Source organism: Salmo salar, chromosome 01, assembly GCF_965601325.2.
Source record: "Salmo salar chromosome 01, fSalSal1, whole genome shotgun sequence".
NCBI lineage: Eukaryota > Metazoa > Chordata > Actinopteri > Salmoniformes > Salmonidae > Salmo > Salmo salar.
Window position 1 is genome coordinate 85,708,809 of NC_138291.1, and position 72,089 is coordinate 85,780,897.

General features: G+C 42.5%; 2 protein-coding genes across 14 annotated transcripts; both read right to left on the minus strand.

Moving 5' to 3' along the window:
* Nucleotides 1-11,981: 11,981 nt before the first annotated feature.
* Nucleotides 11,982-29,868, minus strand: exoc7 (exocyst complex component 7). 13 transcript variants are annotated; one of them, XM_014211510.2, is made up of 22 exons: nt 29,603-29,868; nt 29,168-29,233; nt 28,767-28,951; nt 28,172-28,277; nt 27,737-27,959; nt 24,595-24,762; nt 23,361-23,372; nt 19,261-19,353; nt 18,536-18,604; nt 17,884-18,029; nt 17,218-17,370; nt 16,957-17,055; nt 16,694-16,756; nt 16,495-16,561; nt 15,609-15,647; nt 15,032-15,091; nt 14,338-14,458; nt 13,903-13,998; nt 13,682-13,745; nt 13,034-13,075; nt 12,702-12,835; nt 11,982-12,465 (listed from the first exon to the last, which is right to left on the minus strand). In XM_014211510.2, exons 1-22 carry the CDS (start codon nt 29,660-29,662, stop codon nt 12,363-12,365), a joined length of 2,169 nt encoding a protein of 722 aa, XP_014066985.1. In that variant the 5' UTR covers nt 29,663-29,868; the 3' UTR covers nt 11,982-12,362. The 13 variants fall into 13 exon arrangements, with proteins under 13 accessions (XP_014066985.1, XP_014066992.1, XP_014067031.1 ...); XM_014211517.2 differs by lacking the exon at nt 23,361-23,372; XM_014211556.3 differs by lacking the exon at nt 19,261-19,353.
* A 13,622-nt stretch (nt 29,869-43,490) lies between these two features.
* Nucleotides 43,491-64,502, minus strand: LOC106611867 (tripartite motif-containing protein 16). Its single transcript, XM_014212487.3, has 7 exons — nt 63,495-64,502; nt 59,103-59,198; nt 55,042-55,122; nt 54,706-54,858; nt 53,796-53,967; nt 52,926-53,021; nt 43,491-52,734 (listed from the first exon to the last, which is right to left on the minus strand). The coding sequence occupies exons 1-7, from the start codon at nt 64,308-64,310 to the stop codon at nt 52,094-52,096; spliced, it is 2,055 nt and encodes a 684-aa protein (XP_014067962.1). The 5' UTR covers nt 64,311-64,502; the 3' UTR covers nt 43,491-52,093.
* Between the last annotated feature and the right edge of the window lie 7,587 nt (nt 64,503-72,089).

Here is a 72,089-nt window from a genome sequence, read left to right on the forward strand (position 1 = left end):
CTGTCGGTGCAATGCGTGAAGAAACCAGGTGGCTGTACTGACTCTGATAACGTATCTCGAGTGAGCCATGTTTCCGTGAAAAAAAGAATGCTACAATCTCTGATGTCTCTCTGGAAGGCAACCCTTGCTCGGATTTCGTCTACCTTGTTGTCAAAAGACTGGACATTGGCGAGTAGTATACTCGGGAGCGGTGCGCGATGTGCCCGTCTACGGAGCCTGACTAGAAGACCGCTCCGTCTGCCCCTTCTTAATTATTTTTTATTACTCTTAATATCACACATGAGGTTTCCTACACTTTTTCTGAAATAAAATGCAAGCACTGCTATAAGGTTTTTCCAGCACCTCACAACATTGCTACACTATATATCTTAGTTCCTTGAATAAAACACACAAATCCACTTAATCAATTCTTGAATTATTTTCAGTAGAGCATGAGAAAGCAAGTAATAGTATTTGCATTTAGGCTAAGCAGGGCCTGAAACTAAAATAACCCCCATGGAAGCTAGCCCCGGGCCAAGCTGGATGACTCTTTCCAGTACTCTGCCTAAATCTTCTGAAAACACTTTCTTGAAATTTCAAATGTGGTGCTTATACATGCATGTCAATCTCTCCTGGCTCAAAATAGAGAGATTGACTGCATCATAACTTGTCTTTGTGGGAGGTTTTGACATGTTGAGTAGCTGTCTGTTCAAACGACTAGCCCACAGCTCAGACATCCATGCATACCCATGCATACCCCACAAGACACATACACAAGACATGCCACTAGGGGTCTCTTCACAGTCCCTGAGTCTAAAAGAGAGGCTAGAAAACACACAGTACTACATAGAGCCATGACTACATGGAAGTCTATTCCACATTAAGTAACTCAAGGAAGCATTCAAATCAGATTTAAATCAGATAAAACTACACCTTTTGGAACAACACGGACTGTGAAGAGACACACACACAGGCACACACACACGCATAAGCACACACACGCAATCTACAGACACGTATATTATAATGTTGTAATATTGTTGTAATGTAGATATCTAGTAGTAGAGTAGTGGTGTAATAATGTGTTGAATGATGTACTGTTGTTTTTGTGTGTGTGTGTGTGTGTGTGTGTGTGTGTGTGTGTGTGTGTGTGTGTGTGTGTGTGTCTGATGTAATTGCCTTGATCTTGTTTGGACCACAGGAAGAGTAGCTGCTGCCTTGGAAGGAACTAATGGTAATACGTAATAAAAACAAAAAATACCTCAGACGGAGGAATATGAACGAGCCTAAAAATAAGGGTTCCTCAAGGGTTCTTTGGGAAGGGTGATGGTTCTATGTGGAACCATAATGACTAAAATAACCCTTTGAGCTCTGCAAGGGTTATTTGCAGTTCACAAAAGGGTTCTTTGCTCTTTTAGTGATAATTCTAGATAATTGTTAGCTAGCTATTCATGGGAGTTTGTTACATTTAATACACAGGTCTCTTCTATAATGTGTGTGTACAATTAGCACTGTATAAATAGAGTGAATGTGTATTTAGTGGTTAAAAAGTAGCTAGCTAAAAGTAGCTAGCTAGAAGGGCGAAATGGTAGACTAGCTAACGCCTAGCGCTGAGCTATAGAACATTAGCTGTTAGCAATTAGCATGTGGCCATTAGATACAAATGTAATAAAAAGTAAACTTCTAAAATAGAATCATTAGCGTGGTTCATATGTACATGTGTAAATTCACTTAATATGAGCCATCATTTGTAAAATATATATACATACACTACCATTCAAAAGTTTCGGATCACTTAGAAATGTCCTTGTTTTTGAAAGAAAATTTAAAAAATTGCCCATTAAAATAACATCAAATTGATGAGAAATACAGGGTAGACATTGTTAGTGTTGTAAATGACTATTGTAGCTGGAAACGGCAGATATTTAATGGAATATCTACATAGGCGTACAAAGGCCCATTATCAGCAACCATCACTCCTGTGTTCCAATGGCACGTTGTGTTAGCTAATCCAAGTTTATCATTTTAAAAGGCTAATTGATCATTAGAAACCCCTTTTGCAATTATGTTAGCACAGCTAAAAACTGTTGTGCTGATTATTAAAGAAGCAAAAAAACTTGCCTTCTTTAGACTAGCATCAGTATTTTGTGGGTTTGATTACAGGCTCAAAATGGCCAGAAACAAATAGCTTTCTTCTGAAACTCGTCAGTCTATTCTTGATCTGAGAAATGAAGGCTATTCCATGCGAGAAATTGCCAAGAAACTGAAGATCTTGTACAAGGCCCATTCCTCCTGACAGAGCTGGTGTAACTGAGTCAGGTATGTAGGCCTCCTTGCTCGCACACGCTTTTTCAGTTCTGCCCACAAATTTTCTATGGGATTGAGGTCAAGGCTTTGTGATGGCCACTCCAATACCTTACTTTGTTGTCCTTAAGCCATGTTGCCACAACTTTGGAAGTATGATTCGGGGTCATTGTCCATTTGGAAGACCCATTTGCAACCAAGCTTTAACTTCCTGACTGATGTCTTGAGATGTTGCTTCAATATATCCACATAATTTTCCTCCCTCATGATGCCATCTATTTTGTGAAGTGCACCAGTCCCTCCTGCAGCAAAGCACCCCCACAGCATGATGCTGCCACCCCCGTGCTTCACGGTTGAGATGGTGTTCTTCGACTTGCAAGCCTCCCCATTTTTCCTCCAAACATAACAATGGTCATTATGGCCAAACAGTTCTATTTTTGTTTCATCAGACCAGAGGACATTTCTCCAAAAAGTATGATCTTTGTCCTCATGTGCAGTTACAAATGGTATGTCGATATAGGACTTGTTTTACTGTGGATATAGATACTTTTTTCCTCCAGCATCTTCTGTTTATAATAGAAAAAGAAAAAAAACATCTGAGACGCCATCTTGTTCTCATTCATTTACAAAGAAAGTTAGCTAGCTTAGCTTGGCTACAATCATATAAATTGGAAAATGTCACACATTTTTCACTCAATCAAAACACTTAAATTATACATAAAAAGGACCAGAAAAGTTTAGATATACAATTTTTCTATAGATTTTGGAAATGAATCCATGCTTATAAATGTTACAAACCTGTCACAACTTCTGCCGAAGTCGATGCCCCTCCTTGTTCGGGTGGTGCTCGGCGGTCGACGTCACCGGTCTTCTAGCCATCTTTGATCCATTTTTCATTTTCCATTGGTTTTGTCTTGTGTTCCTACACACCTTTTTCCAATCCCATTCATTACATGTTGTGTATTTAACCCTCTGTTTCCCCTCATGTCCTTGTCAGAGATTGTTTGTTGTTATGTGCTCGTGTATTTTGTATTGGTGAGCGACAGGTTATTTTTACCCATGTTATTTTATTTATGTATGTTGGTTTTTTGGAGTTTGTTTCATCTTAATTAAACTACTCCAGTTACACCAAGTTGGTTTCTCCTGTGCCTGACTTCCCTGCCACCTACACACACGACAATGACAAAACCTGAAAGCAGGATGAATAAGGAGACACAGAGAGTTGGCTGTTCACTGGGCTTCTCTTCCAACACATGAAGAAGTAGAGGCAGGCGCCTGCAGCCGTTGAGAGTTTACGTGACATGCACAGTCTGTAAATTTCTAGAAACTTTTTAATGCATAATCAGGAATTTCCTATCCCAGAAATACCCGTATCACACAAGTGTTCTGGAATACTCACATGGGAAATTCCCACTCAGGACCTTGTGAATATAGCAGATCGAATTTCACCCAGAAACTGCTTTCATGCAGTGAGATGTTTAAGTACAAAACTACTTTTCAAAGTTTGAAAGGTTATAACCAGAAGTATTTAACTTGACTTGAGTCTGCCTGGAGTCTGAAGAATAAGGGGTCACCAAAGTTCCTTTCTTTCTGTATGTTCACTTTGTGAAGCTTCACCCTTCTTATTCACACATTTTAGTAGTCTTCCTGAGTCTAAGGCTCCAACTTCTAGAGTAACAGTTGGACAGTTCACCAATTAAGAGACTTGAAAATGTATTATTGTGATATAATATCGTCCGTATAAGACATATATTCAATGTCCGGAAAATAAGTATTTTTGATGTCCGGATAAGACGTCTTCTAGCCTTTCAATTAGCGCCTGAAATGCACGATGTCAACGTCTGGAAAATATTGATTTTCAACGTTATTTTGGGCTCTCTAATTCAGAAACTAAAGTGTGCCTCATCTGACCCATTTTACAGATGGCACTACTACTCTGAGACTATTTGCGAATAGGGGCCCTGATCACGGCTCCTCTATCAGACCCTATTAGGACAATCCGGCCAAGGGGGGCCTTACACTGAAGGTAGGTAGAACCCTCCGTTCATTCCCTTCTGAGGCACAACACTCCATTCACTACCCCTGTCTGAAACAAAGGCTGAATCCTAAATGGCACCCTATTCTCTACAAAGGGCCCATAGGGCTCTGGTAAAAAGTAGTGCACTAGGGAATAGGGTGCGATTTGGGATATAGTCGAAACCCTCAGTTCACTACCCCCCTCAATGATGGAGAATGGAGAGACCTGGGTATAATGAGTCTCAGCAGGATGTCCTCAGTCTTTATCATGCAATTGTTCTACAACAACGCAACTCTCCATTATGCGTGTTATTGTGTTATCAGAATCATTCTTAACTCAATGTACCATTATTAGGTCTTTTCACCTTCTTTGAACACATCAGAAGGCTACTGGGGAGAGCTGAACAACATCCATGCTCACAACACACACATGCTGTAAAGATGTAAGGTCATGCATGCAAAAACTCTAAACACGCTGATCAACTCACATCATTCTTCATTACGCAAAGGCACCCTATTGACGACTAAATTGGGTACGGCTTGCTGCTTGCAACAGCAGTACTTTTCTGAAAGTGTCTTCAATCAGATGAAATTTACGCAATGAGGAAAATCTTGAGACAACAATGACAACAACAACAAAAACACTTTAAAGTCGAGCCGGAATCTGTCCCAACAATAAGTCAAAGGTCTCAACTTATAATCAAAGGTAACACCAGCCCTGCTCCTGGAAGTAAACTCTCCATAAACACAATTGCTGGTACATTTTTTGAGACTCTTCTATTAGACAAAATGTCCTATTCCTCATTGTAACTCCTGGAAACAAGTGACAATGACTCAGCTTGTTGATGGATTCTGGAGAAGGTCATTTCTGTCATACTGGTAACTACATTACCATGTTGAGAAACGGAATCAACAAGGCTTTAATATAGGAAAGAGGAGCCAAATGAAGAGTACAACAGAATATTTATTATTGCTCCCATCTGTCACATGCACTTATGTTAGATTTCTCATAAGCTTTAAAACTGGCATTGAATTAACCAACAGACCACTTCAACTACAATAATAATCTTAGTAATGTTTACATATTTTTTATTATCTTGCTATGACTGTATATGTTGTTTTTTTGTCTGCGTTGGTTGAATGCACTGATTGTCAGTCGCTATGGATAAGAGCGGCTGCTGAATGACCAAAATGTAAATGTCAAAAAACAACACTTGCAAAGCATGCTGGGTAAACAAGTACAAATTTGGTCGGTGCGGACCAGATCCAAATCTGAACGAATCATAGATGTCTAGCTATGTTTGACAAGTTTGAACATCACATTTCAAAATGGCAGTTTAGTATAGTAGAGTATAGTATAGTATAGTACGGTATGGTACGGTACAGAACAATTGAGTTTTATTCAGTAGAGTAGAGTAGAGTACAGTATGGTACAGTAGAGTTAAATTCAGTAGAGTACAGTGGAGTACAGCATGGTACAGTACAGTAGAGTTTAATTCAGTAGAGTTTAATTCAGAGTACAGTATTACAGTACAGTAAAGAAAAGTAGAGTATAGTACAGTAGAGTTTAATTCAGTAGAGTTTAATTCAGAGTACAGTATTACAGTACAGTAAAGAAAAGTAGAGTATAGTACAGTAGAGTTTAGTTCAGTAGAGTAGAGTACATTAGAGTAAAGTAGGGTACAATACAGTCACTATACTTACATTTTTTTTACTGTACAGTACAGCATGGTACAGTAGAGTTTAATTTAGTATAGTTTAATTCAGTAGAGTATAGTATTACAGTACACAGTACAGTAAAGAAAAGTAGAATATAGTACAGTAGAGTTTAGTTCAGTAGAGTAGAGAACATTAGAGTAAAGTAGGGTACAATACAGTCACTATACTTTAATTTTCTTTACTGTACTGTGCCGGGGCAAAAATCTGATATCAACTTTGGAGGGGACAATTACATGAAATTTTCTCAAGAGCAATTCCTGAGGGGGACACCAAAAGTAGTGCAGTAACACATAGCCTACATTGTAATATGGTAAATGTATATTGAGGAACCAAAGAAATAAGGTGTTTGCCGTACTCCTAACTACCGGTACCCAAAACTACACAACTAATCACAACAGCAATACCATTGCCTTTAACAAATCTTAGTTCAGTCACCAGTTTAAGTTGAGAGTGGGGGTATCCATGGCATTTTCCAATTATGTTCCTATTTTACAAGTTAAAAAAATTGAGAACCTTTCATAATGTTGCCAAACAAAGACTCAACAAACTTACCTGAGACTCCCTGTCTCTGCCAGTCTGTCCCTGCATATCTGTCCCCAACTCTGCTGTCTGTGTGCCATCTGTTGCCTGCTCTGCCTAATGACATCATTGTGAAACATTTCCATTAGAATTTCATTTCTTTCTTATGAACATTTTATCAACTAGTCTTTGAGATATTAGGCTACTAGGGTTCTTACTTTGCGTTTTGGTGTACTGAAAAATACTCTGATGTCCGTCTTTTATTTTTCTGCCATTTTTCTACCTGGCTGGCTGGCTACACACACACACAGTGTGTAGGTTATTTACAGTAGGAGATGGGCTTCTATCATCTTATCTTTTATCATTCTATTTGGAATTCAATCTAAAAGGTAGCTAGCAAATGTGAAACGGATTAAAATGACAAGAGTTGACAGCTGTATGAGTTCACCATTTACACAACATATGCTGCAACCTTTTGTAATTTAAATAGTTTGTTTCATATTGGCTGGCTTCCAACAATAGCTGAATTTGCAAAGCTAGCGAGCACCAATTCAGTTTCAGTGGTGTTTGCTATAATCTTTGCTACCCGGGTTAAATAAAGGTGAAATAAAATAAATAAATAAAAGTTCCCTTGCGACAATTTAGCTTTTGCAACGAGACCATTAAATATATTTAAGACAATAGTAGAAGAGAGTGTAGTTCTGTTCAGTTTGGACTCCAGTTTATCGCTAACCTTATCACAGGGACTTTGAAGCACTAACTTACATCATCTGCATGCTGATCTTGGAATAAATTGACGATAGCAAAGATTCGATCTTTGACGAGGCCACATAAATGGAATAGGTACTAGCTAGCTTAATAGTTAATATTTGCGCGCTAGCTCTGCATATTCAGCTAGTGTGTGTGTGCGATTGGCGAGGAAATCAAGGCCGGTCCGGAATGCACCAAAAGAAAATCCAAAAAAGACATCCTGACCAAAATAAGACGTCACCGTCAGTAAATGCTTAGTGGGTAGTGTAGGCCTATACTCGTTCACTAAAGTACTTCCCACAAATCTAAAAGCAGGATCAGTGGAATTCTGGGCTAGTAGAAGGAAATTCCACCATATTGCTTTGGCTAACAGCCATGATGTTTCACGGTCCTGGCTGCCATCACATTTCTGACACCAATGTGACGAACAACAAACCCGGGTCATGGCGTGAAAGGCATACACCCTTCTGGCCCAATTTTGACGTCTATATTTTGGCCAAATCATGCCCAGTCAAGAACGGACCAAATCTGAACCAATCATAGACATAATATTTTGGGGTCAAATCAAGGCCGGACCGGACCAAATGTGAACCAAATATAGACGTCTATGACATGGCACCAAAAAAAATTATAATAATAAAGACAGCCGGTCCGGACAGGACCAAATGCCTAGTGGGAGAGCAGTGACAAGAACACCCAAGATAGGTTGAGTCCTTTATGCTGTGCTGCCACCTCTACATTTCTACACTATATATACACAAATGTATGTGGACACTCCTTCAAATGAGTGGATTTGGCTATTTCATTCACACCCATTGCTGACAGGTGTATAAAATCGAGCACACCGCCATGCAATCTCCATAGACAAACATTGGCAGTAGAATGGCCTTACTGAAGAGCTCAGTGACTTTCAACGTGGTACCGCCATAGGATGACACCTTTCCAACAAGTCAGTTTGTCAAATTTCTGCCCCTGATAGAGCTGCCCCGGTCAACTGTAAGTGCTGTTATTGTGAAGTGGAAACATCTAGGAGCAACAGTGGCTCAGCCGCGAAGTGGTAGGCCCCACAATCTCACAGAACGGGACCGCCGAATGCTGAAGCACGTATTGCGCAAAAAATATCTATCCTTGGTTGCAACACTCACTACCGAGTTCCAAACTGCCTCTTTAAGTGTAACAGTGTAGGTTCCGTCCCTCTCTTCGCCCCAACCTGGGCTCGAACCAGGGACCCTTGCACACATCAACAACTGACACCCACGAAGCATCGTCACCCATCGCTCCACAAAAGCCGCGGCTCTTGCAACGCAAGGGGAACAACCACTTCAGGTCTCAGAGCGAGTGACGTCACTGATTGAAACGCTATTAGCGCGCACCACCGCTAACTAACTAGCCATTTCACATCGGTTAAATAAGCAACGTCAGCACAACAACTGTTTGTCGGGAGCTTCAAGAAATGTGTTTCCATGGCATAGCAGCCACACACAAGCCTAAGATCACTGTGCACAATGCCAAGCATCGACTGGAGGGGTGTAAAGCTCGCCACCATTGGACTCTGGAGCGCAAACGCCTTCTCTGGAATGATGAATCTGATGGACGGATCTGGGTTTGGCGGATGCCAGGAGAACGCTACCTGCCCGAATGCATAGTGCAAACTGTAAAGGTTGGTGGAGGAGGAATAATTGTCTGGAGCTGTTTTCAGGGTTCGTGCTAGGCCCCTTAGTTCCAGTGAAGGGAAATCTTAACGCTGCAGCATACAATGACATTCTAGACGATTCTGTGCCTTCAACTTTGTGGCAACAGTTTGGGGAAGGCCTTTGGGATAAATTGGAGCGCTGCTGCGAGCCAGGCCTAAACGCACAACATTAGTGCCTGACCTCACTAATACTCTTGTAGCTTAAATGGTAGAGTGGCCAGACGGAAGCCACTCCTCAGTAAAAGTCATATGACAGCCCACTAGGAGTTTGCCATAAGGCACCAAAAGGACTCAGACCATGAGAAACAATATTCTCTGGTCTGATGAAACCAAGATTGAACACTTGGGCCTGAATGCCAAGCGTCACGTCTGGAGGAAACCTGGCACCATCCCTACGGTGAAGCATGTTGGTGGCAGCATCATGCTGTGGGGATGTTTTTCAGCAACAGGGACCGGGAGTTTAATCAGGATTGAGGGAAAGATTAATTAAAGTACAGAGAGGTCCTTGATGAAAACATGCTCTAGAGTGCTCAGGACCTCAGACTGGGGCGAAGGTTTACCTTCCAACAGGACAACGACCCTAAGCACACAGCCAAGACAACGCAGGAGTGGCTTTGGAAATTAGAGGTTGACCGATTCTGATTTTTCAACGCCGATACCGATTATTGGAGGGCCAAAAAAAGCTGAATGTTTTATTTTTTTATTTATTTGTAATAATGACAATTACAACAATACTGAATGAACACTTATATTAACTTAATATAATACATCAATAAAATCAATTTAGCCTCAAATAAATAATGAAACATGTTCAATTTGGTTTAAATAATGTAAAAACAAAGTGTTGGACAAGAAAGTAAAAGTGCAATAGGTGCCATGTAAAAAAGCTATTGTTTAAGTTCCTTGCTCAGAACATGAGAACATATGAAAGCTGGTGGTTCCTTTTAACATGAGTCTTCAATAGTCCCAGGTAAGAAGTTTTAGGTTGTAGTTATTATAGGACTATTTCTCTCTATACCATTTGCATTTCATATACCTTTGACTATTGGATGTTCTAATAGGTACTTTAGTATTGACAGCCTGATCTCGGGAGTTGATAGGCTTGAAGTAATAAACAGCGCAATGCTTGAGGCACAGCGAAGAGCTGCTGGCAAACGCAGTAAAGTGCTTTTTGAGTGAATGCTTACGAGCTTGCTGCTGCCTACCACCGCTCAGTCAGACTGCTCTATCAAATTATAGACTTAATTATAATATAATAACACAGAAATACAAGCCTTAGGTCATTAATATGGTCAAATTCGGAAACTATCATTTCGAAAACAAAACTTTTATTCTTTCAGTGAAATACGGAACCGTTCCGTATTTTATCTAACGGTGGCATCCATAAGTCTAAATATTGCTGTTACATTGCACAACCTTCAATGTTATGTCATAATTATGTAAAATTCTGGCAAATTAATTACAGTCTTTGTTAGGAAGAAATGGTCTTCACACAGTTCGCAACGAGCCAGGCGACCCAAACTGCTGCATACTCTTGCGTTCTGCTTGCACAGAACGCAAGAGAAGTGACACAATTTCCCTAGTTAAAAGAAATTCATGTTAGCAGACAATATTAACTAAATATGCAGGTTTTAAAATATATACTTGTGTATTGATTTTAAGAAAGGCATTGATGTTTATGGTTAGGTACACATTGGTTCAACAACAGTGCTTTTTTCGCAAATACGCTTGTTAAATCCCCCGTTTGGCGAAGTAGGCTGTGATTCAATGATAAATGAACAGGCACCGCATCGATTATATGCAACGCAGGACAAGCTAGATAAACTAGTAATATCATCAACCATGTGTAGCTAACTAGTGATTATGTTAAGATCGATTGTTTTTTTTATAAGATAAGTTTAATGCTAGCTAGCACCTTGCTGCACTCGCGTAACAGGTAGTCAGCCTGCCACGCAGTCTCCTCGTGGAGTGCAATGTAATCGGCCATAATCAGTGTCCAAAAATGCAGATTACCGATTATTATGAAACCTTGAAATCGGCCCTAATTAATCGGCCATTCCGATTAATCGGTCAACCTCTAGTCTGAATACTTCCCGAATGCACTGTATATCCAACCTCTCTCTGTTCTATCATTCATTAGGGAATCTATTAGACCTTGGCCTCTTGAACTGTCCATTGATATCGCCTACTCAGCTGTCACAAACTCCTCAAGAACTGACAGAAAAAAAATTAACAAGCCCTTTTCCCACTAACACTGACTTTGCTGATAAATTCTTTGCTGAGGGAAATGTACTTGATACGATTGTGTTGTGTTCTCTTACCTAGCTATCTTAAGATGAATGCACTAATTGTATGTCGCTCTGAATATATGACTAAAATGTAAATAGAAACACTTGCAAACAATGCTGGGTATTAGTATTAATGTAGAGGAGCTGAATAATAAGGCCAAGTGTCCAACAATAGTCCTACTCCTCTACCTTCCTATTGTTTCTACATTTCCAGCAATAATCCTACTACTCTACCTTCCTATTGCATCTCTCTCTCCAATGCCCATCTCCAAGGTCCTCTACAACTGATGTGTCTGTCGACTCAAATCCAAACATTAGCTAACTCTCGACATTATTAGTATTTTGATGATTTCAGGATTTAGTGTGGTCGGAAGGTAGTATCTTATAAAATGTACAGATCCGGCCACACAATCCTTGTCATGAATTATTGCTGTATTCATCCAATCTTAACATCTATTCTAGATTAAGCTAATACCTTGAAACAAATGGTTTCAAAGATGAAACTAATAGTTTCACCAGAATAACCATAATTTGGAATAAATGACAATGGGACAACAATAATTGACAACTGGTAATTCTATTCTATTAACATCTGATAACATTTAAATTAGATTAGTTGTTAGTACATAACACACTGACTGGACAATTATATGTAGCTACTGTTCTATTATGCAATTGCATTACCCACCACCAACAAAACAATAACAGCATCATCGCAAATCACAGACTTTGCTTTATTAGATTCAGATGCTCATTGATTGGAGAACAAGTAAATTACATATAAATACATTACTATATAAAAAAAGAGCATAAAGTATGAGACACCCATATGGCAATGGGTGTCTCAGGGGAGGCAGGAACTCTGGGGTTTATTCAGTAAAACTTTCCAAATGTTGCAGATATAAATAGAATGAATAGAGGTGACACAATTCCCTATTTTATCTGACAATCATATCTGTTCTACACAATGCATTTCTATGTGAACGTTACATCCTCCTGAACAGGCCCTAGGCGTAGGGGACCCAAGAGGTTGAGCTGAGTGTTATGAGGGTTGGGGGTATGGTTACTTTGCGGGTGTGGTCAATGGGCGTGGCTTAGGCTGAGGTATCAAAAAGCCTCTCGATCATCTCCTCCACCTGCTCTGGACGATACTTGTGGTATTTCTCAGGATTTTTGGTGAACGAAATGTTGGCGTATCTATGAAGGAATTCAACATTCATGAGTAACAATGTTTTGTGTAAACTTACAGCCGTCCTTCCTAACTGAGCTGCGTAGAGAAAGGAAACCCTTTTAGCGAGGTTCTGACTAACAGAAGATGACCCCAGAAAATAAATGCATTTCCTACAAGTTACAATGGTTACCATCCTTTACAATATGTGAGAGAGAGGAGGAATAACACCGATGTCACAGTAGTGGTGGTGCTTAAGACTCACCTCTGTAGGAAGGCCCTGTAGGCCTCCGACACCACTCTCCTCTGGGCGTGGCGGATGGCGTCTCTCTGCTCCTTGTCTGGGATGGCCCACACCTTCTGGATCTTACACAGCTCCTCCAGACCATCGTTGAATCCCTACAGAGAGCAAGGGATCAGTCCATAAGCATACGTTTAAACCATACGTTCATGGAGCTAGAGATTAAATTGAAGACATTTTAACTGATATGTTGGCACATTTAAAAAGTATCCAATTCATCACTCTTGAATCCTCAGTATATCCTTGGTAGGGATTGAATGTGTTTTGTGTTACCTGCATGCTGTTGGTTATCTTACCTTAAACTTGTCTTTGATCACCTGACGCTCTTTGTCTTTCAGCTGATGAGAGGGAACATATGGAAGGCCATTTACTTCACATGTACAGATAAAATAGCAAATGTGCACAGCAAGCTAATTATCGCAAACAAGGCTGTATGCTTTGTATATACACCGAGTGTACATCCTTCCTAATATTGAGTTGTCTTCAAAACAGCTTCAATTCGTCGGGGCATGGATTCTACAAGGTGTCAAAAGCATTCCACAGGAATGCTGGCCCATGTTGACTCCAATGCTTCCCAGAGTTGTGTCAAGTTGGCTGGATGTCCTTTGGGTGGTGGACCATTCTTGATACACATGGGAAACGGTTGAGCGTGGAAAAACCCAGCAGTGTTTCAGTTCTTGAAACAAACCGGTGTGCCTGGCAGCTACTACCATACCCCTGTGAATGGCACACATACACAATCCATGTCTCAATTGTTTTAAGGCTTAAAAATCATTCTTTAGCCTCTATCCTCCCCTTCATCTACACTGATCGAAGTGGATTTAACAAGTAACATCAATAAGGGCAATCGTAGCTTTCACCTGGATTCAGTCTATCATGGAAAGAGCAGCTGTTCATGTTTTGTACACTCAGTGTACATACGCATATCAAGTAAACAGTCTCACCTTGGTTCCTGGTTGGAAGGCAGGCATGTTCCGGTCCGTAATATGCTCTGTGACCTTGTACCAGCTAAAGAAAAGCAAGACAAACAACAGAACAGCATGTTATCTAAGATCACAGGAGATAGTTAACGTAGTGCAGGTACTAGCTAGTGATTCAGAAACATGCTGTAGCTACATCTAAATGAGAGCGTACCCAGATGCCCTTCAGCCCATTATGTATTTACCTGCGCTGGTATATCTGTATCTGCTGTTCTATCAGCTCTCTGTATGAACTCTCAGCCTTCTTCTGAGTCACTGTCACCAACTGGATCAGTTCAGACCTGAGGGAGGGACGGACACACACATGGACACACACACACACACACACACACACACACACGGACACACAGGGTAATATGGTTAAAATAACATGTGACTTTGACTAAGTATATTCTTGCTTTATGGTATATCAATTCTCTGCCTGAGCATTTGCGTTAGAAAAGGTGTTTGGCTCCGTGGCAAAGTGTTTGTTGATTAATGTTTACTGTAGGCTATATATATGTTTGAGTAGCTGATATCAATAGGGGTACTAGTAGTTTCGAAATATATCAATTGAAATGGTTTGTGTGTGAGGTCGTGCTGGCACGTTGGTGGGATAATAAGGGGATATCGGGGCCTACTTCTCCAGGGACTTGAGGATGTAGTTGTAGTTGTTGTGGAGGAAGATGGCACTCAGAGCAGAGTCCTCGTACACCTTGGATTTACTGAGAAGATTCAGCTGCAAGTTCCCCAACACTTTACCTGAGAGAGAAGAAAACCAGATTCAGAATCAGCACCAAGGACATTCGTAAACTGTGCTTGGTTGGTTCCAACTGTTTGCACATTTTAAATAATCTAGTTATGGAGATATAAGATATATAGGATCAACTTTATTGTCATTGAGGGGACGTTTGTGTTGGAGAAAAGTTAAATAATGTGACCAAAACATTTCAAAGCGCTGTCCTTTATATAGCTACTGTACAAATTGATTACATACAGCATGTTTCTTTACTTAAAGGTAGACTCAGCGAGACGACGTAGACGCAATGTAAACAGCAGCAGTTCATTTCGCAACAACTATGAGCATTGAAGGGTGAAGGTTAAACTTCTCCGCTGTTTTGGTCCTGTAGCAACCACCCTGTAACAGCGTGACGCGAACCTTTGCACATGCGGAGATACTCTGTGTGACAGCAAAATCTTGCATCGCATTAATCGCAATATCAGCATTGCTGCTCGTGGCAACGTTAAAACGCTGAGTCTACCTTTAATTAAGCTCTTGATTTTCTTTATAACATGCAACGTTTTAACATGCACATCTTCACTTCCTAAACTTACATATGTAGGTGCTGAGAAGTCTCCTACTGAACTCAGAGCTGCTGGCTGACGAACTGGTCTCTGCAGATTGTAAAACAGTGTTAACATAAGATCTATCTATAACCGTTGAGTTACATAATCCACTGTGTCACTGCTAATCCCTCAACTGGGATATAATATCATATCATCTCCCATGATCTCTTTTGGGATTTCAATTATAGTCATTTTTCTTCCTGTTGAAATAACTTAATTCATTAGAGGCGAAAGCTCAATTAAAATTGAAATGTAAAATATATGGGAGAGTGTGACTTGCTGGAAAAACGCAATTTCCATAATACTGTAAGCACCTCAGTAGCATGATCCATGTTCCACAGTCTTCACAATCATATAAGGATGCAATACTACTACCCATACTTACTATCGATGTATTTCTGTTAATGGCTTTTGTGTAACATTACTCATCCATTAACTAAATCCTAAACAACATGTTGATAAAAACCTGAGACCATTCATAAAGTCAGAAACGTATTAATGGCTCTGTCCTTTCCTACTCCTCTGGTAGTGAAGCACCTGTGAAACCTGTCTTGTGTTGGCTTACCTCGGGGGTCTAAAGGGATATTGTACGTGTCCCCCAGTACTTTAGGGCAGAGGCAAGGCAAAAAAGAGAGAGACAGAAAAGATGAGAGAAGCAAAGTGCAAAAGGTTAGAAAAGATATGTTAGTGCAGAGTAAGCAAAGTACTGTTAACAGCCAGACAGCGATAGGTAGAGTATGGTGGTTTATGGGAAAGGGGCATGGGGTGAGGGTATAGGGTCACGGTACCAGGATGCAGGAGGGACAAACCCGGACAGTGGGGGCCCCTTTTCATCCTTATTGCTAGTATGATTGGTCTTGTTATGACGGTCCATATCTTACCCTCTCAAAGGGTTCAAATGCTGATATGTGTGGCCATTGAGGTTAGAAATGGTTACCCAGATAGTCCCTAGAAAGGGAACAGCCTGTCCATAGTACAGTATATGGAGTGTTTAGGGGCTCCCTCTAGAGGCAGAGAAAGGCAGTGCAGCAGCGATGGCGAGGAAGAGGTGAAGAAGAGATGAGTTCAAGTCAGCAACACATTAGAGGAAGTTACAGACACAGGGAGAGGAAGAAGGACCAGAAAGAACTCTGGAAGAGAGAAATGCTGATGTGACGTAACTGGAGATAAGGAGGACGTCTAGTTTCTATTACATATATCAGTTGGTGGATACATGGGGACTTCTCCGACAAAGATGGGATGGTCTACTACTACCGTTTCAGAACAGACAAACAATGGACAGACAGAAGCTGGTGGACACTAACAGCAGACCTGGAGCCCATCCCAAATGGCACCCTATTCCCTATATAGTGCGCTACTTTTGAACAGAGCCATATGGGCCCTGGTAAAAAGTAGTGGACCTTATAGGGAATAGGGTGCCTGGACAGGACAGTCCACTCAGCCCTCCCTACCTTGAGAGGCCAGCATAGCTCCGGCTGTCTCCTGGAAGTCCAGCAGCTGCTGAAGGAACAGGATGGCCTGGGGAAGAGAGAGAGACCAGGGTGAGGAATAATGTAAGGGATGATGGTATGTGACATGGAGAGGCTAACAGCAACATATGCCACTATATAAACTCCAGACTGTATGTCAAGAGGGAGGGTGTTGGTTTACATTGCTGGTGAGCTCATGGACAGTTCCATCCTTAGGCATGTTGTACTCCTTGTCAGGGTCATTCTGTCATAGAAAAGAGAGAGAGACAAATTTGTCTTCAATATTTTTTCTCTTACAAGAACACTAGGAGATGCTGGTCCTAATAAAATGTCCATACATATTATACTGTAAATAGTTTATGAATAGTTTGTTAATGGGTTCAAGCTGTGCATAATATGGTTGAAAGAACTAAGGAGTAATCGGTGGAGGGTAGTTGCTCTTACCTTGATGCTGTCTGCAAACTCCTCCAGGGCTTTGGCTCCGATAGTCTCCATGGACGTGATGAGGGTAGGAAGCTTGTTCTTGGTACTGGCAGCTGTGCCCTGTAGATACATACCATGAAGGGAAAAGGGAAATTAGATCATAATACAATTTAATTCAAAAAGCTTTTTTTCTCCAATGTAAAATTGGCTTTGGCATTACATTTCAGATTGTTTATTGTTAATTCATACATCTGCTTAAGTGAGGCCTGTAGGTTACATTACCTGGAGCGTGGAGTCAAAGTCTGGCTTGGTCTGTTTCAGGTGCCTGAGGATGGGGAAGATGGTGAGGACAGCAGAGTAGTCGTGTCTCATGATGGCCCGGCGTGCTGCCGCTACTATGTTGTCTCCCTCCAGCATCAGGTTGTCCAGGGCTTCCTAAGACACAGGAGATCAGACACAGAAACACGAGGAGTCAGCTTCACTGTACATATATCAGAGCCGGTACCTCACGCCTCTGTCAACATTCCTATTTTACTACTTTTTCTTATATATTTCTTTACATTTTTGATCATGTGTATTGTACAGTTGAGGAGAGCTTGCAAGTAAGTATTTCACCGTTCCATTTACACCCTGTATCCTGTGCATGAGACCAATAAACTTTGATTTGACAACATTCTCTTTGAAAACAATCTTGTTATTTGCACAGACACAGTAAACTCAGGAGACCATAAATCATGTTATATTAGTCTTCTTCTGGGTAAGAAATTCCTATTGTTTGCCTGTCTTTGGTTGAGACCTGACCATACAGTGAACTATGATATTACTGTCCACATCTGACATGAAAAAAAGAGGCAACCGAAATGATAAAGGTCTGTGGTTTGGCTGTCTGAGGCCTGACCTATATGAGGGAGTCATAAAGGCCTGTGGTTTGCCTGTCTGAGGCCTGACCTGTATGAGGGAGTCAAAGGTCTTCTTCTGGTGGTGTTCAGGGATGATCTCTGTGAGCAGGGCATATTCACTCTGGGCCAGCTTCACAAAGGCACTGATGCAGTGGATGTAAGAGTCGATCTCTATGTCCAGGACATCATCCTTCCCTGAGGGGCACACGGTGAGGTCAGTTAGGGGACAGGGTGGAGAGGAGATTTGGTGGACCAGGGGCATTGGGCAGGTTGCAATAATACCAACAATCCTGACTGAGAATTATGACTGTTTAGATATGTGTATTTACAGCATGCTTACTTGATGTGCTACTTCCATGAATGGTGTTTTTTCCCGCAAGGGAGATAAATATTGGGCATGTATTTGTTAAAAATTATATTCACTGTATTTCAAAAGCAAAATGGAGAATGCCAGTAGGGGAGAATTTACTTCACATTGATATAATGACAGTATATTAGCTGAAAGGAACCACTGACTACTATTTGATGAGGTTTTTTAAACAATAATAGCTAACTTTTTAATTGTCAGCACATATCCACTGGCTTCCATAGCAGTCAATGGATGTGTGCTGAACCTGGTATCACATCCTACGGGCTTGAATACTGGTGGGTGTCTTGTTCCCCATACTGGACATTTTGGAGCAAACTTCCCCCTTACTCACCTGCTGCTGCCCCATGCTTGTCGGTCAGGGCGTCTGACTGGTGTTTGACCCGCTGGTCATGATCGTGACCTGATGGGTGGGGGGAGGGGGGGGTATAGTGATGGAACCAGGCTCACTCCTATAGGCCGAGTGGTAAGCCTGGGACTCACCTAGAAACATATACTGACCACCAAGCACCCAGCGGGGAAAGCAGAGAACACCCTTGTTGGGGGGCAGGGTGAGGTCAGGGGGACCAGTGGGTTTGTGCGTTTGTTTGACCTGTGTCTGAGATAGTTAGTGGATGTTATAGCTTTTACAGGAGCCAAATTTACATGACTTTGAAAGCCAGAAGTCACACCAGTTCAGACCTGCTGCAGTTCTAACACGTTTTAAGTGTTGTAAGTAAACTTCTATTACCAAATAGTACATTTCAATGTGGTATATTTCAGGCTAGCTAAAAAGGAGTTATAACATTCACCTTACACTGAAGATGAAACATTTGAATTACAACTATATTTTGTATTCATTAAACAGCATAACTTAAATTATTTGCAGCGTCTAACAGCCAGTGACTCTGTAGAGGTTCCTGTGTGTCTGTTGTTTAACAAAAACAACAAGTTAACCTGGACAAGAGCAACAGACCAGTAACCCCAGTACACTGGTATAGTGATAGAGAGAGAGAGAGAGAGAGAGAGAGAGAGAGAGAGAGACACCGAAGACAAGACAACAAAGCCAGGGTGCGTTACCTTCCAAAGGAGTGAGGTTAGAGCCCCCCTTTTTCCCATCCAGACCATGCTGAGAGTACTGTTTGAGAAGGTTCTGAGCCTTGCGAATGGTCCCTGCTCCCATAGAGTGACACACAGACACAATCCAGGGGTCCACAGAGAAGAAAAGAAGATAGAGAAACGAAGTAGGAACGGGGGAAGAGAGATGAGAGGAAGAGAGCTAGGAAGTGTGATGAAGATACACCAACACCACATCCCTTCACCACCACCAATCATGAGTGAGAAGAGATGGGGGGCAATGGGAACCGTGGCCTCGCACCGCTACTACACAACACAGAAATACAACTACAAGGTAGAACTACAGCACAGCTAGATAAACACACTATGACGGGTGCGCCGAAGCACACTCCACCAGCAATGTCACAAAAAGAAAATGTAAAGGTTAGGTTCATTATACAAACACAAACAAAACAGCCATCAGAATTAACAATACATTCATTTCAGCATTGTTATTATGGACATTCACTCACACTACTACTGTTATAACATTAACGTAGCATTGGTAGGTAAAAGTGTTACATGGTTATATGTTTTACATCTTATAGATGTGTAGATTCATACAAAAGCCTGAGTTAATGCAAACAAATAGAGAGCAAGTAAAACAGTACACGATTACGACTTGGGTTTTTGTGTTAGTAAGCATGTGATGCATTATTAGTAATATCAATGAAGTGGGAGACAGAATAGAAATAATGATGCAGAAATATATCTATGTAGAAATGTCTGAAACAATCCTTATTCCTCAACCTATGCTTTGCCTATGATGTTTTCAATTCTAGCAACATAAGCTATTACTGAGCAAATGTTTTGATCAATTATAATAGAATTGAATATACAGTGAGGGAAAAAAGTATTTGATCCCCTGCTGATTTTGTACGTTTGCCCACTGACAAAGAAATGATCAGTCTATAATTTTAATGGTAGGTTTATTTGAACAATGAGAGACAGAATAACAACAACAAAAATCCTGAAAAACGCGTGTCAAAAATGTTATAAATTCATTTGCATTTTAATGAGGGAAATAAGTATTTGACCCCCTCTCAATCAGAAAGATTTCTGGCTCCCAGGTGTCTTTTATACAGGTAACGAGCTGAGATTAGGAGCACACTCTTAACCTGTTAGGGCTAGGGGGCAGTATTTTCACGGCTGGATAAAAAAATGTACCCGATTTAATCTGGTTACTAATCCTACCCAGTAACTAGAATATGCATATACTTATTATATATGGATAGAAAACACTCTAAAGTTTCTAAAACTGTTTGAATGGTGTCTGTGAGTATAACAGAACTCATTTGGCAGGCAAAACCCTGCTCAGATTATTGCAAAGTGTGATTTCCCAGTAAGGTTATTTTTAAATCTGGCAAGTTGATTGCGTTCAAGAGATGTAAATATATAATTCTTTAAATGACAATATAATATTTTACCAATGTTTTCTAATTTTAATTATTTAATTTGTGTTGCTGACTTGACTGCCGGTTATTGGAGGGAAACGATTTCCTCAACATCAATGCCATAGTAAAACGCTGTTTTTGGATATAAATATGAACTTGATAGAACTAAAAATGCATGCATTGTCTAACATAATGTCCTAGGAGTGTCATCTGATGGAGATTGTAAAAGGTTAGTGCATCATTTTAGCTGGTTTTATGGTTTTGGTGACCCTGTCTTTGAATTGACAAAACATTACACACAACTCTTGTAAATGTACTGTCCTAACATACTCTAAATGTATGCTTTCGCCGTAAAACCTTTTTGAAATCGTAAAACGTGGTTAGATTAAGGAGATGTTTATCTTTCAAAGGGTGTAAAATAGTTGTATGTTTGAAAAATTTGAATTTTGACATTTATTTGGATTCAAATTTGCCGCTCTTGAAATGCACCTGCTGTTGATGGAGTGCACCACGGGTGGGACGCTTGCGTCCCACCTAGCCCATAGAGGTTAAAGGGAGTGCTCCTAATCTCAAGTTTGTTACCTGTATAAAAGACACCTGTCCACAGAAGCAATCAATCAGATTCCAAACTCTTCACCATGGCCAAGACCAAAGAGCTCTCCAAGGATGTCAGGGACAAGATTGTAGACCTACACAAGGCTGGAATGAGCTACAAGACCATCGCCAAGCAGCTTGGTGAGAAGGTGACAACAGTTGGTGCGATTATTCGCAAATGGAAGAAACACAAAAGAACTGTCAATCTCCCTCGGCCTTGGGCTCCATGCAAGATCTCACCTCGTGGAGTTGCAATGATCATGAGAACGGTGAGGAATCAGCCCAGAACTACACGGAAGGATTTTATCAATGATCTCAAGGCAGCTGGGACCATAGTCACCAGGAAGACAATTGGTAACACACTACGCCGTGAAGGACTGAAATCCTGCAGCGCCCGCAAGGTCCCCCTGCTCAAGAAAGCACATATACATGCCTGTCTGAAGTTTGCCAATGAACATCTGAATGATTCAGAGGACAACTGGGTGAAAGTGTTGTGGTCAGATGAGACCAAAATGGAGCTCTTTGGCATCAACTCAACTCGCCGTGTTTGGAGGAGGAGGAATGCTGCCTATGACCCCAGAACACCATCCCCATTGTCAAACATGGAGGTGGAAACATTATGCTTTGGGGGTATTTTTCTGCTAAGGGGACAGGACAACTTCACCGCATGAAAGGACTGGGCCATGTACCGTCAAATCTTGGGTGAGAACCTCCTTCCCTCAGGCAGGGCATTGAAAATGGGTCGAGGAAGGGTATTCCAGCATGACAACGACCCAAAACACACGGCCAAGGCAACAAAGGAGTGGCTCAAGAAGAAGCACATTAAGGTCCTGGAGTGTCCTAGCCAGTCTCCAGACCTTAATCCCATAGAAAATCTGTGGAGGGAGCTGAAGGTTCAAGTTGCCAAACGTCAGCCTCGAAACCTTAATGACTTGGAGAAGATCTGCAAAGAGGAGTGGGACAAAATCCCTCCTGAGATGTGTGCAAACCTGGTGGCCAACTACAAGAAACGTCTGACCTCTGTGATTGCCAACAAGGGTTTTTCCACCAAGTACTAAGTCATGTTGTGCAGAGGGGTCAAATACTTATTTCCCTCATTAAAATGCAATTCAATTTATATATGCCTTCCCTGTGGCTCAGTTGGTAGAGCATGGTGTTTGCAACGTCAGCATGGTGTGTGCAACGCCAGGGTTGTGGGTTCGATTCCCACGGGGGGCCAGTACAAAAAATGCATGAAATGAAATGTATGAAATGTATGCATTCACTACTGTAAGTCGCTCTGGATAAGAGCGTCTGCTAAATGACTAAAATGTAAATGTAAAATGATAACATTTTTGACATGCGTTTTTCTGTTTTTTATTGTTGTTATTCTGTCTCTCACTGTTGAAATAAACCTACCACTAAAATTATAGACTGATCATTTCTTTGTCAGTGGGCAACGTACAAAATCAGCAGGGGATTAAATACTTTTTTCCCTCACTGTAAGCCATGTAGCAAATGCATTGTTATAGCATAGGAGCATTTAGTTATCGAATCTTGCAGGCCATGTGGTTAAATTACTTCTAAATCAAGCGGTATAAATATGTTCATGTTCTGTATTTCGCTGATTTTGATGGAGAAAATGTTATCTTTTCAGGACGGTCAATATAAACCATCTATAAACTACCTTAAAATACTTTATAACTTTTTATATTGGTTGCAGAGCAGTCACAATACACACAAAACCCAAACACTTCTGGCAAACACCAAAGAAACTGCAAAACTGGGAGGTCAAAATAAAGACATGCAAGATGCTTCTGTCAAGTCTGCCTCTTCCTCCTGTATCCAACTACATCAAGAAACCCCACTGGAGGTGACCAACTAACCTAAGTGACAAAAACAACAAACTATCAATCACGCTGAATAGGGGAGCGGTAGCATAACTCTTTCCACGTCAGATGGCATGTTTCTAGTTCACGGTGTTCTGGTCACTGACTACGGCACCCTCGTTTGTGGTGAAATGTGGCGTCCAGTTAACAGAAGCAAGCGATGGTAACGAGACGATAGAGAGAGACACACTAAAGCTTTTCTCTTTACCTGGGATGTAGACTGTCATCACCATCATCATCATCACAATACACATGAGGATTATAAAACAAGAGGAAAGCAGAGGGGTTAGTTGGGGTCATGACAAGGAGAAGGCAAAATCACAGGAACATATAGCCTACGTCCCAAATGGCACCCTATTCCTTACATACAGTAGTGCACTACTTTTGACCAGGGACCTATGGACCCTGGGCAAAAGCAGTGTACTATATAGGGAATAGGGTTCCATTTGGGATGTAATCATAGAAGGGGTGGTGAGGGACACTGTCGTCCATTAATAAGGCTGATGATGCTAGAGAAGCTCGGTAGTCGTGACGACAATGATGAATCATGCTCTCAGTGATTTGGAGGACACTTGAAACAGAACAGAATTACGCAAGAGGGGGAACTATAACCAATCATCTGATTCAGAATGTTCAGACCAGAGGGACATTCTTAAGTGTGTGAGCCGTCTGAAATTGTATTACAGTGTATGATAATAGATTATCTTGATATCTACACTGAGTGTACAAAACATTAGGAACACATTCCTAATATTGAGTTGCACTCCCTTTTGCCCTCAGAACAGCCTCAATTCGTTGTGGCATGGACTCTACAATGTATCAAAAGCGTTCCACAGGGATGCTGGCCCACGTTGACTCCATTGCTTCCCACAGTTGTGTCAAGTTGGCTAGATGACCTTTGGGTGGTGGACCATTCTTTAAATACACGGGAAACTGTTAAAGGAGAGAAAAACCCAGCAACGCTGCAGTTCTTGACACACTAAACCAGCGCCTGGAAACTACTTCCATACCCTGTTCAAAAGGCACTTCAATATTTTGTCTTGCCCATTCACCCTCTGAATGGCACACACACATTCCATGTCTCAATTGTCTCAAGGCTTAAAACTCCTTATTTCACCTGTCTCCCCTCCCCCATCTACACTTACTATGGTGGATTTAACAGGTGACATCAATAAGGGACCATAGCTTTCACCTGGATTCACCTGGTCAGTCTCATGGAAAGAGCAGGTGTTCAAAATGTTTTGTACACTCAGAGTGTATATTCCTGTTTGGTGACTGTGATGAAGTAATGCATTCTGTGAATTTGTGGTAGATATGAACCTGTTTGTGGTGGGTATGATTTTAGCATACGGATGAGTGTGATAGTGACACTATAGCTATAGTTGAATCGTCATGGAGCCACAGCAGAGTGTAACGTTACCAGGCCGCATCAGGGCACTGACCTGGTCTCTTGGGTGCCTTCTTAGTGGGCGTGTCCTTGCGTTTGGTCTGCACGGCGGGCGAGTAGAGGATGCCAGAAGAGGCAGAACTCTTCCGGAAGTGGTCTTTCAGACCCTTGATGGAGCGGTCCAACTGATTGGAGCGGATCTGGAAGTACACGTTCATAAAGTCTGCAGAGCAGAGAGGAGATGTGGTCAAGAGGAGAGGACAACTATCATACATAAATATGGTTATGAAATCTACAGCTATGTTAGGAGCAGGTTTTGAGTACAACTGTTGAACATAATCATGAAGTCTGCAGAGGTAGAGAAGAAGTGGTTTGGACGACAACCACCATAAAACCCATAATTATGGAACTGACAAGGGTGTGGTAGGTTCTGAGTACACCAATGCAAGGAAAAGGTTTTCAACTGATCATGTAGTGTGCTGAAGGGTATCCTTGGGACGTCCTAACTCTGACCTCACCCCATTGAAGTTGAAAACGGTTAGGGTTAAGATAGGTGTATGGTTAGGTTTATGGTAGGGGTGTCCCAAGGATCCCGGATAGCACTAACCCTGAGAGAAGGGGCAGCTAGTCTGTTTCTGCCACTTACGGTTCCTGAGGGTGAGATGGGTTGATGCTGGTAGGGATCTCATCTGACCCTATCCACCGTCCTGCTACTGCTCTTCCTGCTGGCTGACCGAATCCTCATCCTCCTCATTGACACTGGCTTCATCTGAGTGACCTGCACTGCAATCTCCTATTGCCCTGTTATCTCTCCTCAACACGTAATCCACATAACATCTACATAATAGTATTAAGTCTACACGTAGTGGAGCAGCTTGAGAGTTTCAAGTTCTTTGGTGTCCACATCACCAACAAACTGACATGGTCCAAGCACACCAAGACAGTACTGAAGAGGGCACGACAAAACCTATTCCCACTCAGGAGACTGAAAAGATTTGTCATGGGTCCTCAAAAGGTTCTACAGCTGCACCATCGAGAGGATCCTGATTGGTTGCATCACTGCCTGGTATGGCAAATGCTCAGCCTCCGACCGCAAGGCACTACAGAGGGTAGTGCGTACGGCCCAGTACATCACTGGGGCCAAGCTTCCTGCCATCCAGGACCTCTATACCAGGCGGTGTCAGAGGAAGGCCCTAAAAATTGTCAAAGACTCCAGCCACCCTAGTCATAGTCTGTTCTCTCTGCTGCTGCATGGCAAGCGGTAACGGAGAACCAAGTCTAGGTCCAAGAGGCTTCTAAACAGCTTCTACCCCAAAGCCATAAGACTCCTGAATAATCAAATCAAATGGCTACCCAGACTATTTGCATTGCCCCCCCCCCCATAAGTGTGTCATGACGTTGGCCTGTGGGTAAGGTTTATGACCCCCCCCCCCCCATAAATACCTTTCTCCCTTCCCCTCTCTGAATCTACTGAAGGACTTGAATAGCCTGTGTTAAATATAGAGAGTCTGGGAACATCAAACAAATGGGGAAAGGTACCAAATATTTTGTTCATAAAACCAGTTGGAAATATGCTTGGGAACGTAATGAGTATGTATGTCAGTTCGGTTGTCATCTGAGACATTATGACTGATGACAGGACGACATAAACTGTATCTGAGAAAGTATACACCCTCTAGTTATCAGAGTCACATGGAATTGTTATGCAATTGAAATGTTTGATATTGAAAATGTTTGTTAGGAGATGAAATGTAATTTTAGCTTCCGAATGAGAGATTTGGGTTTTCATAAGGAAAGTGCCCTGCTCGATCAGTGGCCCAACCCTTTGAAGAGACAGGGGTTATAAACGATGAAACACCTCCCTCCCCCTCTCCACTATATAATCCTTGGACGAAAAGATAACCAGTTGGTTCCAGTACGGGAGGTCTGCAGCCTCTACGTTAGAAGGACACACATGTCAAGTACAGAACTAAGCCAACCTCGGCGTGAGCTCTGGTATGAACTGGTATGAACTTTGAGCTTATTCACTACAGAAGTGCTACTTCCTAGCCGTTGAGTTAGCAGCGGCCGCTGCTAACATGGGTTAGGAAAGGACGGACGACGGATCCAGTCTAACAACCAGACGAAGATACCACCACGTATCCAATGGACCACCATTGACATTCTTCCGAAAACAGGGAGATCTGTTGGCCAACCCGGCCAGCATCTACGACCAATCTACCGAAGCGCAGCTCAGAGTAAATATTTATTGCATTTTCCTTTTCCAAATGGGCGGTAATTTAGAATGCATAAGATAATGTATTTACGATAGCATAGCTGCTGTTTCTGTGTTCCTAAATCTTCCCGCTCTTTCATTCAAGCCCAACCCCCTTTCCTTTGTGTAACTAGCTTTCATACAGGTTCCGTCCACCAGGACGTTTTCTGTATGACATCATTGTATTCTGTGTATTTGTAATTCTGTGTGATTAGTTAGGTATTTAGTAAATAAATAATTAAACCCAATTTTGTATTGCTGATTCAACTTGTTAGCCAGGGTTCGTGAAGATAGCCAAGAATTTACAACTTTCATTATGAGACTGAAAATAAGACAAGGGTTAATATTGACTGCTATCGAGGTAAAATATTACAAAGTATTTTAAGAGTTTATTCGGAAGATAACAGCTCTATAAACGTTCTTCCGTGGTGCCCCGACTTTCTGGTTAATTACATTTACATGATTAGCTTAATCAGGTAATATTAATTACAGAGAAATACTTTTATAAGTTAGCATGTCATATCACTTAATCCGGCATAGCCAAAGACACGACACATGACTCTGTACCGGAACCCCCTGTATATAGCCTCGCTATTGTTATTTTACTGCTGCACTTTCATTATTTGTTACTTTTATTTCTTTCGGTATTTTTCTTAAAACTGCATTATTGGTTCAGGCCTTGTAAGTAAGCATTTCACTGTAAGGTCACCTGTTGTATTCGGCGCATGTGACAAATAAAATTTGATTTATGTACTATAAAAGAGAATCAGCATCCTTTGAAAAGAAACCGATGAACCGATGAAACGGACATCAATGGAAGAGTGAGTGCATTTCATGTACAGTACAAGTACCCTGGTTGAGTCCATACTCCAAGGGACTACGCTAAAGGAGAAATGACTGGGGACAGAGTTCAGTGACAATGTATAAAGTGTGGGTGATCTACCCTGGTTGCGTCCGTACTCCACCAGCCAACCAGAGATACAGATGATATCCTGTAGCACGGCCTCAGGGAGGTGTTCTAGAGTCACCTCCTCCTGAACCTCCAGCTCCTCATCTACAGTGATGGCATCCAGGATCAAGATGGGAGGAACAGGCTTACTGTAGCGGGTCAGCAGACCACGGAACTCAGCCTCCAGCAGCTCCTTACCCTTCTCAAACCGTGCTTTCTGTAGATAGCAAAAAGTACAGTGAGGTAAGTATTTAATGTTGAGAATGTATGGTTATTGATAACAGGATGTGAGGAATGAGATTAGAGGGAGTGAGAGAGAGAGACAGAGACAGGGGATGAGAGAGGGGGATGAAAGAGAGAAAGAAGAGAGAAAGAGAGAGAGCAAGAAAACAACAGCGAGTGAAAGAGACCGATATTTGAGTACTGTACCACTGTATTGAGCTCAGGGCTATCTGGGTTGTTGTCCTGAAAGTACTCAACAGCTTTCTGGATCTTGGCAATGCAGGCCAGGTACTCATCTAGTCTGCCCGTTGGCCTGGAACATAGAAACATAGCACCAGGTATCAGCTTTGGTCTGTTATCCCAAGCTAAGACATTTTGCCCGGACTGTTAGCTAGTAGTTAATAGCTAGTAGTTAACAGCACTGCTTACAGTACTCTCTACTCCAACACAGGAAGCAATAGGACAGCAATAGGACAGTGCTGAATAAAATATGATGACTGTCATATCATGGAATATTAAATCCAAGGATAATAGGATAATAGTTAAGTAGAGCGAGATAATGCAAAAATAGCCTTGCGCCGACTTTTGGGTCAAAACGTTACACTCAATGAAACTGTGTGAACATTTTATTTATTTTAATTAACCTTTATTTAACAGTGTGCATCTATCTAAATAGATGCCAGCTCTCTCTCTCTCTCTCTCTCTCTCTCTGTCTGTCTGTCTGTCTGTCTGTCTGTCTGTCTGTCTGTCTGTCTGTCTGTCTGTCTGTCTGTCTGTCCCCGGAGCCCTGTCTGACTCTCACCCCTCTCTGATGATCTTGTCGGTGTCCTTGGCTACATGGTAATAACTGATGACATGGTCCATGCAGGACAGGGTCTTATCCACATTCTCCTGAAGCCTCTGTAGGTTCTCTGTCTGCTTGTGTACTGGGATGATGGAGTTCTCCAGCTGCATCAGACGACTCTCAAACGATGACAAGATGGACACCTGCATGGGAGCAGTGGTGGGTTGCAGAAAGAGTCAGCAGTAAAATAACAGTTTATGTGGAATTACTAGGCCTAGGTTTCAAGTGTACAGTACAGATTATGAAAATGTCAGAAAATAGTTGTCTGGAAAGGAACCATTGACTTTTGTATTCACCAACTATATGAAATATATTTCTAGGAGTATTGAGTGGGAAAAGAGTGTCAACCTGCAACATACCATTCCTTTAGTCAGCTGATCACTCTTCTCCATATTCTCTCGGATGAAGGACAGGGTTTCCTGTTCCTGTTACTCATAGAGGGAACGAACGAATTATGACAACAGCGGCCCGAGAGGCAGGATAGTGACAGGAATGTCTACAATAAAGCCTAGCTTGGTTATGTTGGAACATCTGCTTATCAACCATTCCTAGTGTAACGTTAAAGGTCTGAGAACGCTGATCACAGAGAAACGCCTCTGTGTGGCTGTGTTACGACAGGTCAAGTCTGGTATGACTGTGTAGTGTACACTTGTAAACTCATTTGAACAAATTACACTTATAACATCCATAGAGAGGACAACATGTAGTGGCCAAAGTCAAATGTCTCTTAGCTAGTAAATAATGCTAGTTAGCTAGCTAGAGATTTCCTTCCCTTCCCATTTCCTGAAACGGACCTGCTTTAGTTTCTCCTCTATCTCCCTCTTCCTCGCGGACGCATCCTCGGTCGGAATCATCCTGGGTGTTTTTGGCAAACGTAGATACAGAAGAAAGGCCACCAATATTGAAAATATAATAGCAAAAGCTATTCAACAAAATAATAACAATGACCCCCAGATTCTCATCAGCTGGGGCGGGGCAATCAAAACTGGATCGCTTCCGTATCCGTCTTCTTCACATCAGTCATGAACAGCGGCCATCTTTGTTGTGAAAGAAAACGTTGCAATAATGTTCCACAAGGTGTCGCTGTCGATCCTAACATTTGTTGCGCACTGAACCTAATTTATGACCAACATGCACGACTGACGTAAGTAGTCTTATGAGTTACTTTAAAATATTGATTCAATTATGCCACATCATTTAATTTAATGAAAATATCTTCTCATCAAGTTCCCATAAGTAAAACTATAAAACAGAGAGGTGTAATCAAATCATATTTTATTTGTCACATGCGCCGAATACAACAGGTGTAAATCTTACCAGTAATGTTTACTTACAAGCCCTTAACCAACAATGCAGTTAAGAAAAAAGAGTTGAGAAAATATTTACTAAATAAACTAAATTAAAAATAAAATAAATAAGTAACACAATAAAATAATGAGATTTCAGATTCCTAAAAGTTTAGTAATGCACTTCATGAAGTAAATCCAGAATAACTCAAAAACACACAGCTCATTTTGGAAATGTTATAAATGTACACTGCTCAAAAAAATAAAGGGAACACTTAAACAACACAATGTAACTCCAAGTCAATCACACTTCTGTGAAATCAAACTGTCCACTTAGGAAGCAACACTGATTGACAATAAAAGTCACATGCTGTTGCGCAAATGGAATAGACAACAGGTGGAAATTATAGGCAATTAGCAAGACACCCCCAATAAAGGAGTGGTTCTGCAGGTGGGGACCACAGAACACTTTTCAATTCCTATGCTTCCTGGCTGATGTTTTGGTCACTTTTGAATGCTGGCGGTGCTTTCACTCTAGTGGTAGCATGAGACGGAGTCTACCACCCACACAAGTGGCTCAGGTAGTGCAGCTCATCCATGATGGCACATCAATGCGAGCTGTGGCAAGAAGGTTTGCTGTGTCTGTCAGCGTAGTGTCCAGAGCATGGAGGCGCTACCAGGAGACAGGCCAGTACATCAGGAGATGTGGAGGAGGTCGTAGGAGGGCAACAACCCAGCAACAGGACCGCTACCTCCGCCTTTGTGTAAGGAGGAGCAGGAGGAGCACTGCCAGAGCCCTGCAAAATGACCTCCAGCAGGCCACAAATGTGCATGTGTCTGCTCAAACGGTCAGAAACAGACTCCATGAGGGTGGTATGAGGGCCCGACGTCCACAGGTGGGGGTTGTGCTTACAGCCCAACACCGTGCAGGACGTTTGGCATTTGCCAGAGAACACCAAGATTGGCAAATTCGCCACTGGCGCCCTGTGCTCTTCACAGATGAAAGCAGGTTCACTCTGAGCACATGACAGACGTGACAGAGTCTGGAGACGCCGTGGAGAACGTTCTGCTGCCTGCAACATCCTCCAGCATGACCGGTTTGGCAGTGGGTCAGTCATGGTGTGGGGTGGCATTTCTTTGGGGGGCCGCACAGCCCTCCATGTGCTCGCCAGAGGTAGCCTGACTTCCATTAGGTACCGAGATGAGATCTTCAGACCCCTTGTGAGACCATATGCTGGTGCGGTTGGCCCTGGGTTCCTCCTAATGCAAGACAATGCTAGACCTCATGTGGCTGGAGTTTGTCAGCAGTTCCTGCAAGAGGAAGGCATTGATGCTATGGACTGGCCCGCCCGTTCCCCAGACCTGAATCCAATTGAGCACATCTGGGACATCATGTCTCGCTCCATCCACCAATGCCACGTTGCACCACAGACTGTCCAGGAGTTGGCGGATGCTTTAGTCCAGGTCTGGGAGGAGATCCCTCAGGAGACCATCCGCCACCTCATCAGGAGCATGCCCAGGCGTTTTGGGTAGGTCATACAGGCACGTGGAGGCCACACACACTACTGAGCCTCATTTTGACTTGTTTTAAGGACATTACATCAAAGTTGGATCAGCCTGTAGTGTGGTTTTCCACTTTAATTTTGAGTGTGACTCCAAATCCAGACCTCCATGGGTTGATAAATTGGATTTCCATTGATTATTTTTGTGTGATTTTGTTGTCAGCACATTCAACTATGTAAAGAAAAAAGTATTTAATAAGATTATTTATTTCATTCAGATCTAGGATGTGTTGTTTAAGTGTTCCCTTTATTTCTTTGAGCAGTATATTTGCCCAAAAATATGCCTCACATTTTTTTTACATAAATATACTATTTACACATGAACTTGATCTTCTATATTGCTTTACAACCATCAGATTTATACAGGCAACATGATTGTACAATACAAGTCAGAAACAACAATTCACTGTATTGTATAAAGTCTATGGATAATGTGCAAAACAACAAATTAAACAGATAAGGCTTTGAGTCAGTATAGCTACAGTGGAAAAGCACAGACTTATCTAGAAATGATCCTTTTTCTTACTTGAAATGGTATCATAATGTGAAAACTCTTCAAAGGTAAGCAATGTCACAAAATGTTCCTAATTTGCATTAGTTTCTAGTAAAACTCTAGGTATACTGTAGCATTCAAAATAATGCAAACATAAGTTCAAATCTGAGAGCAGTCACCCTCTATGACTCTTCTTGTTTAGTCATTGCCTGTCAGAGAGAACACACAAAACAAAAACACAACATTCGATACGCACACAAAATCCTTATTTAAATAAATGCAGACAATTCTTGTCCATTTCAGGAAGGCCTACACATTGCATCCCAATTTTCCATCCTTCTCCCGAAGTATGTCAGGGAGCCTTCAAGTGCACACTTCTGGAAATGGATGGAGAATCAGGACTTTATTATTTTTTTTATTTAATTTTATTTCACCTTTATTTAACCAGGTAGGCTAGTTGAGAACAAGTTCTCATTTGCATCTGCGACCTGGCCAAGATAAAGCAAAGCAGTTCGACACATACAACAACACAGAGTTACACATGGAATAAACAAACATACAATCAATAATACAGTAGAAAAATCTATATACAGCATGTGCAAATTACGTAGGATAAGATAAATAAATAGGCCATGGTGGCGAAGTATTAAAAAAATTTTTTTTATAAAATGTATGCACTCTACTGTAAGTCGCTCTGGATAAGAGCGTCTGCTAAATGACTAAATTGTAAATGTAAAAATGAAGTAATTACAATATAGTAATTAAACACTGGAATGGTAGGATGTGCAGAAGATGAATGTGCAAGTAGAGATACTGGGGTGCAAAGGAGCAAGATAAATAAATAAATGAATACAGTAGGGGGATGAGGTAGGTTGGATGGGCTAATTTACAGATGAGCTATGTACAGGAGCAGTGATCTGTGAGCTGCTCTGACAGCTGGTGCTTAAAGCTAGTGAGGGAGATATGAGTCTCCAGCTTTAGCTATTTTTGCAGTTCGTTCCAGTCATTGGCAGCAGAGAACTGGAGACTCAAAGGAAGAAATGGCTTTGGGGGTGACCAGTGAGATATACTTGCTGGAGCGCGTGCTACGGGTGGGTGCTGCTATGGTGACCAGTGAGCTGAGATAAGGCGGGGCTTTACCTAGCAGAGACTTGTAGATGACCTGGAGCAAGTGGCTTTGGCGACGAGTATGAAGCGAGGACCAGCCAACGTGACAAAATGGATGGCACTGTGATAGACTTTTTCCAATTTGTTGAGTAGAGTGTTAGAGGCTGTTTTGTAAATGAAATCGCCGAAGTCGAGGATCGGTAGGATGGTCAGTTTTACGAGGGTATGTTTGGCAGCATGAGTGAAGGAGGCTTTGTTGCGAAATAGGAAGCCAATTCTAGATTTCATTTTGAATTGGAGATGTTTAATGTGAGTCTGGAAGGAAAGTTTACAGTCTAACCAGACACCTAGGTTTTTGTAGTTGTTCACATATTCTAAGTCAGAACCGTCCAGAGTAGTGATGCTGGACAGGCGGGCAGGTGCGGGCAGCGATCGGTTGAAGAGCATGCATTTGGTTTTACTTGCATTTAAGAGCAGTTGGGGGCCACGGAAGGAGAGTTGTATGGCATTGAAGCTCATCTGGAGGTTAGTTAACACAGTGTCGAAAGAAGGGCCAGAGGTATACAGAATGGTGTCGTCTGCGTAGAGGTGAATCAAAGAATCACCAGCAGCAAGAGCGACATCATTGATGTACACAGAGAAGAGAGTCGGCCCGAGAATTGAACCCTGTGGCACCCCCATAGAGACTGCCAGAGGTCCGGACAACAGGCCCTCCAATTTGACCCACTGAACTCTATCAGAGAAGTAGTTGGTTAACCAGGAGAGCAGTCATTTGAGAAACCAAGGCTGTTGAGTCTGCCAATAAGAATGTTGTGGTTGACGGAGTCGAAAGCCTTAGCCAGGTCGACGAATACGGCTGCACAGTAATGTCTCTTATGGCGGTTATGATATCGTTTAGGACCTTGAGTGTGGCTGAGGTCCACCCATGACCAGCTCTGAAACCAGATTGCATAGCGGAGAAGGAATGGTATGATTCGAAATGGTCGGTAATGTCATAGACGTCGATGAACGGTGACCAAAATGCTGTGGGTATAGTGCTCATCTTTCTACTTTATTTGAAAGAACACTCAAAACAAAATAAACAGATGACGAAACAGTTCCATAAGGCACACAGGCTATACAGAAAATAACCACCCACAAAGACACAGGAAAAACAGGCTGCCTAAGTATGGCTTCCAATCAGAGACAACGAAAGACACCTGTCCCTGATTGGAAGCCATACCTGGCCACACATAGAAAAAGAAACATAGAAATAGAAAACTAGAACCAAAATCCCCTAGAACTAAAAAAAACCAAAACACACAAAACAAACACCCCCTGCCACGCCCTGACCATACTACAATTACAAATGACCCCTTTACTGGTCAGGACGTGACAGGTAATCTGTTTGTTAACTTGGCTTTCGAAGACCTTAGAAAGGCAGGGTAGAATAGATAGAGGTCTGTAGCAGTTTGGGTCTACAGTGTCTCCCCCTTTGAAGAGGGGGATGACCGCGGCAGCTTTCCAATCTATGGGAATCTCAGACGATACGAAAGAGAGGTTGAACAGGCTAGTAATATGGGGTTGCAACAATTTTGGCAGATCATTTTAGAAAGAGAGGGTCCAGATTGTCTAGCCCGGCTGATTTGTAGGGGTCCAGATTTTGCAGCTCTTTCAGAACATCAGCTATCTGGATTTTGGTGAAGGAGAAGTGGAGGAGGTTTGGGTGAGTTGCTGTGGGGAGCGCAGGGCTGTTGACCGGTGTAGGGGTAGCCAGCTGGAAAGCATGGCCAGCCGTAGAAAAATGCTTATTGAAATTCTGAATTATAGTGGATTTATCAGTGGTAACAGTGTTTCCTAGCCTCAGTGCAGTGGGCAGCTGGGAGGAGGTGCTCTTATTCTCCATGGACTTTACAGTGTCCCAGAACATTTTTGAGTTTATACTACAGAATGCAAATTTCTGCTTGAAAAAAGCTAGCCTTAGCTTTCCTAACTGCCTGTGTATATTTGTTCCTAACTTCCCTGAAAAGTTGCATATCACCGGGGCTGTTCGATGCTAATGCAGAACGCCACAGGATGTTTTTTGTGCTGGTCAAGGGCAGTCAGGTCTGGAGAGAACCAAGGGCTATATCTGTTCCTGGTTCTACATTTTTTGAATGGGGCATGCTTATTTAAGATGGTGAGGAAGGCACTTTTAAAGAACAACCAGGCATCCTCTACTGACGGGATGAGGTCAATATCCTTCCAGAATACCAGGGCCAGGTCGATTAGAAAGGCCTGCTCGCTGAAGTGTTTTAGGGAGCGTTTGACAGTGATGAGAGGTGGTCGTTTGACCGCAGACCCATTACGGATACAGGCAATGAGGCAGTGAACACTGAGCTCTTGGTTGAAAACAGCAGAGGTGTATTTGGAGGGCAAGTTGGTTAGTATTATATCTATGAGGGTGCCCGTGTTTACATATTTGGGGTTGTACCTGGTGGGTTCATTGATAATTTGTGTGAGATTGAGGGCATCAAGCTTAGATTGTAGGATGGCCAGGGTGTTAAGCATGTCACAGTTGTCAGACTATGCATTCAAAAAGTTACCCATCCAGAATAGTTAGTAGCCATGTTCTTCAAACTGGTCCTACCACCCACTTTACCGCGAACATATCCAACAGGTTACCCCCCTGTAGCATCCCGCCCATGATGACCATGGTCTGGGTGGAGGAGAGAGGTACGAGATTATAAGAACTGGGCCTTTATGGCTGACATCGGAGCAACATCCTCATAGTGAGAGAGCGCTGGCAAAGCTAACAATTAACTAGCCCACTTCATCTTGAAAGAGATGATGGTGTTGATGAGTAATGTGAGTAGTGACGCCTTACACAGTATGTCTGACAATGAAGCAATCTCCACAAATTGAGAGAGCACTGGCAAAGCTAAGAACTAACAATTAACTCAAGCTGTGTTGACACCCATGTGATATTCACTTTAAAATATAATGGACTAGATTTGACTAACCAGCCATTTGATCTTGAAGGAGAAGAGTGTGCTGAAGACAAAGAAGACCCAGATGACTGGACACATGACCAGGCCCAACCAGAAGATCCTCGACTTGGATCTGACACCAGCTGCTTCGAATTCCCCCGAGGCTGATAGGAAAGAGAGGACATTCTCACATCTGTGGATGCCAACTAGCTTGTTGACCAAGTAAGTATTTGGCAATACAAAGTGCTGGGTAAATTCTAGAATTGAGGGTTATAATGCTTTGAGTGTATCCAAAAAAAGACCACATGTACATACAGTAATAGGCTTTGTTTTGACATCAAAATCCAGAGTCGATACAGGTTCTATAGAACTAGGTTTTACCCCTACAGAAGAAGGTATTTCAGTGGAGGTCAGTTAGTTACTATCTACCCCGAAAGGACTGGGATGTGTATGACCTACCGCTCTGGACTCAAACAACCCAGTGGCTTTTTCTATCGTCCATCCAGCTGGTTCCACCACCTCAGACCCACCATCAACCGCCCAGTGATGTTCTGAAATATGGTAGAGGAGTCAATACATCATTAGGCTACTTAGTTAAACAAAAGAGACAGAGGGTTGACAATATTTACACATGTTATATTGATATTTTATTGGTCTTCTATTGCGGTTCTATTGGGGTTTTATTACTATTCTATTACTATTCTATTGCTATTTTGTTCTACAGTATTACTGTTTAGGGCCTACCTTAATGGTCCAGAAGTCAGCTGACAGGAAGAGGATGACGGTGACCATGCAGACAATGAAGCTACTGCTGAGTAGCTCACAGAGTAGGTACACCAAGATAGCACTCTGAGGAACATGTGGAAGGAGGAGGCCATTGGATGCCTATAAAATATGATATGAATGGGTCTGTGGCTTGTATTAAGGCCAGTTCAGTTTTCTGGCTGAGCCACTGAGTGCAATGCTGAACCAAATTAATTGATTTTAGTCTTCTTTGACTGCATCAAACAGGGAGACGTCATCATCATTGTTGTCATCCTACAAACATAGGGAAGAAAAAATTAATGGAAACATTCAGAAAACATGTAATGTATGTCGATGTACTTACCTAGAGTGCCTGTGCTGTTACTAATTACCACAGGTACTTGCACTTGACCCATGGCATCTGATAAACATTGTTCTTTTACCCGCATCCCTGCCTCATTGTGCTAATATACTGCTCAAAAAAATAAAGGGAACACTTAAACAACACATCCTAGATCTGAATGAAATAAATAATCTTATTAAATACTTTTTTCTTTACATAGTTGAATGTGCTGACAACAAAATCACACAAAAATAATCAATGGAAATCCAATTTATCAACCCATGGCGGTCTGGATTTGGAGTCACACTCAAAATTAAAGTGGAAAACCACACTACAGGCTGATCCAACTTTGATGTAATGTCCTTAAAACAAGTCAAAATGAGGCTCAGTAGTGTGTGTGGCCTCCACGTGCCTGTATGACCTCCCTACAACACCTGGGCATGCTCCTGATGAGGTGGCGTATGGTCTCCTGAGGGATCTCCTCCCAGACCTGGACTAAAGCATCCGCCAACTCCTGGACAGTCTGTGGTGCAACGTGGCATTGGTGGATGGAGCGAGACATGATGTCCCAAATGTGCTCAATTGGATTCAGGTCTGGGGAACGGGCGGGCCAGTCCATAGCATCAATGCCTTCCTCTTGCAGGAACTGCTGACACACTCCAGCCACATGAGGTCTAGCATTGTCTTGCATTAGGAGGAACCCAGGGCCAACCGCACCAGCAATTGGTCTCACAAGGGGTCTGAGGATCTCATCTCGGTACCTAATGGCAGTCAGGCTACCTCTGGCGAGCACATGGAGGGCTGTGCGGCCCCCCAAAGAAATGCCACCCCACACCATGACTGACCCACCGCCAAACCGGTCATGCTGGAGGATGTTGCTGGCAGCAGAACGTTCTCCACGGCATCTCCAGACTCTGTCACGTCTGTCACGTGCTCAGTGTGAACCTGCTTTCATCTGTGAAGAGCACAGGGCGCCAGTGGCGAATTTGCCAATCTTGGTGTTCTCTGGCAAATGCCAAACGTCCTGCACGGTGTTGGGCTGTAAGCACAACCCCCACCTGTGGACGTAGGGCCCTCATACCACCCTCATGGAGTCTGTTTCAGACCGTTTGAGCAGACACATGTACATTTGTGGCCTGCTGGAGGTCATTTTGCAGGGCTCTGGCAGTGCTTCTCCTGCTCCTCCTTGGACAAAGGCGGAGGTAGCGGTCCTGCTGCTGGGTTGTTGCCCTCCTACGGCCTCCTCCACGTCTCCTCATGTACTGGCCTGTCTCCTGGTAGCGCCTCCATGCTCTGGACACTACGCTGACAGACACTGCAAACCTTCTTGCCACAGCTCGCATTGATGTGCCATCCTGGATGAGCTGCACTACCTGAGCCACTTGTGTGGGTTGTAGACTCAGTTTCATGCTACCACTAGAGTGAAAGCACCGCCAGCATTCAAAAGTGACCAAAACATCAGCCAGGAAGCATAGGAACTGAGAAGTGGTCTGTGGTCCCTACCTGCAGAACCACTCCTTTATTGGTGGTGTCTTGCTAATTGCCTATAATTTCCACCTGTTGTCTATTCCATTTGCACAACAGCATGTGAAATTTATTGTCAATTAGTGTTGCTTCCTAAGTGGACAGTTTGATTTCACAGAAGTGTGATTGACTTGGAGTTACATTGGGTTGTTTAAGTGTTCCCTTTATTTTTTTGAGCAGTGTATATTACAATTACTCCAGACGTGTAAATGCTTTAATCTGCATATCTCATCCACTGATATTACAGTAACATCCGTTAGCCAGCTAGCTCGCTAGACATCCAACTTTTGTAAAAGAATGTTTACCCCTTTTTCTCCACAATTGGTAGTTACAGTCCTGTCCCATCGCTGCAACTCCCGTATGGACTCGGGAGAGGCGAAGGTCGAGAGTCGTGCGTCCTCCGAAACACAACCCAGCCAACCCGCACTGCTTCTTGACACAACGCCCACTTAACCCAGAAGCCAGCCGCACCAATGTGTCAATGGAAACACCATACACCTGGCGACCATGTCAGCGTGCATTGCGCCTGGCCCGCCACAGGAGTTGCTAGTGCGCAATGGAACAGGAACATCCCTGCCGGCCAAACCCTCCCCTAACCCGGACGATGCTGGGCCAATTGTGCGCCGCCCCATGGGTCTCCCGGTTGCGGCCGGCTGCAACAGAGCCTGGATTGAACCAGGTTCTCTAGTGGCACAGCTAGCACTGCGATAAAGTTCCTTAGACCACTGCGCCATTCAGGAGGCTAGACATCAAACTTACCTAGCTACCTACCAGTGTGTGCTAGCCACTAACCTCTTTAGCTAGATATTTATGTTTTAGTGTTAATGATTTGTTAGATGACTATTGTCATAAAATAACACATTTGTTAAATAGGCCTAACATCTAAACAAAACCTTCGTCTTCTATAAGTTTATTTGCGAATCACAACCAACTGACAGGTGCGTACAGATCCACCAACTGTACTGGAGTGTGAGGCAGGTCACGACTTTTGGTACCAGTCTGTCACGCCCTGGCCATAGAGAGGGTTTTGTTCTCTATTTGGGTTAGGCCAGGGTGTGACTGGGGTGGGCGTTCTATGTTCCTTTTTCTATGTTTTTGTATTTCTTTGTTTTGGGCCGAGTATGGTTCCTAATCAGAGGCAGCTGTCTATCGTTGTCTCTGATTAGGAATCATACTTAGGCAGCCTTTTCCCACCTGTGCTTTGTGGGATCTTGTGTTTGTGTAGCTGCCTGTGAGCAGCCCAGAATGTCACGCTTCGGTTTCGTCTGTATTGTTTTGGTGAGTTTCATATTTATTAAACATGTGGAACTCTAAGTACGCTGCGCCTTGGTCTACTCCTTTAGACGGTCGTGACACAGTCAAAAGTTTGTACACACCTACTCATTCAAGGGTTTTTCTTTGTAAATAACACATATGGAATAATGTAGTAACCAAAAAAGTGTTAAACAAATTCAAATATATTTTAGAATCTTCAAAGACGCCACCGTTTGCCTTGATGACAGCTTTGCACACAGTTGGCATTCTCTCAACCAGCTTCACCTGGAATGCTTTTCCAACAGACTTTCAGCACGCATATAGGGAAGGACATTCAGCAAGCACAGCACTTAAAAAAATGACTGATGATTGGCAAAGAGAAATTAATGATAAAAAGATTGTGGGGGCTGTTGTGTTAGACTTCATTGTGGATTTTGACATTATCGATCATAGTCTGATGGAAAAATGTATGTGTTATGGCTTTACAGCCCCTGCTATATTGTGGATAAAGAGTTAACTGTGGACCCTGTGCAACTGGGTCCTGGACTTTCTGACGGGCTGCCCCCAGGTGGTGAAGGTAGGAAACAACACCTCCACTTCGCTGATCCTCAAGACAGGGGCCCCACAAGGGTACATTCTCAGCACCCTCCTGTGCTCCATGTTCACCCATGACTGTGTGGCCATGGACGCCTCCAACTCAATCATCAAGTTTGCAGACGACACAACAAAAGTAGGACTGATTACCAACAATGACGATACAGCCTACAGGGAGGAGGTGAGGGCCCTGGGAGTGTGGTGGCAGAAAAATAACCTCTCACTCAACATCAACAAAACAAAGGAGCTGATCACGGACTTCAGGAATCAGCAGTGGGAGTACCCCCCTATCCACATCGACGGGGCCGCAGTGGAGAAGGTGGAAAGCTTCAAGTTCCTCGGTGTACACATCACTGACAAACTGAAATGGTCCACCCACACAGACAGTGTGGTGAAGAATGTACAACAGTGCCTCTTCAACATTTACATTTTACATTTTAGTCATTTAGCAGACGCTCTTATCCAGAGCGACTTACAGTAGTGAATGCATACATTTCATACAATTTCATACATTTTTTTTTCTGTGCTCAGGAGGCTGAAGAAATGTGGATTGGCACCTAAAACACTCACAAACTTTTACAGATACCCAATCGAGAGCATCCTGTCGAGCTGTATCACCGCCTGGTATGGCAACTGCACCGCCCACAACCGCAGGGCTCTCCAGATGGTGGTGCGGTCTGCCCAACGCATCACCGGGGGCAAACTACTTGCCCTCAAGGACACCTACAGCACCCATTGTCACAGGAAGGCCAAAAGATCATCAAGGACAACAACCACCCAAGCCACTGCCTGTTCACCCTGCTATCATCATCCAGAAGAAGGTGAGGTCAGTACAGGTGCATCAAAGCTGGGACTAAGAGTCTGAAAAACAGCTTGTATCTCAAGGAAATCAGCCATCACTAGCACCTTAAAGGCTGCTACCTTGTATACATACCCCTGTAATCACTGGACACTTTAATAATGTTACATATCTTTCATTACTCTTCTCATGTATATACTGTATTCTATTCTACTGTATCTTAGTCTATGCCGCTCTGACATTGCTCGTTCATATACTTATATATTCTTAATTCCATTCCTTAGATTTGTGTCTATTAGGTATATGTTAAGAAATTGTTAGATATTACGTGTTAGATATTACTGCACTGTTGGAGCAAGAAACACAAGCATTTCGCTACACCCGCAATAACATCTGCTACAGTGGCTTGCGAAATTATTCACCCCCTTTGGCATTTTTCCTATTTTTTTGCATTTCAACTTGGAATTAAAATGAATTTCGGGGGGGGGGGTTGCATCATTTGATTTACACAACCTACCACTTTGAAGATGCAAAATATTTTTTATTGTGAAACAAACTGAAAGCATGCATAACTACCCCCCCCCCAAGGCAATACTTTGTAGAGCCACCTTTTTCAGCAATTACAGCTGCAAGTCTCTTGTGGTATGTCTCTATAAGCTTGGCACATCTAGCAACTGGGATTTCTGCCCATTCTTCAAGGCAAAATTGCTCCAGCTCCTTCAAGTTGGATGGGTTCCACTGGTGTACAGCAAACTTTAAGTCATACCATCACTAGCACCACAGATTCTCAATTGGATTGAGGTCTGGGCTTTGACTAGGCCATTCCAAGACATTTAAATGTTTCCCCTTAAACCACCCGAGTGTTGCATTAGCAGTATGCTTAGGGTCATTGTCCTGCTGGAAGGTGAACCTCTGTCCCAGTCTCAAATCTCTGGAGGACTGAAACAGGTTTCCCTCTGGAATTTCCCTATGTCTTGCGCCATCCATCATTCCTTCAATTCTGACCAGTTTCCCAGTCCCTACCGATGAAAAACATGGTGTTCTTGGGGTGATGAGAGGTGTTGGGTTTGCGCCAGACAAAGTGTTTTCCTTGATGGTCAAAAAGCTCAATTTTAGCCTCATCTGACCAGACTTCCTTCTTTCATATGTTTTGAGAGTCTCCCACATGCCTTTTGGTGAACACCAAACGTGTTTCTTTTTTTATGCATTGGCACTCTTCCGTAAAGCCCAGCTCTGTGGAGTGTACGGCTTAAAGTGGTCCTATGGACAGATACTCAAATCTCCGCTGTGGAGCTTTGCAGCTCCGTCAGGATTATCTTTGGTCTCTTTGTTGCCTCTCTGATTAATGCCCTTCTTGCCTGGTCCGTGAGTTTTGGTGGGCGGCCCTCTTTTGGCAGGTTAGTTGTGGTGCCATATTCTTTCAATTTTTTTAATAATGGATTTAATGGTGTGCCGTGGGCTGTTCAAAGTTTATGATATTTTTTCCTTTGTTGTTGTTCTGGGATTGATTTGCACTTTTCGCACCAAAGTACGGTCATCTCCAGGAGACAGAACGCGTCTCCTTCCTGAGCGGTATGACGACTGCGTGGTCCCATGGTGTGTATACTTGTGTAATATTGTTTGTACAGATGAACGTGGTACCTTCAGGATTTGGAAATTGCTCCCAAGGATGAACCAGACTTGTGGAGGCCTACAATATTTTTTTCTGAAGTCTTGGCTGATTTCTTTTGATTTTCCTATGATGTCAAGCAAAGAGGCACTGAGTTTGAAGGTAGGCCTTGAAATACATCCACAGGTACACCTCTAAATGAGTCAAACCAGTTTTCCATTTTTTTTAATACATTTTTTAAGCAATTTATTTTTTTATTTCACTTCACCAATTTTGACTATTTTGTGTATGTCCATTAAATAAAATCCAAATAAAAATGAATTTAAATTACAGGGTGTAATGCAACAAAATAGGAAAAACACGAAGGGGAATTAATTATTTTGCAAGCCACTGTAAACATGTGTATGTGACCAATAACATTTGATTTGAAGACACATCTTTTATTTGTATACAGTGGTATCTGTCAAACACAGTGCATTTTAAAGTCACAGTACATAGTGAACAGTAAAAGCAGTCCCAAAGTTTACCAAAAAAGTCCACCATTTAAACAGAGTCATGGTATCACAACTCCTTAGCATTATATTTAAACAAAAAACTGAAATAAAAAGTCACCCATCACATTAGAAGTAACCTAAACATTGCCATTATACCAAGATTACTCATGCATAATAACACAGCAAGAATAAGAAAAAACAATATATAAAAAGTGGGATCCGAAATTGACACCCTTGATAAAGATGAGCAAGAATGACGATAAAATAAATAATTCAAATACTGAACTATATTGTATGCTCCCCAAAAAATCATACCCTCAAGACATAACCTCTGTTATTGGTAGTGGTGAGAGGTTAGCATGTCTTGGTGGTATGATCTTTGAACCTCTGTAACTTTCTCACTCATCATTATTCACGATTCATTCAGGAATATCCATAATCATGGTAGCATCCATATATTTGATTCTTATTTATAATAAAAGTGACAAAATAATTCACAATGCATTATTTAACATCCATTTCTGTTGGGCACAAAATAATCTGAAACACAATCAAAAGGAACTGCAAATGCATCCAAATTTGTAGAGTCACAAGCTTGATGTAGTCATTGCGTGCTAGGAGTATGGGACAAAATACTCAACTTTTAACAACTTTATTTATGAGAATCTTTAAGGGTGTCAATTTTTACCCCTATCTTTTTGAGAGGAAAATATATTACTTGTTAAACAAAAACTCATTCTCTAACCAATTGAATAGTAGAAAATCGAAAATTATACAATTCCCCCAAAAATGTAGCGTACAATATAGCCCAGTATTAGAATTAATTATTGCTCATCTTTATCAAGGGTGTCAATAATTTCAGACCCCACTGTGCATATATATATATATATATATAAGTAGGGGTGTGTGTGTGTGTGTGTGTGTATATATACACTGCTCCAAAAAATAAAGGGAACACTTAAACAACACAATGTAACTCCAAGTCAATCACACTTCTGTGAAATCAAACTGTCCACTTAGGAAGCAGCACTGATTGACAATACATTTCACATGCTGTTGTGCAAATGGAATAGACAACAGGTGGAAATTATAGGCAATTAGCAAGACACCCCCAATAAAGGAGTGGTTCTGCAGGTGGTGACCACAGACCACTTCTCAGTTCCTATGCTTTTGGTCACTTTTGAATCCTAGCGGTGCTTTCACTCTAGTGGTAGCATGAGACGGAGTCTACAACCCACACAAGTGGCTCAGGTAGTGCAGCTCATCCAGGATGGCATCCATCAATGCGAGCTGTGGCAAGAAGGTTTGCTGTGTCTGTCAGCGTAGTGTCCAGAGCATGGAGGCGCTACCAGGAGACAGGCCAGTACATCAGGAGACGTGGAGGAGGCCGTAGGAGGGCAACAACCCAGCAGCAGGACCGCTACATCCGCCTTTGTGCAAGGAGGAGCAGGAGGGGCACTGCCAGAGCCCTGCAAAATGACCTCCAGCAGGCCACAAATGTGCATGTGTCTGCTCAAACGGTCAGAAACAGACTCCATGAGGGTGGTATGAGGGCCCGACGTCCACAGGTGGGGGTTTTGCTTACAGCCCAACACCGTGCAGGGAGTTTGGCATTTGCCACAGAACACCAAGATTGGCACATTCGCCACTGGCGCCCTGTGCTCTTCACAGATGAAAGCAGGTTCACACTGAGCACGTGACAGACGTGACAGAGTCTGGAGACGCCGTGGAGAACGTTCTGCTGCCTGCAACATCCTCCAGCATGACCGGTTTGGCGGTGGGTCAGTCATGGTGTGGGGTGGCATTTCTTTGGGGGGCCGCACAGCCCTCCATGTGCTCGCCAGAGGTAGCCTGACTGCCATTAGGTACCGAGATGAGATCCTCAGACCCCTTGTGAGACCAATTGCTGGTGCGGTTGGCCCTGGGTTCCTCCTAATGCAAGACAATGCTAGACCTCATGTGGCTGGAGTGTGTCAGCAGTTCCTGCAAGAGGAAGGCATTGATGCTATGGACTGGCCCGCCCGTTCCCCAGACCTGAATCCAATTGAGCACATCTGGGACATCATGTCTCGCTCTATCCACCAACGCCACGTTGCACCACAGACTGTCCAGGAGTTGGCGGATGCTTTAGTCCAGGTCTGGGAGGAGATCCCTCAGGAGACCATCCGCCACCTCATCAGGAGCATTCCCAGGCATTGTAGGGAGGTCATACAGGCACGTGGAGGCCACACAGAAAACTGAGCCTCATCTTGACTTGTTTTAAGGACATTACATCAAAGTTGGATCAGCCTGTAGTGTGGTTTTCCACTTTAATTTTGATTGTGACTCCAAATCCAGACCTCGATGGGTTGATAAATTGGATTTCCATTGATTATTTTTGTGTGATTTTGTTGTCAGCACATTCAACTATGTAAAGAAAAAAGTATTTAATAAGATTATTTAATTCATTCAGATCTAGGATGTGTTATTTTAGTGTTCCCTTTATTTTTTTGAGCAGTGTATATACACACACACAGTACCAGTCAAAAGTTTGGACACACCTACTCATTCAAGTGTTTTTCTTTATTTTATATTTTCTACATTGTCTTGAAGGAGTTCCTGCATATGCTGAGCACTCGTTGGCTACTTTTCCTTCACTCTGCGGTCCAACTCACCCCAAACCCTCTCAATTGGGTTGAGGTTGGGTGATTGTGGTGGCCAGGTCATCTGATGCAGCGCTCCATCACTCTCCACTTAGTCATATAGCCCTTACCAGCCTGGAGGTGTGTTGGATCATTGTCCTGTTGAAAAACAAATGATAGTCCCACGAAGCGCAAACCAGATGGTATGGCGTATCGCTGCAGAATGCTGTGGTAGCCCTGCTGGTTAAGTGTGCCTTGAATTCTAAATGAATCACTGACATTGTCACCTGCAAAGCACCCCCACACCACCAGTCCAACCTTTCACCTACTCATTCCACAGTTGACAGTGCATGTCAGAGCAAAACCAAGCAATGAGGTCGAAGAATTGTCCGTAGAGCTCCGAGACAGGATTGTGTCAAGGCACATATCTGGGGAAGGGTACCAAAACATTTCTGCAGCATTGAAGGTCCCCAAGAACACAGTGGCCTCCACCATTCTTAAATGAAAGAATATTAGAACCACCAAGACTCTTCCCAGAGCTGGCTGCCCGGCCAAACTATGCAATTGGGGGAGAAGGGTCTTGGTCAGGGAGGAGACCAAGAACCCGATGGTCACTCTGTAAGAGCTCCAGAGTTCCTCTTTGGAAATGGGAGAACCTTCCAGAAGGACAACCATCTCTGCAGCACTCCACCAATAAGGCCTTTATGGTAGAGTGGCCAGACGGAAGCCACTCTTTAGTAAAAGGCACATGACAGCCCACTTGGAGTTTGCTAAAAGGCACCTAAAGGAATCTGACCACGAGAAACAAGATTCTCTGGTCTGATGAAACCAAGATTGAACTCAGTGACCTGAATGCCAAGCATCACGCCTGGAAAAAACCTGGCACCATTCCTACAGTGAAACATGGTGGTGGCAGCATCATCCTGTGGGGATGTTTTTCAGCAGCATGGACTAGTCAGGATCGAGGGAAAGATGGACGGAACAAAGTACAGAGATATCCTTGATGAAAACCCGCTCCAGAGTGCTCAGGACCTCCGACTGAGGCGACGGTCCACCTTCCAACAGTACAATGACCCTAAGCATACAGCCAAGACAACGCAGAAGTGGCTTCGGGGCAATTCTCTGAATATCCTTGAGTGGCCCAGCTAGAGCCCGGACTTGAACCCAATCAAACATCTCTGGAGAGACCTGAAAATAGCTATGCTGCGACGCTCCCCATCCAACCTCACAGAGCTTGAGAGGATCTGCACAGAAGAATGGGAGAAACTCCCCAGATACAGGTGTGCCAAGCTTGTAGCGTCATACCCAGGAAGACTTGAGGCTGTAATCGCTGCCAAAGGTGCTTCAACAAAGTGCAGAGTAAAGAATCTCAATATTTGTGTAAATGTGATATTTCCGTTTTTTTTTTTTAACTTCTTTGGGATAGGGGGCAGTATTTTCACGGCCGGATAAAAAACGTACCAGATTTAATCTGGTTACTACTCCTGCCCAGAAACTAGAATATGCATATAATTAGTAGATTTGGACAGAAAACACTGTAAAGTTTCTAAAACTGTTTGAATGGTGTCTGTGAGTATAACAGAACTCATATGGCAGGCCAAAACCTGAGAAGATTCCATACAGGAAGTGCCCTGTCTGACAATTTGTTGTCCTTCTGTTGCATCTCTATCAACATTACAGCATCTGTGCTGTAACGTGACACTTTCTAAGGCTTCCATTGGCTCTCTAAAGCCACCAGAAAGTGGAATGGGGTGTCTGCTGTCTCTGGGCAAGGTACAGCAGCAGAGTTTGAAAGTGGTCAGCCTGGGGACAGTGAGACTGAGATGCGCATTCACGAGACTTCTCCATTTTTTTTCTTTCAGCCTTTGAATGAATACAATGTTGCCCGGTTGGAATATTATCGCTATTTTACGAGAAAAATAGCATAAAAAATGATTTTAAACAGCGTTTGACATGATTCTAAGTACGGTAATGGAATATTTTGATTTTTTTTGTCACGAAATGCGCTTGCGCGTTACCCTTTGGATATTGACCTGAATGCACGAACAAAACGGAGCTATTTGAATATAACTATGGATCATTTGTAACCAAAACAACATTTGTTGTTGAAGTAGAAGTCTTGGGAGTGCGTTCTGACGAAGAACAGCAAAGGTAATCCAATTTTTCTAATAGTAATTCTGAGTTTAGGTTGTCCCAAACTTGGTGGGTGTCAAATTAGCTAGCCTGTGATGGCCGAGCTATGTACTCAGAATATTGCAGAATGTGCTTTCGCCGAAAAGCTATTTTAAAATCGGTCATAGCGATTGCATAAAGGAGTTCTGTATCTATAATTATTAAAATAATTGTTATGTATTTTGTGAACGTTTATCATGAGTAATTTAGTAAATTCACCGGAAGTTTTCGGTGGGTATGCTAGTTCTGAACATCACATGCTAATGTAAAAAGCTGGTTTTTGATATAAATATGAACTTGATTGAACAAAACATGCATGTCATCTGATGAAGATCATCAAAGGTTAGTGCTGCATTTAGCTGTGGTTTGGGTTTATGTGACATATATGCTTGCTTGGAAAATGGCTGTTTGATTATTTGTGTCTATGTACTCTCCTAACAATCTAATGTTTTGCTTTCGCTGTAAAGCCTTTTTGAAATCGGACAATGTGGTTAGATTAACGAGAGTCTTATCTTTAAAATGGTGTAAAATAGTTGATTGTTTGAGAAAATTGAATTGTGGTATTTTAGTTGGTTTTGTATTTCGCGCCGTGCGATGCCATTGGCTGTTGGCTAGGGGTTCCGCAGGCGGAACGGGGTTCCGCTAGCGGAACGTCTGTCCTCAATTAATGCATTTGCAAAAATGTGTAAAAACATGTTTTTGCTTTGTCATTGTGGGGTATTGTGTGTACTTTCCAAATGCAATGTGTATATACAGTTGAAGTCAGAAGTTTACATACACTTAGGTTGGAGTAATTAAAACTCGTTCTCAACCACTCCACAAATTTCTTGTTAACGAACTATAGTTTTGGCAAGTCGGTTAGGACATCTACTTTGTGCATGACACAAGTAATTTTTCCAACAGACAGATTATTTCACTTATAATTCACTGTATCACAATTCCAGTGGGTCAGAAGTTTACATACACTAAGTTGACTGTGCCTTTAAACAGCTTGGAAAATTCCCAATAATGATGTCATGGCTTTAGAAGCTTCTGATAGGCTAATTGACATCACTAGAGTCAATTGGAGGTGTACCTGAGGATGTATTTCAAGGCCTACCTTCAAAATCAGTGCCTCTTTGCTTGACATCATAGGAAAATCAAAAGAAATCAGCCAAGGCCTCAGAAAAAGTCTGGTTCATCCTTGGGAGCAATTTCCAAACGCCTGAAGGTACCATGTTCATCTGTACAAACAAAATTACGCAAGTATAAACACCATGGGACCACGCAACCGTCATACCGCTCAGGAAGGAGACGCATTCTGTCTCCTAGAGATGAATGTACTTTGGCGCGAAAAGTGCAAATCAATCCCAGAACAACAGCAAAGGACCTTGTGAAGATGCTGGAGGAAACAGGTACAAAAATATCTATATCCACAGTAAAACGAGTCCTATATCGACATAACCTGAAAGGCTGCTCAGCAAGGAAGAAGCCACTTCTCCGAAACCGCCATAAAAAAGCTTGACTACGGTTTGCAACTGCACATGGGGACAAAGATCATACTTTTTGGAGAAATGTCCTCTGGTCTGATGAAACAAAAATAGAACTGTTTGGCCATAATGACCATCGTTATATTTGGAGGAAAAAGGGGGAGGCTTGCAAGCCGAAGAACACCATCCCAACCATGAAGCACGGGGGTGGCAGCATCATGTTCTGGGGGTGCTTTGCTGCAGGAGGGACTGGTGCACTTCACAGAATAGATGGCATCATGAGGGAGGAAAATTATGGGGATAAATTGAAGCAACATCTCAAGACATCAGTCAGGAAGTTAAAGCTTAGTCGCAAATGGGTCTTCCAAATGGACAATGACCCCAAGCATACTTCCAAAGTTGTTGCAAAATGGCTTAAGGACAACAAAGTCAAAGTATTGGAGTGGCCATCACAAAGCCCTGACTTCAAGCCTATAGAAAATGTGTGGGCAGAACGGAAAAAGCGTATGTGAGCAAGGAGGCCTACAAACCTGGCTCAGTTACACCAGCTCTGTCAGGAGGAATGGGCCAAAATTCACCCAACTTATTGTGGGAAGCTTGTAGAAGGCTACCTGAAACGGTTGACCCAAGTTAAACAATTTAAAGGCAATGCTACCAAATACTAATTGAATGTATGTAAACTTCTGACCCACTGGGAATGTGATGAAAGAAATAAAATCTGAAATAAATCATTCTCTCTACTATTATTCTGACATTTCACATTCTTAAAATAAAGTGGTCATCCTAACTGACCTAAGACAGGGAATTTTTACTCGGATTAAATGTCAGGAATTGTGAAAAACTGAGTTTAAATGTATTTGGCTAAGGTGTATGTAAACTTCCGACTTCAACTGTGTGTATATATATACTGTACCAGTCAAAAGTTCGGACACATCTAATCATTCAAGGGTTTTGCTTTATTTTTTGTATTTTCTACATTGTATAATAATAGTGAGGACATCAAATCTAAATAACACATGGAATCATGTAGTAACCAAAGAAGTGTTAAACAAATAAAAATATATTTAATATTTTAGATTCTTCAATGTAGCCACCCTTTACCTTTGACAACTTTGCATGGTCTTGGCATTCTCTCAACCAGCTTCACCTGGAATGCTTTTACAACAGTCTTCAAGAAGTTCCCACATATGCTGAGCACTTGTTGTTGGTGTGCCTTGAATTCTAAATGAATCACTGACAGTGTTACCAGCAAAGCACCCACAAACCATCACACCTCCTCCGCCATGCTTCACGGTGGGAACCACACATGCTGAGATCATCCGTTCACCTACTCTGCATCTCACAAAGACAGCGGTTGGAACTAAAAATAAAAGATTTGTACTCATCAGACCAAAAGACAGATTTCCACCGGTTTAAAGTCCATTGCTCATGTTTTTTGGCCCAAGCAAGTCTCTTCTTCTTATTGGTGTCCTTTAGTAGTCATTTCTTTGCAGCAATTCGACCATGAATGCCTGATTCACGCAGTCTCCTCTGAACAGTTGATGTTGAGATGTATCTGTTACTGGAACTCTGTGAAGCATTTATTTGGGCTGCAATTTCTGAGGCTGGTAACTTTAATGAACTTATACTCTGCAGCAGAGGTAACTCAGGGTCTTCCTTTCCTGTGGCGGTCCTCATGAGAGCCAGTTTTATCATAGTGCTTGTTTGTTTTTGCGATTGCACTTGAAGAAACACTCAAAGTTCTTGAAATTGTCCATATTGTCTGACCTCCATGTCTTAAAGTATTGATGGACTGTCGTTTCTCTTTGCTTATTTGAGCTGTTCTTGCCATAATATGGACTTGGTCTTTTACCAAATAGGGCTATCTTCTGTATACAACCTCTACCTTGTCACAACACAACTGACTGGCTCAAACGCATTAAGAAGGAAAGCAATTCCACAAATGATTTTTTTTTAATTCACACCTGTTAATTGAAATGCATTCCAGGTGACTACCTCATGAAGCTGGTTGAGAGAATGCCAAGAGTGTGCAAAGCTGTCATCAAGGCAAAGGGTGGCTGCTTTGAAGAATCTAAAATATATTTCGTCTTGTTTAACACTTTTTGGTTACTATATGACTTTTTTTATTTCATTGTTTTGACGTCTTCACTATTATTCTGCAATGTAGAAAATAGTCAAAATAAAGAAAAAACTAACTTTTGACTGGTACTGTATATATAACAAATATTCTACTTGTATTTTGAAAATTTACCACTGACCAGATTGATCATTCATCATCAACAGAAGATACTGTGAAACGGCTGGGAGGTGCAACATCGGTGTTTGGGGGTGAGTTAGGAGGAGAGGGGCTTTTCAGTGTCAGCGACTCCCCAGGTCCAACAAGCTCTATCACGTTCTCCTTCTTCGACAGCCAGAAGGCTGGGTAGAGGGGCTCCAGAAAGTCAGCCTTGTATTTGTGAATGAGGGTCATGCCGACAGCATCATCCACCCCATAGAAGGCCAGTAGGCCACAGCTGAATTCCACATAGACCCCAATACGTGTGAACTTCTCCACTTTCAGAGGCGTCTCCACATCACTGTGCCAGGCAGAGAAGCTGCGGCCATTCCATTGTAGACACCATGAGAAGTCATTGCCGGTAATGCAGCTGTTGTTCTTTGGGCCCTTGCGATCGATGCTCTTGTAGGTGAGTCCGACGTGCGTGCCCTCACCGCTCATGTCCACCTCGAAGTAGTGTCGACCGACATAGAAGCTCTCTGTGGCCAGTACCTGGCGCCAGTTCTCAAAGCGCTCAGGGACATTGGGGTACGGGTGTTGCCAGGGTGTGGTGTTGGTCACCTTCCTGTTTTCCTCAGTCAGACGCAGGAACTTATGGGCCGTGTCTGCGTCAAAACTCACAGGCGCGGCATCTGCACAGCGTGAGAGAGATTAACAACAACATAACAGTAATGAGAGATAATAGCAAAACAGGATCAACAACTTAGGCAAGGCTAACTTTACACATCCAAAACAACAATACTGCAATAATATATGAGCGTTCAAGTGATTTGAAGCATTGTTTTGCTTCTGTAAGGACCTGAATGTAATAGAAGAGACTTACACTTTAGGAAGTCATCCCGCGTCTTTGGGTCTGGCACAGTCATGTTCTGTTTGGCTGCGATTATTTCATGGACTGTGGTTTTTATCCCCATCTTGTCTGAAGAGTAGAGAGAGAGAGAAAAATAACATGTTTTATTGTAAATAATCACATGGCCAACCTTCACTTTTTAACTCCCAGGCATGAATTTTCCATTTGAATGTAGCAATTTGTTCTGCAAGGACAAACATGACATTGTGCAAGAAAAAACACATTGCTACATAGTCACTGTAATACTAATCTCTTTCAGGCAACATTTTTTGTCCTTATGATGTCTCAAATGTGGTGACTCACACAGCTCACAGATGGGCTTCACTCTAGTGACTTCTGAGACTTCATTCTACCTGTTGTTACCAGAGCACTACATCTACTGTATGACACACTGTCTGAAGGATTCCTCAGGTCTGCAGAGAAGTATGAACACATATGATCTCCCTGGCTATCTGGAGCACAAAGCTGAAGTGTTATTCTTCCTCTTGTAACACAGTCACTTCCTGTTTACTTACTCCTTTCTGTATGACCAGGATGAGGGATGCTGTGGTGTGTTGACCACAGGAGGTTGGTGGTACCTTAATTGGGGAGAACGTGCTCGTAGTAATGACTGGAGCAGAATCAGTGGAATAGTAGCAAATACATCAAACACATGGTTTCCAGGTTTTTGATGCCATTCCATTCGCTCAGTTCTGGACATTATTATGAGCCGTTCTCCCCTCAGCAGCCTCCTGTGGTGCTGACCCTTCCCAGCAAACAATCATAGATCGGGACTTGCTGAGGCTTGCCACCAGCTGCTATGGCAGTTTTTTCCTTTGCTCACCAAACGGTGACTGCACTCACCATTTTTGCAGGTTTCTTTGAGTGTCTCTATGTAATTGGACAGCTGCTTCTCACACAGCTCCTGTGTGGAGGTAACAATCACTCTGCTGAAGGAGTTGAGCCGGTCCATGAGGCCGATGTAGACCCCAGGTAGGGTAATGTCAGGGCTGTCCTTCTTCCACTCAGAGTACTCCTGTAAAACACACACACACAGCTTCGTTCACTATTTTGTACCTTGTTGGCACTTAATGATGAACTGTCATTAATGTCGCCCTGTCCATGGGATGTACTTGTACATCAAGCTGTCTTGCACTACAGAAAGAGGAGATAGGCGCCTGCCCCTATGGGCCATTCTGGGTTGTCCAATGCTTACTTATTTACTTAACGTTAATGGCAGCCTTGAAAACAGAATGATGAAGCATGGCTTGCGTACAACTTTAGGTTAGTTCTACCTTAGTCATGCTTCATGATAAAGCTAATAAGTAAGATAGCAGCGCTTACGCAGCACATACAATAGTTCAAGTTTGTGAATGACTACTGAGTCATTTGGCATTGTCAACACAACAATCTCAGAATCCACCAGACCAGAGAAAACCATCTTACCTGTAGGAAGTCCACCTGAGTCATGTTCCATGATTAAAGTGAATACGTATGATAGCAGCGCTATGGCTTGAGTTAAGGTTAATGAATAACACTGCTGAGTCACAGCACTCCATCACTACATCACCACAACCTTCTCAGTGTTCATGATTAACCCCCAAAGAGCTCTTGGCCCCTGCAAGTAATTGTATGTGCAGCCACTACTTCAAAGCTAACCACCATGAGAACCATGAATGAGTGAATAACACTACCGACTCCCTTGGCACCACCTCCATGTCAGTATCCATCATAAACCATCATAAATCACCAGGCCATGTGAGAACCACCTTACTTGTAGGAAGTCCACGTGGTTCTTGTTCTTCGAGAGCTTTTTTAACTGCTCTTGTGTCTTCTTCAGCTCAGTACACTTCTGCTCCAGGTGTACCTTGATCCCCTCGGTCTGTCTGAGAGCCTGCTTCTCCTCTCCCTCCAGGATCTCCGTCACCTTTAAGTTTAGGTTCAGGTTTAGGTTTATTTGAAAATCTTGGTTTATATGAAAAAACATATATAATATGACATCATATTTTATGTATTTTTTTAAAAGCAGGTAAAAAGAATAGATCAGCCTTCATATACGCACATTGCATACAACATATAGGCATATCACTTAATCAATATATAGGGTTACCTCTCTCTTGGCCTGCTCCACCGCAGCCTGCAGCTCCATAAACTGGCTGTCAATCACCTCACGGACCTCCGTCACTGAATTCTAGATGGGGAGATGCCAAAGGTGTTTTCGGGTCAGTTTCACAATTGCGTATGTATTATCAGGTATATGGACATAGGGGATAAGGTTATGGCTGATTAGTGTTAGATAGATAGAGATAATAGATTCAATCATAGCCGCGGGAAGTAGGGGTACTGAGGGTGCTGCAGCACCCCCTGAAAAATCGGAATAATATATATATATATAGTACCAATCAAAGTTTGGACACACCTACTCCTTCAAGGGTTTTTCTTTATTTGTATTACTTTCTATGTTGTAGAATATTAGTGAAGACATCAAAACTATGAAATAACACATATGGAATCAAGTAGTAACCAAACAAGTGTTAAACAAATCAAAATATATTTTAGACTTTAGATTCTTCAAAGTAGCCACCCTTTGCCTTGATGAGAGCTTTAAATACTCTTCAAATTCTCTCAACCAGCTTCACCTGGAATGCTTTCCCAACAGTCTTGAAGGAGTTCACGCATGGCTGAGCACTTGTTGGCTGGTTTTCCTTCACTCTGCGGTCCAACTCATCCCAAACCATCTGAGTTGGGTTGAGGTCAGGTGATTGTGGAGGCCAGGTCATCTAATGCAGCACTCCATCACTCTCCATCTTGGTCAAATAGCCATTACACAGCCTGGAGGTGTGTTGGGTCATTGTCCTGTTAAAAAATAAATGATAGTCCCACTAAGCTCAAACCAGATGGGATGGCGTATCAACAGTGTCACCAGCAAAGCACCCCACACCATCACACCTCCTCCTTCATGCTTCACGGTGGGAACCGGTGAATGTCCATTGCTCGTGTTTCTTGGTCAAAGCAAGTCTCTTCTTCTTATTGCTGTCCTTTTAGTAGTGGTTTCTTTGCAGAAATTTGACCATGAAGGCCTGATTGACGCAGTCTTCTCTGAACAGATGATGTTGAGATGTGTCTGTTACTTGAACACTGTGAAGCATTTATTTGGGCTGCAATACGAGGTGCAGTTAACTCTAATAAACGTATCCTCTGCAGCAGAGGTAATTCTGGGTCTTCCTTTCCTGTGGCAGTCCTCATGAAAGCCAGATCCAGTTGCATTTGCAAAGTATTTCAAGAAACTGGAAAACATATATCAGTTGCATTTGCAAAGTATTTCAAGAAACTGGAAAACATATATCAAGCAAGTATTTTTATTTTCCACAAGTATTATCAGATTAACTGTTTATTACAGATAATTATCAGACTCAAGTTCCAAATGCTGGTAAACACTCAAATACAATTAGTTCAAATGTTTCATAAACGTGGTGCACTGGGCCTTCAATAGTCCTGTATTAGCGGACCAGTATAGACATCTTGAGCGTGGGCAAACATTTTTTTCTAGCAGCACCCCCACCCTCAAACTACTTCCCACGGCTATGGATTCAATTGGCTTTGTCCTTTCTTGTCATTCTATGCTTCAGGTACGTATGTACTGTCTGCTTACACAATCAATCCCTGGGGACAAGGAATGCTTCACTGCATGACTTGAGTTTCAAGTTTTATTACCGTAATTTCTGGACTATAAGCCGCAACTTTTTTCCCACGCTTTGAACCTCACGGCTTAAACAATGACGCGGCTAATATATGGATTTTTCCCGCTTTCAATTAAAAAAAAAATTTTTAAAACACATTCTGTGACGTGCTCAGTTTTTTGCCGGCATGAAGCTTTCATTAGACCAATGAAATTGCCGAACGGCTTAAGGTCAAACAACTTTTTTGTTTACTGTTTAGATTAAATCGAGCGCTCTCAAACTTCCCATCATTCTGATTACGGTAGTCATTTTGTCACCCTCATCATGGCAAAGACACGGAGAAATGCATATGATGCAGCTTTCAAGTTGAAGGCGATTGATCAGGCTGTTGGAAAAGGAAATAGAGCTGCTGCACGGGAGCTTCCCCTCACAGCTTGCCTACGGATATGTGAGGGGAACGGCACCTCCGTACCTTCAGGCTCTGATCAGTCCCTACACCCAAAGAAGGGCACTGCGTTCATCCACCTCTGGCCTGCTCGCCTCCCTACCTCTGCGGAAGCACAGTTCCTGCTCAGCCCAATCAAAACTGTTCGCTGCTCTGGCACCCCAATGGTGGAACAAGCTCCCTCACAACGCCAGGACAGCGGAGTCAATCACCACCTTCCGGAGACACCTGAAACCCCACCTCTTTAAGGAATACCTGGGATAGGATTAAGTAATCCTTCTAGATACGTATGGTATACATCGTCCAATGAAAGGTTTACTTGCAGGTTCCTTCTGGCCAATGCAACAACAATGAGAAATAAAGATAAGAACACGAACATAAAGTCAATGGCTCAGTAGAATATAATAAATATTTTAGCATAACTATAATACAGGAAGGCACAATTTATAGTCCAATATTTACACTTGTATTGGGTAAGGGGGGAATGGCGGGCTGTGTATAAACTGAGCAGTATAATGAGAGTCTGGTAGCAGCAGTTGTGATGTGTGTGTAGAATGAATGTGTGTGTGTGTGTGTGTGTGTGTGTGTGTGTGTGTGTGTGTGTGTGTGTGTGTGTGTGTGTGGTTTTGTGCATAAGTGGGTGCATGTCTGCTAAGGTGTGGAGAATCAGAGAAGGTGGTCAGTCCAGTTCAAGAGTCTGATGGCTTGTAGATAGAAACTGTCTGAGCATGTTGGTATCAGACCTGATGCTCCGTACCGTCTGCCCGACAGTAAGGGAGAGAACAGTCCTCAGAGACTGTTTTGAGTAGATGTCCTGGATGGGTGGGACCACAGTCCCAGTGATGTACTGGGCAATCTTCACCCCCCACTGGAGGGCCTTGCGGTCATGGACAGAGCAATTCCCGTACGATGCAACCGATCAGGACGCTCTCGATGGTGCTGAGGTAGTATTTGGAGAGGACACAGGGCGGCTTACCAAATTTCTTCAGCCACCTTAGGAAGTAGAGACTCTGTTTCACCCTCTTGACAAGAGTGGTGGTGTTGGTCCATGACAAGTCCTCAGTGATGTGGACACAGAGGAACTGTGACTCTCTCTACTGCAGTCCCATTGATGTTGATCGGGGCATGTTCCCTCCTCTGCTTCCTGAAGTCAACAATCAACTCCTTTGTTTTGCTGATGTTGAGGGAGAGGTTGATGTCATGACACCACAATGCCAGTTCACTTACCTCCTCCCTATACAGTAGTCTGACTCTTCATTGTTGGTTATCAGGCCTACAACCTTGGTGTCATCAGCAAACTTGATGATGGAGTTGGTGTCGTGCAAAGCCATGCAGTCGTGGGTGAACAGGGAGTACAGCAGAGGACTGAGGACACACCCCTGGGGGCCCCTGTGTTAAGAGTCAATGTGGAGGAGGTGTTGTTGCCAATCCTTACAGCCTGTGGTCTGCCCGTCAGGAAGTCCAGGATCCAGTTGCAGAGGGTGGTGTCCAGACTCAGAGCTCTGCGCTTGGTGTCGAGGTTGGAGGGAACAGTGTTGAATTCTGAACTGTAGTCAATGAACAGCATTCTGACATAGGTATTCCTCTTGTCCAGATCTGTTCTGGTTGTGTGAATAGCGATGGAAATGGCATCGTCCGTGAATCTGTTGGAGTGGTAGGCAAATTGGAGTGGGTCCAGTGTACCTAGCTTGCTGGCCTTGATGTGGGCCACACAAACCAGTAGATTCCATTTACCACACCTGGGTAAACCTGTTGGGGTGGGTGGATCCTATAACTGGGGACTTATAGATCAGAGGTTTCAGTAGTGTTTACTGCCTGTGAAGACAGCCTGTGAGAAATTGTGACATGCCTCTGTTTTTGTGTCACTGTCTGTGTGGGTTACCTGGAATCCGCAAACACGTTGATGAAGCAATGCTACATAGCACTTTGTTGACAAGACAACAGTCAACAGACACATCTATCAGCAGGATTGTCAGGGGTTGTCATAGCCTTAGCCTTTGACATCATCCTTTAAACAGGTAACAAGGACACTGCAGCATACTGTACCTCAAAGGAAACAGTGTTGAGTTGGAGTTGGTTGATGGCATTCTCTGCTGCCGCCACTGTCTTCACCATCTCTGTTTGTTTATCTTGTAGTTCCCTCTGGCAGGAAAAGGGAGAGGAAGACAAAGAGAGGAAAATTCAGTGACTGCACACACAGCCACAGCAGTGTTATCACACTGCAAATATGTCCAATTGTTATGTGACTCTTATCAGCACCTCACAATCCTTTCAAGTTGCACCCACCACTCAACGTTATACGATCTGTTTATCATGTTATGTAAATAAGTGACAAGAGAAATTATGAAGAACGACAACAGCTTTTAATTTCATCTGGTTTCTTTATTTACTTTCAACATCAGAAAACATTCCAAAATGTGTCATTCAAGAGTGTTTACTCATTAGAAGAAGAAGAAAATGTAAAAAATGATGAAATATACTTTGTGATGATACTGAAGATTATACCATGGGCCTCAGACTCGGAGGCCTAACACAGCTTAATATGACTTACTGTGTTTGACCTCTGAGACGCAGAGGCCTATAGTCTGCCCTGTAGATAATCTTGGCATTCTGCAATGAATAAACTGCAGACAGGGTATAGGCCAGGATCATCCAACAAGCAAACAGGCTGTTCTGGTCTTGCATCTTCTAGTGACCTATTGAAAAGAGTACAATAATGATATACCAAATTAAGATGTGTGATATACGCCTTTTGTTTTGATGACAAAACAAAAGTAACCTACACACCTGTGGAAGTTTGTTGCTTTCAGGGTCCAGCCCCAGCTGACAGGTTGAATACCATGTGCCTTTGTTGTTGTTTTTTAAGGGATAATGGGCTGGGCTCTAGATGATTCTAACAGGCAATCGGGGCTTTATGTAAATATATAAACATTTGTATCTCCGCCCACACAGTCGGGCTGAGCATTTCAGTGGCTCAAGACAGCTCAGGGAAATATATGATCTTTTAAAAATATTGTGATTTATTAGACAAAATTGATGATTTTAAAATGAAATTAAAAAGACTGCATGGAGGCAGTTTAATAAAAAAGAAGAAAAAAGTTTAATGAAAAAAGTTTAATAGCTTTGTTGCTCTATTTGTGCTAGTAGTTATTGTATTGTGTACAGTCTATTCATTACCTCTGTTTCTGTCCATTACAAAACCACCACCATTCTACATCCCCATGCATCCTTTCATGTGTGAATAAAGATTCCCTGACCAACAAAACATGTCAAGCCAGGTCTCTCTCTCTCATGTGTGTGACTTCAATGTTGCATTTTGTCATTCTAGCATGGTGCCAGATCTGATTGTGCTGTCTTGCCAACAACCTATGGTCCTTGTCAAGGATGGAGTTAGCAAAACAGCACAAACAGATCTGGGACCAGGTTACTCAACATCTGCACTTGTGTCTTTCCCTCTCCCTTCCCCTCAGTAGATTCCTGTTCAAGTCGGAACATGCTCTCATTGCTCTGAAAAGACCCATATCTTGTTCTAAAGACAGGAACAGCAAAGCCACTCGACCTCTTTGGCCTTAAACTATTTGTAGATGATGTGTGGATTAGAATTATGTCAAAGACAGGGCCATTGTTCAGTCCAGAATGTCGACACCTCCTCCTGAAGGGAATTCTATTGTCCTACATTATCTCATAATTTGGCACAGAGACGCATATCTCACGTCACAAAACATTACTTACAGATATTCACCTGTTGTGTCTTGTTATGTTGCGAGACAACAGTTAGAACCCTTGAAGGGAAAGTCCAAAATCATGTGTCTCAAATGCTACCGAAATATCTTTTTTTGATGTTCCCTGAGCCAGCATTAAACAGTAACTCAACAAAGATAATCAGATACATCTAGATAAATGGCACAAACTGTTGTAGAATGTTATGGGTCAGCACAGACAGAAGTCTCTGCCTCCTGTTCAATCCCACCCTTATTCCATTGAGTTATGTAATTCCTCAAAAGAGGTATTTGCTCAGGATGACACAAGAAGAACATGAGGAATGAGCTGTAGATGAAGAGGAGCTTTCCCTTCTCAGTCATACTTTGAGTTTAGTTCGGAATATGAGCTTATTGCAGCTACATTGCATGTAAATTACCAAGGATTCAGCTAGTAATTGAGTTGTTGCGTGACTATTGTCAAATATTGACTTTTTGGATTTTCATACATTCCTTTGTTTACTTAAGGAATGGCATTATTCCAAGTTTTGCAACAACTCACTGTGCAAATAACAGGTGTGAGCTACACTGTAAAGCCCAATGTGTTGTCATTACTCAAAACCTTTGAGGAAATCCATTGCACTTACTATGCATTATCTGAGTACAGTTAATTAAAGTGATTTTGTATTTTTACTCAAACCCATAGAGTAACTGTTTTGAGTTGAATTTTTGATTAACGCACCCACTTGCAGGTAGGGTTGCAAAATTCCCAGGTTTTCCAGATATCCTGGTTGGAAATTTGCTGGAAAAGGAAGCAGAAAATATTGGAATTTTGTGAAAGTCACTGGAATTTTGCAACCCTACTTCCATGCCTGATGTGGCCTGAGGTATGAACTGCACTTATAACTAAAGGTACAAAGGATGACCTTACAGGGTACCACTACAGGGATGACCAACCAGTGCTCCCGCAAATTGGCTAACCGGGCTATCTGCATTGTGTCCCGCCACCCACCACTCGCTGTTCATCATATATGCATAGTCACTTTAACCATATCTACATGTGCATACTACCTCAATCAGCCTGACTAACTGGTGTCTGTATGTAGCCTCGCTACTTTTATAGCCTCGCTACTGTATATAGCCTGTCTTTTTACTGTTGTTTTATTTCTTTACCTACCTATTGTTCACCTAATACCTTTTTTGCACTATTGGTTAGAGTCTGTAAGTAAGCATTTCACTGTAAGGTCTTCACCTGTTGTATTCGGCGCACGTAACAAATAAACTTTGATTTGAAGTGTTTGTACCCCTTTAGGAACAAATCTAAACCTTTTTGTCTGCGAGTGTAATATAATGGCCTGAAACACATGGTTTACAGGCCACATCAGGCCTGCAAGTCACATTATGCTGGCTTGTAAGGTGATGTGTAATTCCTATTGGAATCCAGCCTTTGTGGTGAAATTGTCTGATGTGGCTTGTAAACCAGGAGTTTCAGGCCGCAGTGTTAGGGTAAAACTAGGCCCTCAAAATAAGGCAATATGAAATATGTATCCTATTGACTTAAATATATACATTTTAATGATAATATATATTTGCTTTGGATCTCACTTGGTGAAGGCTATAGGACAAAAAATGTATGAATGCAACAACCATGTCTCTGTCATTAATCAATACAGCCATGGGTGGTAACTCTACAATCCACTCGAAAGGCAAGACAACCTGGGAAATATACAATGAAGGCTTTACACTAAGCAATGTTTTAATTTAATTCTGAAAAGTGTAGACCCGTATAGACATTAGAACAGTGTTATATTTAACACTCAGTGTTGATGTAACACTGGATAATTTGCTGTGTTGTACCAGCAGGGGTTGAAGCTCTCTCTGTGACAGAATGCACTAAGAATGTCAGTCAACATATTATTTCGGTCAGATTTTCCATTCTGTTTTCTTGATTTGCTGTCTCCTTGTGTTAGCTTGTGATGTTGCGTGTTGTTTTTGTTTCAGTCCTAAACTGTATATGTTAGTCCAGAGTTTCCAGAATGTACTACTGTACTGTAACTTAGACAATAATCACACAGTGATATAGGACAACCTTTATATGGGAATATCCCTGTAATTGAATTAAAAGTAATCCTGTCTTCATTGCAGTCGATATGAAAAGTCAACTTCATTAAAAAGGCAATGTGTCCTTACAGTGACTGTAGACTGAGACCAAAATGACAGAGTTGGACTCCATCCATCTCCCTGTCCTGGCTGACAGAAGTGCTAACATAACCCCCACTGTTAAGACCTACAACCAGTCAGACACTACTATATATAGACTAGCTGTTGTCAAATGTGTGAAGGCTCTAGTTGATACAAGTTCATTATTACTTTAAATAAGAGCAGCTGCCTTTGATGCAAGCCAAATTCATTATGGCATAAGACTTGGGTAAGATAATGCGGACTGAAGAAGGACATCTTCTTTATATACCATGGACAAATTATGAAGTTTGCCATATTATCATTAAGGATACTAATACAAGCTCAGTGCAGGCTACCATGACAATAGCCAATTTATTACTACACGTGCTCATGCTGGTGAAATGTTCCTGGATGTTTTAGACTTCCACACCTGTTGTAAGGCTTTGGATGAGTTTGTGAACAAAACATCCTGTTTAGAGAGAAGTGAGTTTTTATTCCACTCTAAACTGAGAATAAGAGAGAGGGTGAAAGTATGCATGCAGAAGAGAAAGTGCAATACCTCTATGGTTCTGCGCGCCTCTAACACAGGAACAGTGTTATGTTCCCTATGGTCTTCCGCCACACAGTCCTGACAGACACACACAGCATCAGAACAGCAAAACATCTCCAGGGGCCATTTGTGAATCTCACAGGTCTGTCTCTCGATGTCCCTCAGCGGCTCCACCAGACGGTGGTTCTGGAACTTGGGGTTCTCCAGGTGGGGCCTGAGGTGGGCCTCGCAGTAGGACACAAGGCAGGTGTGGCATGACTTTAGGGCCATGCACGGACTCGTCTCAATACACGAGTCACACGCAACATCATCGAGCCCCAACGACTCTACTTTCACCTCTTCCTTGACCTCTTCTTCGTTTGCCTTCTCTTCCTTTGCGTTCTCTTCTTTTAATTTCTCGTTCACCCCATCCTTTTTCACTTCCTCTGCAGGCTGTGGAGGGTCACTCTCTTTCTCTTTCCTTTTCTCTTCCTCTGTTTTTTTAGGGTCCTCTGCTTCCTTCAGGTCTTCCTGTATCATTGTTTCCTCTGCGGTCTTTGAATCCTGGGCTTCTATGTCCTTTTCATATTTTTCTTTGATTTTGATCACCGGTGGAGACTCGGCCACCATTCCATTCAACGTTCCATTCTGTTCCACATGTGCAGTTTCAGGCTTGCCAGAGCTCTGTAGACACTGGGTACAGCCTTTACCTTTCTTCCCCAAGCAGGAGGCACAGACTGAGTGGCCACAGGTATCGGGCTTATCCTTATTGAGAGCACTGGAACACACAGTGCAGCAGAGTTTCGGGTCTGGTTTGGATTTTGACTCGGTTTCTGTGTCTGCCATGTCTCTCTCTCTCTACAGTAGTTTCCTCAGCTCTCTTACTCTCTCTCAGACGAACTTCCTCAGCCGCTCCTGTTCCGTTCTGCATCTGCCTCTGGCTAACCCGAGTTAGTTTCTCCTGGATCCCTCTGGAGTCTCCCAAGCCACACCTCAACTATGTGAATTCTATAGTAAGTAGGATAGTATTCTATAGTAAACTGAAGTCTTTTTTTCATGTGGGAGCCCTCCCCTTTTACTTCCTTGTGTGTCAGATCCCAGAGAAAAAGAAGCAACATGGGTGGAACTCATGTTACAGATTGGACACAGAGGTGTAGTACTGCTCTCGTCTATGTGTAATGTTTTTAATGCTGGAGTTGATCATGACTTGATAATTGACGATAACACTATAAGATGATTATACAAAGGTGTCTATCAAGCCTTTAATTATTCATTCATTCCCCATATTTTCTGATAAGAAAAACTAGGGTATCCTACAAGAGGAATAGGCTTGTCCTTCATATTTTCAAGCGGTTGGTCAATTTCAAAATTCCGAAATGCAGGGAAGTTCAATTCAAAGGCAAGTATTGATTGAATCTTTGAGATTTAATAGAGGCCAGGGCCCGTATCCACAAAGCGTCTCAGAGTAGAAAAATTGTTCGTAAGTGCTGAGAATAGAGACTTTTTACTCCTACTCTTATGTGCAAAAAATAAAAGCTATGCATGAAGCCTCTTTAGTCATAGTCGACATATATTATGGAGACCGCAAGGCCTGTCCCAAGCAGTTACCAGCAGGTGTCTTGATAATAGAAAAGGGCAGTGAGTCAGTGGTTCCTGCACCATAGACAGGCAATTGGTTTGGAGTTGTTGAAAGAATGTTTTGATATTTCTACATTATCAACCCATAAATTATAGACCTATATTCGACAAAATATTTTGCTCTTTTCACAATGATTAGGCCAAATTCACATGATATGCCTAAATACTTATAACAACTAGGCTAATAAATAATTTTATTTAGATTATTTAATTAACCTACATCATGTTATTTCAAGTTATCCCTTCTGAGCGCAAAATCATGTTGTTCAAAAATATGCCTAAGCTTATAAGGTGGGAAATTGAAAACAGCTATGTTAACTTTGATTGTGTTCAGTAAAAATGATAGACCTTTCAAACGTTTTATGCAACATTATCGGCAAGTGACTTGATGCCTACTGTGCCAAAGATATTTAAAGTTGTTGAACAGGAGTGACGAGCGTGTCGATACAATGGTAATATTATCAAAATTCAGCTTTTAACAACCATCATAGGGGAGAGTGGTGTAAGTTGAGCCATTCAGCATCACTCCGTCAAGGGACATATAGTGTTCTTTCTAACAAAGATATCTACATATATTTCCAGATGTTGTGTATCCCTGGAAATATATCAGCATTCATGTAAACATTACAGTTTTTAAAATATAGCTTGTCCAAAAAAAGTGGTCTCTTGGCACAACTTATGGGGTAAGTTGAGCTGTGGGACAGGCTAAGTTAACCCGCCTACCAATTTCTGTACTGAATATAATATTATACTACCTTTTTAAAACCATGTCTATATTTATTTCCATAACAAAATCACAATCGCTTGTTTATGTTTTAATCATTTTAAACATCTTTTAACACAGACTTACAGTAACACCTAACAAACACTTTGTACTTTTTTAAACACTTTAAACATAGGCCAGGCCCTGTTGTTACCTCATATCCCAGTGATAATGCCTTGCATTGCACCTGGGAAGAAAACTATTTGCTCAACTTGCCATTGCCTCAACTTACCCCAAGGCAAACGTTTTTTTCTGCAACAAGGATGTACTTTCATGCTAGGACTAGGACCTCATATTGCAGCCAACTGATGTATAGAGAAATCTTTAAAATACACTCCTCAAAAAAATAAAGGGAACACTAAAATAACACATCCTAGATCTGAATGAATGAAATAATCTTATTAAATACTTTTTTCTTTACATAGTTGAATGTGCTGACAACAAAATCACACAAAAATAATCAATGGAAATCCAATTTATCAACCCAGGGAGGTCTGGATTTGGAGTCACACTCAAAATTAAAGTGAAAAACCACACTACAGGCTGATCCAACTTTGATGTAATGTCCTTAAAACAAGTCAAAATGAGGCTCAGTAGTGTGTGTGGCCTCCACGTGCCTGTATGACCTCCCTACAATGCCTGGGCATGCTCCTGATGAGGTGGCGGATGGTCTCCTGAGGGATCTCCTCCCAGACCTGGACTAAAGCATCCGCCAACTCCTGGACAGGCTGTGGTGCAACGTGGCATTGGTGGATGGAGCGAGACATGATGTCCCAGATGTGCTCAATTGGATTCAGGTCTGGGGAACGGGCGGGCCAGTCCATAGCATCAATGCCTTCCTCTTGCAGGAACTGCTGACACACTCCAGCCACATGAAGTCTAGCATTGTCTTGCATTAGGAGGAACCCAGGGCCAACCGCACCAGCATATGGTCTCACAAGGGGTCTAAGGATCTCATCTCGGTACCTAATGGCAGTCAGGCTACCTCTGGCGAGCACATGGAGGGCTGTGCGGCCCCCCAAAGAAATGCCACCGCACACCATGACTGACCCACCGCAAAACCGGTCATGCTGGAGGATGTTGCAGGCAGCAGAACGTTCTCCATGGCGTCTCCAGACGCTGTCACGTCTGTCACATGTGCTCAGTGTGAACCTGCTTTTATCTGTGAAGAGCACAGGGCGCCAGTGGCGAATTTCTCTGGCAAATGCCAAACCTCCTGTACGGTGTTGGGCTGTAAGCACAACCCCCACCTGTGGACGTCGGGCCCTCATACCACCCTCATGGAGTCTGTTTCTGACCGTTTGAGCAGACACATGCACATTTGTGGCCTGCTGGAGGTCATTTTGCAGGGCTCTGGCAGTGATCCTCCTGCTCCTCCTTGCACAAAGGCGGAGGTAGCGGTCCTGCTGCTGGGTTGTTGCCCTCCTACGGCCTCCTCCACATCTCCTGATGTACTGGCCTGTCTCCTGGTAGCGCCTCCATGCTCTGGACACTACGCTGACAGACACAGCAAACCTTCTTGCCACAGCTCGCATTGATGTGCCATCCTGGATGAGCTGCACTACCTGAGCCACTTGTGTGGGTTGTAGACTCCGTCTCATGCTACCACTAGAGTAAAGCACCGCCAGCATTCAAAAGTGACCAAAACGTCAGCCAGGAAGCATAGGAACTGAGAAGTGGTCTGTGGTCACCACCTGCAGAACCACTCCTTTATTGGGGGTGTCTTGGTAATTGCCTTTAATTTCCACCTGTTGTCTATTCCATTTGCACAACAGCATGTGAAATTTATTGTCAATCAGTGTTGCTTCCTAAGTGGACAGTTTGATTTCACGGAAGTGTGATTGACTTGGAGTTACATTGTGTTGTTTAAGTGTTCCCTTTATTTTTTTGAGCAGTGTAATTTACTATGGTTTTGATAAAAGCATCATAAAACAATTAATTATTTTGACTTTGTCAAAATCCTTTTCTTCCGAGAACAGAAGTGAACATTTCAACCTGTTCTAGGAATAGTAATTCTTTGCTTTACTGTGTTTCCCTGAACGTTTTCCTGGGAGATTTTATTAACGCTCTGAGAATGGAAACTATAGGTTATTTGAAGGTAATTAAATAACATTCAGAGAACATTATCTAAATGTGAATGTTTGATGGTTATTATTGAATGTTTTCTTAATACTCTAAGAACAAAATGTAAAGGTTATTTAGAAGTTTTTGAATAACTTCTTGAAAAGGTTTCAATAAGAATGTTGAAAACACTGCTAGCTTAATTTGGGTTAACTTTTTGAACAACAAGCACAGATAAAAAATATATATATATTTCACCAGATACAGTAGGACACATGGAAATTAATTTGCTTAGGCATTAATCATGCAAACATTTATTTATTTATTATTGTGATACAGCATCAGTGAGATTTAAACCTATGATGTTCTGTTCCCCAGAATGAATCCACTGCGCCACCAGGATGGAGCAAAAATGTCATGTTTTTTGGTATGCATACAAAGCTGTTCAATTTAGTCTATTTAAACAAACCCCATTTTACATTCATCATCACTAAATGTAAAATCCTACCTGTTTGGCCCTGTCCGGGGGTTTCATCGGATGGGGCCACAGTGTCTCCTGACCCATCCTGTCTCAGCCTCTAGTATTTATGCTGCAGTAGTTTATGTGTCGGGGGGCTGTCACATCTGGAGTATTTCTCTTGTCTTTTCCGGTGTCCTGTGTGAATTTAAATATGCTCTCCCTAATTCTCTCTTTCTCTTTCTTTCTTTCTCTCTCTCGGAGGACCTGAGCCCTAGAACCATGCCTCAGGACTATCTGGCTTGATGACTCCTTGCTGTCCCCAGTTCACCTGGCCGTGCTGCTGCTCCAGTTCCAACTGTTCTGCCTGCAGCTATGGAACCCTGACCTGTTCACCGGACGTGCTACCTGTCCCAGACCTGTTGTCCCAGACCTGCTGGAACCCTGACCTATTCACCGGACGTGCTACCTGTCCCAGACCTGCTGTTTTCAACTCTCTAGAGACAGCAGGAGAGGTAGAGATACTCTCAAAGATCGGCTATGAAAAAGCCAACTGACACTTACTCTTGTGTTACTGACTTGCTGCACCCTCGACAACTACTATGATTATTATTATTTGACAATGCTGGTCATTTATGAACATTTGAACATCTAGGCCATGTGCTGTTATAATCTCCACCCGGCACAGCCAGAAGAGGACTGGCCACCCCTCATAGCCTGGTTCCTCTCTCGGTTTCTTCCTAGGTTTTGGCCTTTCTAGGGAGTTTTTCCTAGCCACCGTGCTTCTACACCTGCATTGCTTGCTGTTTGGGGTTTTAGGCTGGGTTTCTGTACAGCACTTTGAGATATAAACTGATGTAAGAAGGGCTATATAAATACATTTGATTTGATTTGATTTGACTACGTCAAGAGAAATATAGTATCCTTTCTAACAAAGATATCTACATACAGTTGAAGTCGGAAGTTTATATACACCTTAGCCAAATACTTTTAAACTCAGCTTTTCACAATTCCTTACATTTAATCCTAGTATAAATTCTCTGATTGCAACGCCAGGGTTGTGGGTTCGATTCCCACAGGGGGCCAGCACAGAAAATAAATGTATGAAATGTATGCATTCACTACTTACTGTAAGTCGCTCTGGATAAGAGCGTCTGCTAAATGACTAAAATGTCAAATATAAATAAATTCCCTGTTTTAGGTCAGTTAGGATCACCACTTTATTTTAAGAATGTGAAATGTCAGAATAATAGTAGAGAGAATGATTTTTTTCAGCTTTTATTTCTTTCATCACATTCCCAGTGGGTCAGAAGTTTACATAAACTCAATTAGTATTTGGTAGCATTGCCTTTAAATTATTCAACTTGGGTCAAATGTTTCAGATAGCCTTCCACAAGCTTCCCACAATAAGTTGGGTGAATATTGGCCCATTCCTCCTGACAGAGCTGGTGTAACTGAGTCAGGTTTGTAGACCTCTGAGTCAGGTTTGTAGTTCTGCCCACAAATGTTCAATAGGATTGAGGTCAGGGCTTTGTGATGCCCACTGCAATACCTTGACTTTGTTTGTCCTTAAGCCATTTTGCCACAACTTTGGAAGTATGCTTGGGGTCATTGTCCATTTGGAAGACCCATTTGCGACCAAGCTTTAACTTCCTGACTGATGTCTTGAGATGTTGCTTCAATATATCCACATAATTTTCTTTCCTCATGATGCCATCTATATTGTGAAGGGCACCGTTCCCTCCTGCAGCAAAGCACCCCCACAACATGATGTTGCCACCCCCGTGCTTCACGGTTGGGATGCTGTTCTTCGGCTTGCAAGCCTCCCCATTTTTCCTCCAAACATAACGATGCTCATTATGGCCAAACAGTTCTATTTTTGTTTCATCAGACCAGAGGACATTTCTCCAAAAAGTACAATCTTTGTCCCCATGTGCAGTTGCAAAATGTAGTCTGTCTTTTTTATGGCGGTTTTGGAGCAGTGGCTTCTTCCTTGCTGAGTGGCCTAACGGGTTATGTTGATATTGGACTCGTTTTACTGTGGATATAGATATTTTTGTACCTGTTTCCTCCAGCATCTTCACAAGGTCCTTCACAAGGCTGTTCTGGGATTGATTTGTATTTTTCGCACCAAAGTACGTTAATCTCTAGGAGACAGAACGCGTCTCCTTCCTGAGCGGTATGACGGCTGCGTGGTTCCATGGTGTTTATACTTGCGTACTATTGTTTGTACAGATGAACGTGGTACCTTCAGGCATTTGGAAATTGCTCCCAGGAATGAACCAGAATTGTGGAGGTCTACAATTATCTTTCTGAGGTCTTGGCTGATTTCTTTTGATTTTCCCATGACGTCAAGCAAAGAGGCACTGAGTTTGAAGGTAGGCCATGGAATACATCCACTGGTACACCTCCAATTGACTCAAATTATGTCAATTAGCCTATCAGAAGCTTCTAAAGCCATGACATCATTTTCTGGAATTTTCCAAGCTGTTTAAAGGCACAGTCCCCTTGGTGTATGTAAACTTCTGACCCACTGGAATTGTGATACAGTGAATTATAATGAAATATTCTGTCTGTAAACAATTGTTGAAAAAATGTCTTGTGTCATGCACAAAGTAGATGTCCTAACCGACTTGCCAAAACTATAGTTTGTTAACAAGAAATTTGTGGAGTGGTTGAAAAATGAGTTTTAATGACTCCAACCTAAGTTTATGTAAACTTCCGACTTCAACTGTATACTGTCTTTCCAGATGTTGTGAATCCCTGGAACTAATCAGAATTCATGTACAGTACATTCAGAAAGTATTCAGACCCCTTGACTTTTCCCACATTTTGTAACTTTACAGCCTTATTCTAAAATTGATTAAAGTGTTTTTTTCCTCATCAATCTACCCCATACCCTATAAAAACAAAGCAAAAACATTTTTTTTTAGAAGTTTTTGCAAATGTATAATTTAAAAATCCTGGAAATATTACATTTACATAAGTATTCAGACCTTTTACTCAGTACTTTGTTGAAGCATCTTTGGCAGCGATTACAGCCTTGTCCTCTTGGGTTATACACTACAAGCTTGACACACCTGTATTTGGGGAGTTTCTCCCATTCTTCTCTGCAGATCTTCTCAAGCTCTGTGAGGTTGGATGGAGAGCATCACTGTACAGCTATTTTCAGGTCTCTCCAGAGATGTTTGGTCGAGTTCAAGTCCGGGCTCTAGCTGGACCACTCAAGGACATTCAGAGACTTATCCCGAAGCCACTCCTGCGTTGTCTTGGTTGTGTGCTTGTCCTGTTGGAAGATAAACCTTTGCCCCAGTCTGAGTTCCTGAGCCCTCTGGAGCAGGTTTTCATCAAGGACCTCTCCGTACTTTGCTCTGTTCATCTTTCCTTCAATCCTGACTAGTCTCCCAGTCCCTGCCGCTGAAAAACATCTCCACAGCATGATGCTGCCACCACCATGCTTCACCGTAGGGATGGTGCCAGGTTTCCTCCAGACGTGACATTTGGCATTCAGACCAAAGAGTTCAATCTTGGTTTTATCAGACCAGAGAATCTTGTTTCTCATGATCAGAGACTTTAGGTGCCTTTTGGCAAACTCCAAGCAGGCTGTCATGGGCCTTTAACTGAGGAGTGGCTTCCGTCTGCCCACTTTACCATAAAGGCCTGATTGGTGGAGTGCTGCAGAGATGGTTGCCCTTCTGGAAGGTTC

What these genes read in the sequence shown, in the direction of transcription:
- exoc7 (XM_014211510.2), bottom strand. Translation starts at nt 29,662, where the DNA reads ATGATTCCGACCGAGGATGCGTCCGCGAGGAAGAGGGAGATAGAGGAG. An exon ending in ACTTTGACTCCACGCTCCAG is followed by an intron (nt 17,056 to 17,217) that starts GTAATGTAACCT and finishes ATGTATCTACAG; the next exon opens with GGCACAGCTGCCAGTACCAA. An exon ending in ATCCTCAAGTCCCTGGAGAA is followed by an intron (nt 13,999 to 14,337) that starts GTAGGCCCCGAT and finishes TCCCTCCCTCAG; the next exon opens with GTCTGAACTGATCCAGTTGG.
- LOC106611867 (XM_014212487.3), bottom strand. Translation starts at nt 64,310, where the DNA reads ATGGCAGACACAGAAACCGAGTCAAAATCCAAACCAGACCCGAAACTC. An exon ending in TGGAGCAGGCCAAGAGAGAG is followed by an intron (nt 54,859 to 55,041) that starts GTAACCCTATAT and finishes CTAAACTTAAAG; the next exon opens with GTGACGGAGATCCTGGAGGG. An exon ending in GCGGGATGACTTCCTAAAGT is followed by an intron (nt 52,735 to 52,925) that starts GTAAGTCTCTTC and finishes CACGCTGTGCAG; the next exon opens with ATGCCGCGCCTGTGAGTTTT.